The sequence below is a fragment of the Benincasa hispida genome, chromosome 12 (assembly GCF_027475165.1).
Source record: "Benincasa hispida cultivar pf3 chromosome 12, pf3_genome.v1.1, whole genome shotgun sequence".
Taxonomy (NCBI): Eukaryota; Viridiplantae; Streptophyta; class Magnoliopsida; order Cucurbitales; family Cucurbitaceae; genus Benincasa; species Benincasa hispida.
The window spans coordinates 39612552-39684640 of NC_143489.1; the positions used below are offsets into that span (position 1 = coordinate 39612552).

Consider the following 72089-nt stretch of genomic DNA (forward strand, 5'->3'; position numbering starts at 1 on the left):
TGTATCAATAGTTTATGAACATACATTCAAAATGGTTACCAAAAAAAAAAAGATGAATCAAACCGTTATAAGTTATGATGATATACTAGAAAAGCAATACTTTGAAACATTATTATAAGTCCACAAATAATAATAAATGCATGAGCAATTTTTTACTAATAAGTTTGGCATAATGAATGATAAATTTGGTTTATCAATTGTATAACTGTTTAATCTACCTAATATAAAATATATCAATTGATTGATATATCAAATATAAAGTATAACAGTTAATCGATATGTCAAACATAAAATATATAGATATATTGTTGATTACTATTGATATACATGTTGATATATCAAAAGGTAAAATTGAAATAATAAAAAACCAAAAATAAGATCTAATATTTTTTTGTTATATTTGTAAAATTTAAAAAATTATTGCTAATTTTACAATTTTTAGAATTTTTTTGACAACTTGCAACTGCCCAATTTTTCATTTTAGAAGTGAATATTATTCATACAATAAATATAAATTATATAGCCAAAATAAGTATAGATCAACCGTCATTACAATGTACTGTCACCTTTAATGTTGGAGATATCTACATAATCTACCCTATCATATTTGTTGAACTAAAACAATATAAATTATATATGTGTGTTTAGCCTTATGGCATGAATCTAATTTTGTTAACTAAGAGTCAACCATGAAATTTCAACTATTTCTAATATTTTGAGCACTACGAAATGAAAAGATCACAAATCACAAGCAATTCAAAAACAATAATCTAGAAGTGTTCAAGTAAATATATATAGTTCAACCGTAATCGACATGTATTATCTCTCTTAATATCAGAAGTTCGAATATTTCTATCATATCGTAGTATTAGCGAAAATACAGTGTAAAAGTCATTAAACAATTTAATATAAAATTGATATGAGCTCTTTTGATTCTCAAAACACTAAAATTTATATGAGTTGATGAGATAGTGACACCAAATATTTAAGTACATGATTGAAGAAAAGAAAAAAGTAATTAAATAGGATATTGATAACAAATTAAACATCTCCTTGAATATAATGCCAAATCAGATCTGCCTAAAGCCATCATTAAATTAGAGTTTGTGACAATCCAAATGCAACTGATGATCTTGAGAATATAGCTTCCTCATCTGTGCTCAATTCAACGCCCCTAAATCCATAATAATTAAATTGCATTTATATTAATGTTTGCACAATGCATTTGAAATTTCTCCAACTTTTAATCTATATGCAAAATTTCTATTAAAAAAACCCGATAGGTAAGTTTCCTCTAATTTAGGTCTCGTTTGATAATGATATGATTTTCTAAAAATTGTGCTTATTTTTGTTGGATTTTTGACATAATATTAAAATTGCCGTTGTCTCACATAAAAAAAATTAGGAAAGTCATGAACTTGTCCTACATTGAAAAGGTTTAGGAAAGTCGGCTTGTTCTATATAAAAAATGTTTAGGAAAGTTATGGGCTTCAAGCCTATAAAAGGAGTCCATGTCTTTGGTTTTCAGTCGTCCCGATTAGAAACACTTTAAGTTTAGTGTGCTAACTCTAATTAAATTCCTTTTGTAATATCTAGTTTAAGAGTGGGAAAAAAAGGTGTGAGTATTCAAAAGTTTCAAGAAAGTGCTATTGTAATTGGGATCAAGGGAGAGAATTGTTTTGTGTAATTGTAACAATTTTTCGCATAGTGGATTTCTTTCTGGTAGGTCGTGGTTTTTTTTCCAAGTTGGAAGTTTTCCACGTAAATTCTTGTGTTACCAATTTTATTGATTTCTTTTAATTTCTCTGTTATTTTCTTCTTATTCTTGCGGTAGAAATGAGAAGTCTTTTCCAATAGTTTTATCACAATTTATTAATCCTTAATTTCATCTTTTTTACGTAATCATTTGAAAAACAAAAATACTGGTTTTCAAAACTACCACCTCATTTTGGTAGCTCTTTTGTTTTTTGGTTTTTGAAAATTTATGCTTATAATCACTCATTTCACATCTAAATTCTTTGGTTTGTTATCTACTTTTTACCTTTTTTTTTTTAACCAAGTCAATTATTTAAACAAGAGATGTAGTTTTTCTAAGATTTTTTTTTTTTTTTTTTTTTTTAAATTCAACTTTTTTACTTCAAAAAGATGAAAATCATCATAAAAATTGAGAAGAAATAAACTTAATTTTTAGAAACCAAAATGGTTATCAACTGGAACCCTATTCTTTTTTAATTTTTAAATTATGGCTTAGATTTTAAAAATACTCTTAAAATAATGTAGTTAACAAAATAAAGAAACTGAATAAGTGAAAGTAGTATTTATATGTTTAATTTAAAAAATTAAAAAAATTAAAAATTAAGGTTATCAAACGAGGTTGTAGCAACTGTAGTGATTCCATTTTTATACTTCCATTAGGCAACGCTTCAATATCTATATTTATAGAAATGCAATAATTAAGGCTCGTTTGGATAGATTTGGAAAAAAAAAGTTTTTCAAAAAATTCATGTTTATTTAAACATTTTTTTTTACCAAAATGGTTGAAAATACACTTTAAAAACTATTTTGAACGGTTACCAAACGCTCCAATTTTTTTTCAAAATGACTTATTTTTTAAATTAAAAACTTGAAAATGTATTCCAAATACACTCTAAGAATGTGATAACCGTTTGGATTTTTGTTTTTGAAATTTAAGCTTATAAACACTACGACTATCTATTGATTTCTTCGTTTTGTTTTCTACCTTTTAAAAATGTTTTTCGAGACCAAATCAAATTTATAAAACTAAAAAAAAAGTTTTGAAAACCTATGTTTGCTTTTAAATTTAGTTAAAGGATTCAAATATTTAGTTAGGAAATATAAAAATCTGATGAAAATGGTAACAAAATAAACATAATTCTTAAAAACGAAAAACAAAAAACTCAAATACTTATAAGGACAGTGTTGAATATATAATCTACGTTTTTATATTAATTTTTTGTTTTAACTTCTAATTTCTAAATAATTTAAAATATTTATTTTAAATGACAAAATTACTAAAAAGTATATTAAATTATACTAAAATGTCACTGTCTATCCGTGATCGACCATGATAGACTGCAATAGACATTTATTACGATATTGATAAATGTCTATCATAATTTATCGCTGATAGATAGTAAAATTATGTTATATTTATAAATAAGTTGACTCATTTTTTTATTTAAAAATAACTCAATATTTATTATTTGAAAAATTCTTATAAATAGAAAAATTCCAAAATATTTACCCAACAAAATTCTAAAAATAAAAAGTTGCAAAAGTACTTTGTACGGTTAGAACTTTTGTTATAAAGGATAATTATTTTTAAACATATTTTTTATATTTAAAAAGGTACGTTATTTATTTGTTATCTCTTAAATTTTTTTGCTCTGATTTAGTATACAAAATATGAATAAAATAATATATTATTAGATCATGCTAGTAATTTTTAGTTGAGCACCCTCAACATATAAACATATATTTGTTTTGAATTAGGTGGATTGTTAACTCATCACATGTGACATGTGGGATTCAAACATAGTTCAAGTAAACATCTCTATTATGTTAGGTCTTCATTAGATAAATTGAATAAGATATATATGTGTCATGTAGACTCTTTTTCTCTAAAAAACTTATGAAAAACCCATGCTCGTACTATATATTAATTATAATTTTCTTTTCCAAAACTCATAATCTAAAATAAAAAAAACCCTTGGTACATCTAAGACTATATCTGTCTTTGTGCATCTCACTCAATTGTCCTATGATATTATTATTATTATTATTATTATTTATATGATTAGGGTGAAGTGTACGTAAAATTGAGTGTATTTTAGAATACATTCAAATATTCTTCCTAACGATTAAAAGTTTTATCAACACATTTGAAAAACATGAAAAATATGGGGTGTGTGTCAATAAATTATTTAATAATGATGATCACAAAATGTGGTTGATTATTATATAACACGAAATTTGATGGTAATAAAATATCGTTAAATTATTTTTTTTTATAAAAAAAACAAACAAACAAATCGGATAAACTTTGTCTCTTGTTTCATATTCTTTCAGAAGTTGTAATAATACTTTTAACTTTTTATAAATGTTTAAAAGCTACTATTGAAGTAGAAATTTTTATTAGAATTTTATATAGAAAATTGAAACTGGAAACGGGTGTGGTAGTAACCTAGCTAAAATAATGAGATGGGTATTTAGGTCCTAATTTTTATTACCACACTATTTCAATTTTCGAGTCCCAATTTTTATCCAATATTTTGGTAGATTTCAATTCAAATGATAGTATTGAAACGTTTATAAAATGTTACTATCGAAACAACAATTATACAAAGTTGAAGTTCAGTAGTTTTTGCAATTTGACCATTTGTGAATTGTGATTGAGTTCATACCTTGTTTTGTTGGGAAGATTTTGGTGGAACTTTTAAAGATGATTGGCGGCCATCTATGTCAGCACAACTCCTCCATGGAACGCTTTGAGGATTCAAAAATAAAAGAAATATAATGAGGGCTTTGCATTCTCTAAAAATACATGGGAAAAAGAAATTATATCAAACAAAATGTGATGATCTATCTATTCCATATTTAATGAACTCTATATAATTTAGTTTAAAATTTGTAGGCTTTAAGATTAGCAATAAATTAGTTGAATATGTGAATTTTTAAATATATAAATACAAGTTAACATGAGTATAGTTCAATTGACATGCATAAATTTGTATTATCACTTTTGAAGTCAGACATATAAAAAACTAACATCAACCAAAAAAGAAAAAAAATCAAAATTTCTGTAACTAAAAAGTATTTCATAAAGTTTAAGGAACAAAATAAGAAAATCCATGAATTATGTCACATAGACATAATTTTGGTATATTACAGGTTCATGCTACCTAATCTCAATTAAGCATGTCACATAAATATGAAACTTACGAAGTTAACAACAAGGATAACCTATAGTAAACATAAAGTTAAAATTTCGAAGATGTAATTAAATTTTTGTAAATTTTAAAGAGTAAATGACATGAAGCCTGAAAATCTAAAGACCCACATGTGTAATCGATCTTTTATTATATAAACTTTGAAAACCGAAAGTAAAATGTCTAAAAGTTTAGGTACAATTTGATAGTTTTAGTTTTTATTATTTTTTTTTATATAGAAGTTTATTTTTTTCTCACAATTTCATAATATGTTTTCATCCATCATAAGCAAATATTTGGATTCTTAGCTTAAATTTTAATAAATTTTCATACAGATGATCCCTTTTCAGAGGCATAAATGAAATTTGACCCACTGTTTGAAATCAAATGAAATTTGGCATTCTACTGACGCAAGCTTATTATAAAATTACTTATTCAACCCATGACATGCTCAACAGACTGAGGAGCAAGTGTCGATCTCGTTTCTTCCTCTCATTGTCTTCAATTTTCTCTTTTGGATTCTTCCTCTCGCTCCTCGGTCTCACTCTCATTCAAGCCACATCTTCTATCTTCTTTGATTCCAAAGAGAGATAAGAAAACTTGGAGATGAGAGCAACGTGTGAATCAAAAAAAGAAAACTTTAATTTTGGTTCATTTAGTAATTTCACCCCAATCTAACGTAAGCAAAAGGCTAGAAATCATGAATTTTTAAAAGATGGGTCATATTCATTTAGGCCTCCAAAAAATAGGCCATTAATGTCTTTTTCTCCAAATTATAAAACAAAAAACCACATTTTTAAAAACTACTTTTTTTAGATATCAAAATTGACTTCAATTTTGAAAATATTGAGGGTTGTCCAAGAAAAGACCCAAAAACCACCAGCGGACCCGAGCTCTCAAAGAAAATCAGAGGAAGTATAGGAGAGCACACATCCCAAAAAGAAAAAGTCAGAGTCTCGAAGTTTGGACTAACCAACCAAACTGGTAAAACATATATCAATCGAGAAATAACCATGAAGCACTCCGTCTAGAGCCTTACAATTTTGAGCTCTAGAAACAACCTTGACATCCTCAAGGTTACACATAACCACAGGTGAAGACCAGAGGAAGGGTATAATAAATAGCCTCATTCGATGACCCCAAAAGGGAGAGTAAATAATCTCCAAAGGAGAGTCCCGACCTTACTTCATATGTACTTAACTGAACTATACACCCCATATATTTACTTAAGCATGTAAGTGTGGTAGGCTTAGCATCCCGTGAGGATCTTTCACGCAGGTCAACTCGAAAAACGAGACTAGACCACCAGACCGAGAGAAGTGGGCCAAAGATAAAGCTCACGATGGATCCGTGACAACAGTAAATGCATAAGAGATCCGAACACCAACAAAAAAAAACACTTATAAAATTTAGGTAACAAAATAGATGGATCAAAAAGATGAAAATAGGTATTTGTGGGCTTAATTTTAAAAAAATATCTAAATAAGAAAGGTGAAAAAGTTGAAAGAGGGTTTGAGAATTCAAACTTAAAACTCAATGATTTAAGTATATTTGTAACCCAAAAAGTAACAAGGAAGTAAAACCCTAGGTCGTGAGCTTTTTCAGTTAATGTAACTTTTCTTTTAGCGCATTTGATAGCTACGTTTGTGTGATAAAGGACAAAGAAAATCTTCGAGAAAAGAAGAAAGAAGAGAGAGATATACAGAAGAAAAAAAGAAGAAAGCAAATTAAAGCTAAGTTGATACAAGACAACCCTTTCTTTTTATATATTGTTATTCCTCTTCTTCTTCCTTTGCAAATCCATCCAGAAACCAAAGCAAAATAGATCTTAAGCTATGTGGCGTAAAAATCTATGTTTCTTTAGTGTGTCAGAAGAGAGCATTCTTTGGATTTTACTTCACCTTTAATGAACAAAACCCATCAAACCCTTTTTATTTTTACTCTTTGAATTATAAGCCTTTGGAAGAGTGTTAAGTGAAGGGGATGTGACCAAATATGAAACTTACATAAAATAGCTCAAACAAGTTGCAAAAAAACTAAAAGGGGTACTTCCCACTTTATCTTTTTTTTTTTTTGTGAGTTAATGAATTATGGCATGACATATAGATATACATAAGGTTTCATTTGATAATTATTTCGTTTTTTTTATTTTTTGATTTTTGAAAAGTAAGTATATTTTCTTTTCATTTCTGACAATGATTTGCATTCGACTTCAATATAATAATTGTAATCTTGGCCAAATTCGGAAAAAAAAAAAACAAGTTTTTGAAAAATACCTTTTTTTTATATAGTTTTCAAAATTTGGCTTGATTTTTTTAAAACGTTTATAAAAAGTAGATAACAAAAGTAAAAAATTTAGAGGTGGAATGAGTGATTATAGACTTAATTTTTTTAAAAAAAAAAACAAATAATTACCAAACGAGACATTAGAAATCGAAACCAATGAAGGTCGGAGGATTTGATACTTATAAAGTAATTCCAAAAGAGGCTAAAAAACTACTCTTATATTATGCTTATCCATCAACAAATCTTCTTCATCTTGTATTCGTTTTTTAGAAGTGTAGATTTTAAGTCTAGATTATAATTGTGTAGTAGTTGTTTAAACCTTATTAGCAAGTCAAAATCACAAATTATGGGTTAATCTAAAGTTAGTCAACCTACTCTCTCATCTTATCAACATTAAATTTTATTTGCCTAACCTTTTTATCATATAGTTAACTTTATAGACTAATATATTATATATTAAACATGATTTTATCAGAGAAAGAAAACAATATAATAATTTACCTTATGGAATTCATAGAGCAAAGAGAAGTATTGGAGGAAGCATAGCCCATATGTTCTCCTTGAGTAGAAAACATATCATCCTCTAGAGAGCCAGAACTACCCTCCGAACGACCTTTAAAATACACTAGTTTATTACTTGTGGATGCATGTGTTATAAATTTTTAAAATATAATCGAATTGTTAACAACTACCAAAAAAATATATGTTATGTCTTTTAAAATGTCATATATACGTGCGAATTTATTCAAATATATATCAAGGACAATATAACGTGCGTGCATAATTAATATAGACGTACAAGGTACATGTCCTAGAACTTAGGACCTTGTTTGGAAAATAATAGGGGACATATGTTTCGTATTTGTAAATTTAATGAAAAGAGCACACAATAACAGTAGAACTTGGTAAATAATATGCAAGAGGGAGGGTACGATAAAAAATAAATAAAATAAATGGTTATTTCTAAAAACCACTTCTAAAATATCGTAATAGTTGTAATTATACCCTCAAATATTTAATTATAAAAATTTAGTCTCAAATTAACTTATACACGTGTTAAATTAGACCCTTGAATTTATATAATTGTAGAAATTGTAACACTCATAAGTTTGATGGTTCAATTTTTATCTTTTGATCGAGAGTCCAATTTCTATCTCCATTAGTTGAATTTTTAGATTTGAAAGTTTGAGGGTGTAATTGTAATTACAATTGATTTTTGTAATTTATGTTAAAATAAAAATAAAATGAATTAAAAAAGAAAAAGGCTGGTAAAAAGAAAAGGGGTAAAGGATAAGCGAAGAACTGATTAATTACCTGGAGAAGCTGCAGGCTTGTCGGTCGTCTTATGAGCCCGAAACATCTGTAATAAAAGTCATTGACAAAATTAAAATAATAATAATAATATATAGAGCTGAGTTACCCATTTGCTTTTCTTAGATTATAAAAGCTGAAAATTAAAAGAGAGAGCTTAAGGATTCAAAATGTTAAAGCATAATTATAATTAGCATGTAGAAAGTGCTCTTAAGTAAAAAGAGTGAGAGAGGTTAAGGATTCAAAATGTAAAACTATTATGATAATTTTCATATAGAAAGTTGTATATTATGATTATGATGATGATTTAATGTTTTCTTTTTACCCTTTATTATGCATAAATTTCAAGGGTGGAGCCATAAATTTCCTTAATTAAGGTTAAAAACGAACTTAGACCTCTTTTTTATTTTTTATTTTTTTAAAAATCTAACTATATTTTCTTTTAATTTCTTACCATGATTTACATTTTTGTAAAAAAATTGAATTATTCTTTGCTGAGTTCCAAAGATATGTTTTAGGTCCTGATTGGTAATCATTTGATTTTTTGTTTTTGTTTTTTAAAATTAAGTTTATAGACATTATTTTCACTTTCAAATTTCTTATTTTGTTATCTACATTTTACCTATGGTTTAAAAAACCAAGTCATAATTTGAAAAATTAAAAAAAGTATTTTTTTTAAAATTTGTTTTTGTTTTTGGAATTTGGCTTATTCAACTATTGTACTTATGCACCATGATAAGAAATTAGTAGGAAATAGACTTAATTTTTAAAAACCAAAAATAAAAAAACGAAATGGTTGTCAAACGAAATCCTAATTTTCAAAACTTTTAAACTTGTTTTTTGTTTTGAAAATATTGGTAAAAAGTGAATTACAAAACAAGAAATTTAGAAATGAAAAGAGAGTTTATAAACGTAATTCAAAAACTAAAATTCTAAAATAAAATAGTTACAAAAGGCAATACATTTATGTGTTATTACAAATTTCCTAACCTAAGAGGAGTTGAAAAATTAATAAGGGCTCTCCTTCTTTACTCTCTTCTTTCATAATTTGAAACATAAAGTTGGGAAAACAGTAAAAAAGAAATTAGGTGATTAAATTTACAGTGATATACATGATGGTAGTGTATTATTGATTAGAAAAAATGATGAATGATGTCTCCTTTTCTCTCTCTTTGTGAGTTAGGGTTTACTGTGTGAGAAGGTACAGGCATTTATTATCTGCATTCATTTAGTTGTGGAATTTGCATTATGAGATATATCAATTATTTGATATATAACACGAGTCAATCTGAGCATAGTTTAATAATTAATTTTTTTTCGTCAGGCTAGATATTAATTTGAATTTAATATTCTAAATTAAAAAGGATAAGAAATTAAAAATAACCTGTAAATGGCTTTTAACGTGAGCCAATGTGAGATCCTTCACATCCATGAGCTCTAGAACTGATTTAGGCGTAGCTCCTTAAACAACACAACATTATTAAAACAAATTAGAAATAAGAAAGTGAAAAAAAAAAAAAATAAATACAAAAAAAAATTAAAAATTAGAAAAAAAAAAAAAAGAGAGAATGAAACTTCAAAGTATTACTTTCATGGCCACCAAGAAGCTCAACAGCATGAACAAACTGAGCGTGGAGGCTGCTCGTCCACCGCATTCTCGGTGCCCTCATCGATCGTCCTTTTGCCACCGTTGACGATCGGCCAGAGTCCAACTGGTACGGGAGATACGGCGGTGGCAAAGTGAAGGTAGAAATCTTCGAATAGGAGATTGAAGACGAAGACGAAGACGAGGACGAGAAAGTAGGGGAAGTAGGGATCTGTTTGGAGTCTTTCAAAGAGAAAAACGAACGGTTGAGATGAATTGGGAAGCCATTAATAGGGTTGAAAAAACCATGATGATCAAGCCAAACCCCATTGTTTATTTGATTGAATTTATCATTGTAATGATGAGTAAATAATTTATTATGATTATGATTAGGAGTCCCAATAATAATTCCATTATTAGAGCTTTCAAAAGTATTAGCAGTGAAGGTAGAATTATTATTGGGTGGACTAATTTGAAGAGAAAGATCAAGAAATGGGGTAGAAGAAGAAGAAGAGGAGGAGGAAGAAGATTCAATATTTATTAACCTTTCAATATTAGGCATCTTTAAATCCTCATTCAAAAACTTAAGAAGGGTTTTTTTTATTTTTATTTTTATTTTTTTGAAAAAAGCAACAACCAATCATACAAAAACAAAGATCGGGTAGCAACAAATAATTAAGAGAAGATTTCAGTTTGGATTGGTTTTTGGAAGAGATTTTGCAGAAAGTTAAAGAAAGGAAAGGGTTATGGAAGAGAGAGAGAGATGATAGAGAGGGATATGTAAAGAAAGAAAATGGTTGTAATTGGTCTTCTTCAACAGAGGCCATGCACAGATATAGGGCAGAAGAAAGAGAATGGAATAAAGAAGGGAATAAAGGAAAAGGCAAAGATTTTTTATTTTTTATTTTTTTTTTTTTAATAAAATTGAGAGAATGGGAGGAGGGTAATAAATTGGAGAGAATTTTTAATGGATACCACTTTTATTCGTTGTCGGTCACATCCGAGTATTTAAGAATGATGTAAGGTCCAGTATTAAATAATTATATATAAAGTAAAATGAATAAATAATGAATATAAATAAAAATGACGTTGAAATATTTTGAAATTGTTATCTGAAACTGACAGTCTTGAATATTAGATTCTAACTTTCCATTTCTATTTTGGGCTTTAATTTGGGTCTTTTTTTTTTAGTATTGAGGGGGTGTTATATAAAATCTTTTGAATCCTTACCTACATTTTATCTATGTATGTTGTGCTTTGTTCTTCTCAAGAGAAATAAAACAGTTTTTTTTTTTTTTTATCATACCATAAATTTTAATTAATTAAACCTAATTAAGAAATGGTTAGAAATAACTTTTAAATATTTTTATCTTTTATAAATTTCTTGGTTTTTGTTCTAGTGGGATTTCATCGAGAAAGTCCAATAAAAAGAATAAAAATCTTATTCAAATTTCGGGATCGAAATCGATATGATATATGTATGGTGAAATATGCCAATCGTAACATATGAAAACCTTTTAAGATTACTCCTGATAATTTCCCTATAAACCTCACCTAACTATTTATGTATAATGCATAATATAATATTGTAATTCATCTTTAAAATGATTTGGGTCCTACATTAAAAAAATGATTTATAAATCAAAATTTATATGTATAAAATAGATGAGGGACCGGAAATTTTTGACACAAAATGTAAACTCACTAAGTTTACATTTTGTGTCAAAAATATCCTTAAAATTTCAAAAGTTTCAAAAATACCTATAAACTTCTAAAATGAGTTCAAAATGGAAATCGCTAAAGTTTTGTTTAAAAAATACTCCTAACTTTCAAAAGTTTAAAAAATACTCTTAAACTTAAAAAATAAAAGTTAAAATTATATGAACATAAACTGTTAATATTGTCTTACCTCTCTATTTCCCATTTTTTTCTCTCGTCCCTTCTTCAATACATTCTTATTCCCCTTTTTGTTAACTATTTGACTCTTATTAATTTATCTAAATAAATAAATGAAATTACACACTTTAATTAAGATATATGAACTATAATACGAAGAAAGATAAAAATACACATTTTGTAGGATTTTATGTTTTAACTTTAAATTTTGTATTTTATTTGGGTTGTTGAGAAAATTGGTGTAAGCTAAGAATTGAAAAATTAAGAGAAATATGAGAGTCTATATGAAAAAATTTAAAATATCTATATAATTTGTTTTAAAATTAGTTCTTTTCGAACTTAAGAGAACTTCAAACAAATTGATCACCATATTAATGGTAGGAACATTTTTTTAATTTTTTGTTTTAATTTTTAAAATTGTTTTTCTCACGAGGATTTAAGGTTTCTATTCAAATACTAATGATGGAGGTATTTTTGAACTTCTGCTAAGCTATGAGTATTTTTGAAACTTTTGAAAGTTCAGGAATATTTTCGAAACAAAATTTTAGCAGTTTCCATCCAAAAGTAAGGACAATGATATTTTTTGAACTATTTTTAAAAATTTAAGGGTATTTTTGAAACTTGTGAAATTTCAGAGGCATTTTTTATACAAAGAGTAAAGTTCAAGGACAATTTTTATAATTTAGTCTTTTCTTTTTTTAATGTTTACTTCTCATAACAAGTAGACTATATACTCGGTAATTTTCAGAAACAATATTAAAAAGTTTTCATTTTTTACAAATAGCACTTTTTTTGGTGAATTATTTTAATAGCACATCCTCTTGTTATCTCGGTCGAGATCAACACTAAGACCAAAACAAAACTTTTAAAGTAGAATATTTAAACCATCAATTTTATATTTGGTAAAAACTTTGGCCAGGATAAGGACGAGGATGAGGACCTAGATGATGAGTTTTTAAAAATTTATTATTTTTATAATTTTCTAGATGATATTTTGAAGTTTTAGTATTATTTGAGTTTTATTTTTCTTTTGCTAGAAAGGTAAATCATCCCTCCTTAAACCAAAATTGATCATATATAATGCAAGAACAATTAACCAAAACTTGAGCATCTTTATTCTCTCCATTCTTGTTCAACTCCACTTGTCAAGTAGAATGCTACTTACTTCACGTTCTAAAGCGCTACTAAGCTATTTGAAAATTTCCTAAAACAATAAAAAGAATGTCCTAAAGTCAAAACTCACTTCGAAACTATATCCAAAGTCCATGTATGAAGACCTATACCAAAATCGTAACAAAAAAATCACTTATTTGCTAGAACGAATCTTGGTCATTCCACCGAAAAAATCCAAAAGGCACTGGTGATTTGAATGCACTCGATTAAAAGAAGTTGTAGATTTTATTTTTTCTTGATATCGATACTAGTCGAGATGCACGGTAAGACGAGTCATCAAAACAATTAGTCAAAAAATGTGATATTTGTAAAAGGTCTTTTTTTTTTTTTTTTTGCTATTTCTGATAATTAGCTTATACACTACGAGAGAACTATAGAATATTTTTAATTAATTAATTAGATGTGGTTTGTTTGGTTAAGGGTATATTTCAAAGGAAAATGAGAGTAGTAAAAGAAGAGCACTAGGGCCTTTGTCAGTGTTCTCTGTGGTCAACAAATCCCAAACACTGCCCCATAAAGGAAATTAATGGTTCAATTTGGCAGTTTGCTAATGTACATATGATCTATAATTATTGTGCGTGTAAACGTGGGACATATTTTGCAGGTCCTGTTATGAAATTGCATTTTGAAAGTCAAAAGGAAAAAAGAAAAAAAAATTAAATGTCCCATTTGATAATTCTTTGATTTTTAAATTTTTAAAAAAATTTACATAATTAAAAGACAAACGGTGATAGAAACTAGTAACATTAACTCCCCATTTACAACATTCAACAATCAACTGAGAAAATCAAAATCCCAAAAGACTCTATCATCTTCCAAATATAAAATTTAAAAAAAAAAAAATCTCAAGACTGTTAGAATCAGAAAAGAAGCAGCGGAAGTTAAACGGATCAATAAGCATTCTAATTCATTAATTTTGGATTTAAATTTAGCATGCTCATAAACTAATAACAGAGTTTCATGACATACCTCTGAAGAACCACTTGAATCTCAATTCCAGTGGCAAATCTTCCCCAAATCAACTTGTGAATCACCTTAAGGTCTTCCCTACTATTCTCTTGGTGCTTTAGATTGAGTTGTGGGACTCAAAATAAGCTTGAATAAAGGAAATTTGGAGAAGAAGTCACTCTATCACCATGGAAGAAGACCTTCTTCAACCTCAAGCTTTTCAGCAAAAACTCATATGTTGCATCAGTTGCATGCTCGATTTCTACTTCAATCTTCTCTATTTATCGCAAGGCTATCATGCAAAGAAGATAGTTGCATGAATTGCACCTCATGCTTGGAAGATTAACTCAAAACCATGGTGGAGAATGTGTGAGCAATGAAGAATGAAAGTGAAGAAATCTCACTTCTTCCAATTTCCATCTTTTCATTTTTTATTTTCAAAATTGATTTCCAAAATCAATTTTAATTTCAAAAAAAAAAATCTTTATTAATTTTAAAAAATTAATAAAATTAATAATAGATAATTAATTTAATAATTTAATTAATTCTAATTAATTTAATATCAAATATTAAATTAATTTAACACTAATTGCGCTATCATGAATCCTTATTCATGAATTTAATATTTAAATCATATTTAAATATTAATTGATTCTCCAATTTTGTTTAATTCCAAAATTAAACGCGTAATTATATCATATATAAATACAAATCCCTTAATTCTAAATTGAACGTTTCAAATTAACTTATCACTCTACTCTAAAGCTAATCCATTTAGAGCTAGGAGAGGGACCTCGTAGATCTATAGATCATAGTCTCCAACGATCTGAGATTAATTGGTTAAACTCTTTACACCAAATTAACCCTCATTCTTAATTACTGGGTCATTCCACTACAGCCCAGAGTTGTATTCCCCTCACTATAGATATATTATTCTACTTAGTATAACCATGATTAGTAAGTTACCCTTCACAGGTGGTTTGTAATAATGGTTGGGTCAAATGGCTGTTTTACCCTGAGATTACCTCTTGTTTCATAAGTTCCACTAATCCTTTAATGAACAATTGGTTTGCGATCCAATCATCAAACCAAGTCCCTCTATGGCCAATGAGAGGGTGGGGCCCTTGTTCAAGACCCGAAGTTAGCACTTAAGATAACAACATCTCTATTATCCCTAAAAGCGGGTAAGAGTGAATTCCACCTTGTACCCTATGTCCCCAGCTATCTACCTGGTCTTACCCCTGAAATGGAAGTTTCTTAAGCCGACGTTGTTGAGCCAAACCTCACCTATGCAAATCTAAGGATAATCACGAATAAACAAGAATTCATAGTTAGCTCAGGATTAAGGTCAAGTTACCCAGGTCATCATTTTGAAATGGTCAGTCTTAAACAGTAAACAATGCTATAAAGTAAGAGTAACTTATTTCGTGGTCCAATCTTGTACAAATTCATTGCACAGGACGCCCCTACTCCTCATGTCATAACATGTACGAATTAGGATTACATCGTCTCTAGCACTTTACAACTCCTTGCAACAACAACAAAGTGAGCCGCATTCGATAGTGTTACCAGAATAAGACACCCAACCTTATTCATATGTTATAGATCATTTTGACTATTTACTCGAACCTGATCCAATTTTATGTCTCCACATAAAGTTCAAGTATCCATTAATAGTCATGGATCTTTTAGTTTATTGGATTTATTTCTAAAACGAAATAAGCAATTCATATATTCAATAACAACTTATTGAATTTTCAAAATAAGTTTTATTATTTACAAACCACGAGTTTTAGGACATAAAACCCAACAAAAATCAACTGCAACACGGACAATATAGTGAGATCTACGATTTCTACTCCTGTGGCAAAACGAAAAAGACAATGAGAAGGGACCCAAAGACAGTACTAGCTCTTTGATTTCATTAGTGGAGTTCCTCACTTTAGTGGGATCAATTGCAAATTGGTTGATTTGGTCCACAACCCTTCTTGCATCGAATTCAACCAAGATGGAAGGGAGGAGTCCATGCTTGAAGGACAAGAGACTTTTAAGGCCATTAACTATTGCTTTAGGTTTTAGTTTTTAAAAATTAAGTCTAAAATATTGATTTTACCTCTAAATTTCCTATTTTGTTATTTACTTTCTACTAGTGTTTTACAAAATCAAGTCAAGTTTTGAAAATTAAAAAAGTAACTTTTAAAAAAGGCGATTTTCAAGTTTAGGACAATGAACCAAAATATTTACAAATATAGCAAAATATTAAATAGACTGTGATAGACTACAATCTATGTATATTTGTGCGATAGAATATTATTTGTGTCTATATGTCATGATAGACACAGATAGTAGTCTATCACGGTCTATCGTAGTTGTAGATAGATACAGATAGTAGTTTATCGTGGTCTATCATAGATAGTCGGTAATATTTTGCTATTATTTGTAAATATTTCAACGATTTTTCATTTAAAATAATTTTCCTTTTAAAAACTTGTTTTTGTTTTTTTTAAATTTGATTAAGAATTCAAAGCTTCTACTTAGAAAGATAAAAATCATTATAAGAAATTGGGAGAAAAATATGTTTAATTTTCAAAAGTTAAATGGTTACCAAAGGAAGCCTAAATATTTCAACTTGGTGTGCAAGTTTGAACTTGGTAGCATAATTAGAAAAAGTCCAAAGAGATTAGCTCTCTTGAGTCCCCTCAATAAAAACCCCAAGTCAGTTAGAGCAACGAAGAAACATCTCAGCAACCTAACTAACCATTTAGAGAAGATGCAAGGTAGCCAATGAACTCAAAGGAGGCGTTTAGGGCAAGGTTATTATTGGTGAAATTGGTTGAACACAATATTGTAATGCTGCATGGCTTAAGCTATGCACTTATGCCCATACGTCGGAGGTCATGCATTGAGATGGAAAGTACGCATTAATCTAGTATGCAATGACTATGCGTTCCTATCACAAGTTTTCTTGCCTTCTCGCCAAGTATAACGAAAACGCAAGTTTCTCGGGTAATCCGAGGTCAAAACACAGGGACTTGTCACTCAATAATGCTTGTGAAGCAATGCGCTTGAGGCGATGAATAAAAGTAAAAAGAAGAAGTTTAATGGATTACACACTACTCTTACTCCTAACTAAACAGATTGAGCAATGGAAGGCTTGCGATGAGAATTGGTAGATACACAACAATTGTTAACACATAGTAATGTTTATTATCTTAAATCTCTCGAGTAATCCCAGCTCGTCACACTAACGCATCGCACACCTTTCGATGGTCAGCCGCATGACTATATCTCTATAGTGCATGGTTGCGTCGAGCATAAGACCGTGCCTATCTCTAGGAACAATGCATACTTTGCTTTAGTGCGTTCCATCTCTTACCTTCTTAGGCAGTTAGATGCGGCTATATAACTTATAGACAAGCATTGCAACAACCCATCGACAAGCGTTGCTACAGCCTTTCACCAAGCAAAGAAGATTAACTCACTATACTTGCACAATGCACACCTCCCGGTGGGTTGCTACATGCGTCCTATCTCTAGGCTACACGATTGAGTATGCGATCGCCTTTGATAAATAAACGATGGAGGTAAACGATGGTAAAGATAAAGACGATGAAGAAGATGGCATTGAAGGAATCAAGATATGCATTGACTACAAAGTGTCTTAATATCTTAAGCTAAAATTTAATACAATATAGAGGTCAAAGAAGAAATGAAAGACTCTGCGTCAAGGCTGCTGGTGGTGCCATGGAGGGATGGTGGAGACGTCTCTCTCGAGCTCTATCTCCGGCGAAAGCTCCGGTCGTCACTCGGACTGGTTTGTGGAGATGAAGAATCCTCACAAAAAATCTCGCTCATGCTCTCATCTGTGATCGCAAACCTCTGCCTTGAGGCAGAAGTTCGGATGCTTTGAAATGAAGGTCCAAGGGCTATTTATAGAGTTCAAACACCAACAGCAATCATGATTGCGTTATGTCTCACTGCTGCCTTTGTCGCGGTATGGGCAATGCCACATCATCTTATCTTGTTGATACTCCCAAAGTATGCGTTCGAGCTTGATTCAACTGAAGTATCAACGCATTCTACCCATCTTGCGATCACTCTTATATTATGGTTATAACTTTGTAGCTGCAACATCCATGCAATGACCGTATTCGATCACCGCAACTTCTCATTAATGACCGTAACTTCCATGCAATGGACGCATTCGATCACCGCAACTTCCATGCGATGGACGCATGCAATCACTGCATGTGTTCGTCTATGCGATAGCCCGGCTTTCACCGAATGCGATTGTCTTTGCGGTCGCCTGGCTTCAGCGTATGCACTTGATTTTGCAATTACTTATTTCCAGTGCATGCGTTTGATTCCTACGATAGCTGCAAAAATAGACACTTTGACACGGAATAACGCATAATTTTGGGATTAATGAGGATTTGGTGTTGATCAACGCAAAACCCAATTTTTCACAAATTCTAAGTATGATCACCGCATTTTCTACTTGTTAGCCCTCATAATTCTAAGTAAAAGGCCTTATAATAACTGGCATTTCTGCCAGTTATCATTTATCATCAAAATATAATAACCACCTCTTGTTACAGTAAAAACTATTTCAAAACATCCAATTACCTACAGTCAACACTATTTCAAAATCTTCATTTGCTACAGTATTTACTATTTACTACAGTTTTTACTATTTTACATTCATCATTTTTTTATTATTTGCTATAGCATTTACTATTTCCTTATCAAACTAAAATAATTTACACCTCAAACACATACTATTATAATCAAAACTAAAATAATCTACACCCCAAACACAAACTATCATAACCTAACTATAATAACCTAGGACTATAATAACTAACTCATTGCCCCAAAGGCCCCCAAAAATGCCCCTTATGAACAAGTATATATACTGTGTGCATGATGAGTGATTGGTGTATTTGGAATACATTTTCATGTATTTAATTTTAAAAAGAAAAAGTTATTTTGGAAGAAATTGGGGTGTTTAACAATCGCTCAAAATAGCTTTTCAAATGTATTTTAGTAAGTTTTTATCAAAAGTATTTAAATAAAAAATGAGTTTGTAGAATTCAATGCTAAGCAAACGACGCAAAATTACAACAATAGCAAAGCAACTCCAATCCTAATTTGTAGAATTTGATTAAGTTCAGCAAATTAAATGCTTCTCTCTATCAATATTTTCTTCGTTGTTTATAAGAAAAGGATCGATGAAAAATAATCTAGAGCTTGAAACTGTATAAGGATCACAAGTTAAGAAAATCAACTCATCCGCGAAGGAAGTTTTTAGGAAGTGTTTAAGGACAAACAAGCCATTATACGAAAACTTTTCACAAAAGCAACAACAGCAACAGGAATGAAAGATGAAGATAGATAGATATGATAAAAGAGGATAAATTATCAGACAGAGTTTTCAGACAATAACTCCAAGAAAGAAAGTGAAGCTAGAGTGCTATCACACTCATTCTCCTGTAATTTGAAATATAGGAGAAGAAACAAGATAAAAGTATAAAAAGAAAGGAAAAATTGGAACCATACAAACAATATGAGATGTGAAAAAAAATTACAAAAAAGAAAAGAAAAATGAAAAATTGAGATAAAGTGAGATTTGAGAGAAAAAAAAAAAGATTTGATTTTGTATCAAGATTCAAGCAAATAGCGCAATTTTGTAGAATATAATATGATTTAAAATGAAATATAGGAAGTGAAAATTTTAATGACCGTGTAATACAATTCCTGACAATTATAAATTATCACCGTCAAATCTACTATGATAAATTATCATTACCAATAATTGACTCAAGATCTTGATATTTTTGTACTTATAGGTATTAACCACGGTGAAAATTGTCAATAAAACATATATATTGACATTTTTGAATTGTCACAAATAAATAAATAAATATCTATCTATCTATCTATCTATCTATCTATCTATCTATATATATATATATATATATATATATATATATTTTGTTGGCTTTTTGACCCCTAATCTCAATTAATTAAGTAATTAATGTTTTGACGATAACAAACCTACTTTCATGCACTAACAAGTTTAGTGTTTTAAAGTGTCAATTATTTAGAGTTTGGAGCTTAAACAAAGAAGATATAGCCGAAAAAAAATTTAATAGAAAAATCTCAAGTTGATGACATAACTGATTTTATTTAATAAAAGTGGACTAATTGAAAGGTGTCTATTGGAGTAATGGATGAGTGACACATAATGGACTTTTGAGTTTTTGTTGGTTTTTAAATAAAATGATTTTTTAAAAAAAAATATATTATTATATTATTTTATGTTTGTGTCTAACGACTAGTTGGACACATAGTGGACTTTTGATTTTTGTTGTGATTTATAAGAAAATGATTATGAAAAAAGATATATATTTTATTATTTTACTAACGACTAGTTGATTAAAAAAAAAATTCTACCATTGATTTTTGTTTTTCAACATCTAATGATCCAAATAAAAATGTGGTTTTCACCTACTTTTTCCTCTTTTTAAACTTTTCATCTTTTTTTCACATTTTGACAACAATTAACCATTTTTACAACCCTCAAATTTGCTAAAAACCACCATTGTTATTCTCTCCAAGCTCTCAATTTTTTCTTTTCATCTTCTTCTTTTTATCTTATGTTTGAGAGAGATATATTGTATTGTGAATATTTATTTGTGTAGTGTCTAAACTTTTAAATCCATTATCTTAAAGAGTTTGTCAAGTGTGTTTTTCTTGTAAGGGGTTAATCTTGAACCTATAACAAGAGTATTATAATGGTTTGATCCTTAACTGTGGAAAGGATCGGGCTTATGCTTCCAAAAAAAAAAAAAAAAAGAACATTATAATGGTTCGACTCTAGCTGTGGAAATAGTCAAGTTCGTAGTGACATATCCAAGAGGAGCTTGTAATGTAGATATAGGTTGGATTGTGTAGAACCATTATAAAATTACCGATGTCAATTTCTCTCTCCTATTTAATTTTATAAATTTGTTAATATACTTCATTGCATAAAATTAATTGCTAAAATTTGTTCTTGAATTTGTTAATGTCAATTTATTGATATTTTTGAAGTGAATGTATTTGTATGAAATTCTTGTTTAAACTACTTATTATCTAAAAGTGTATTAATTTGTTTAATTGGGTATACTTGGAAAAAACTTTTCAGTAAGTTAATTAAACCCTACTCACCCCTTCTAAGATTTTCATACCGATCCTCTATATATATATATATCCACAAATATATTGAATTGCAATAAAACGAAATAGACCACAATTAAGGTAAGGCACAACCAAAACACAATCATAACTGAATGAATTAAGAGAAGAACAAGAATTAAAAAAAAAACCAAATACATTGAAAAATGACACAACTCAACAAAAAAAAAAAATCCAAATGAAGTGGACCAGTCCTCCTAATAGAAGCCTCGAGCCACTGAGAACAACAAAGAAAAACCTCATATAACACAATTTAATTAACAATCAGAGGAGGATGCAAGATAGCTCCATAGACACAAAGATTACCTTTGCACCAAATATGATAGATTATAGCACTGTTGAGAGTGAGCGAGGCAATTGGGTCATCTAGCCAAAAAGATTTGCCTTTGTCTTAAGGGGCAGAGGCCAACCAACCTACCTCTTTTCTAAGACATACCCTTTGCAGGCATGATTCAATCTTTTAGGGTTCAATTTATAAGAGGAAGGAAAACCAATTCATCTTCTTCCCTAAAAGTTTATTTTGATCATTGTATTAAAAATTAACTTAAACATCGGAGTGTTTGTAGAAAATACCATACTAATGTGTAATTCTAATTGTTATGCAGTTGACCACTTCCCAAAAATATAAATTCCATTGAAGGTCAAGTGAATGCTTTAGGCTGGATGTTTCCATCAACAAAAGGTGTCTTAATAAGTTCAAGGCGTTAAAAATAATGGGATAAATGGCAACGACCACCCCTAAATTATGGTGGTTGTATAACAATTGTACCCTAAAATTTTATATTGTAAAAATTAAACTCTTGAATCATGATAAATGTAAAAATTAAACCCTCGGAATCAATTTTACCCAATTTCTCACTCACATTTCTTCTCTCTCTCACTACTACATTTCCTCCCTGGGTAAAATTTTTACAACCACCAATCTTGAGCTGAGCTTTACCCAACTAGAGTGAGAAAACATAACCCCCACCGATTCATACCCCAAAATCCTCAGCTGAGGAACCTGGTTCCTAAAAAACACTCCCAGCCCTTCAATCTTTACTTAATTGCATGTCCATCTCATAGGGTTTTCATAAACATCAAATTGGAAAGAAAGTTTGATTTGTGGTTGAAGAATGTTAGTACATATTTGGGAGTGATTTTGAAAATTGTTAAAATCACTTTTGTCGTATTTAAAATTACTTCGAAACACACCTTAATCACTTAAAATCAATTCAATGTTTAATTTCATACTTTAATTGTATTATTCTTACTACTAAAATGATTTTGAATTATTAAAGTATTCTCTAACTGATTTTAAAAACCAAAAAAAAAAAAAACAATTTTAACTATTTTAGAATTACTTTCAAACATGCCTCGAGCTTTCATAAACAAGAAATTCATTTTCTACCAGAATTATTGTTAGTGGTAATCAAAAGTTGTATTTTAGAATGGAGACTTTCCATGTTCGAGGAGATTAGTTAGCGATGTATATATGGCAGGGTGTGGGTGATTGAAGGGAAGGAAGTAGAGTTGGCAACAGAGCTGGGACGGAGCAGGAGGGGGGGTTTCCCCATCCCCGTCCCCACGGGAGGTACTTGCCCCATCCTCACTAGGGGAAACGAGCCTTCGAGGGGCCCATCTCCATTGTTTTTTTAAATTTATATTGATTATATATAATTATATAAATACTTATAAATAATATATTTTTAGGGTATATATATAATTATATATTATATATATTTATTTGAAAAATTATATATATTAAAAAAATTATAAGAGTCGGGGACAGGTCCCCAACCGGGGACCCGGTTAGAATTCCCAGTTTGACCCTCATCCCTGTCAAACCAGGGATCCCCTACCCTGATCGAGGCAGGAATCTGTAGGGACCCGACCTCGTAGGGATTTTTGCCAACCCTAGAAAGAAGGGGAGGAAAGGAAATTACTAGAGGAGACACTAGAGAGAAATGTGGAAGGTATAGAGTGAAATTATAGAGAAGGAAAAAACATGAAAGAGATAATTGAGCAAAATCGATTCAATTTTACATTTGTGAGCGTTTGAGGGCTTAATTTTTACATTTACCATATTTTGGAGGGTTTAATTTTTATACTTAAAATTTAGGGATACAATTTTTACATTTTTAAAAGTTTGAGTGTTTAATTTTTACAATTCAAGGTTGAGGGGTTCAATCGATACAACAACTATAGTTTATAGATGGCTTTTGCAATTTTTCCAAAATAATAAATAACTTCTTTGTCAATTAATGTTAAACAAAATTTTTGAAATTCAAAGTTCATTTAAAATAACATCAAATTTACAATTAACTTTTCATTTTTTTGAAAAAAAAAATTCTTCCTGATCATAGTTTTTGAAGAATAGGTGTATTTAGTGTATAATGTTTCAAGTTTTTCATATTAGTTATTAAGTTTTCCAGAATGGATTTAAAAGATCAATTTTCTAAATTAACTAATAAATTATAAAAAGAAAGAAGAAAGATAGATGCCTCACATGGCAATATCACTTTGCCAGTAGGAGAAAGTGAGGAGAAAGAAAGGAAAATGTTAAAAAAAGACATTTTTTTTCTAAATTATCTTGGTTAGCTATGTATCATATTTTTTTTAATTTAATAGTTCTTCTTTCAGTAGATGGACCTTTTAAACATATTTTTGAGAACTAAAAAGGCCTATTTAAAATAGAAAAATACTTGGTTATAGCTAATGATGTAACCTTGTTGTACTCAATTAAAAATTGATACGTGTCAAATTTTTTAAAAAATGATTAAAAAATATATTTTTATGTATATATAGAAGGAGAAGTATTGAACTTAAGAGCAATATGGTAAGCTAAGTTGCATCTAAATATTGATCTTTGAAATATCAATAATTAAATAAACCTATTTTTCAAAATTTAAACCAAAAACAGTAATTTTTACGATTTCTCATTTCAACTCTCCCACCTTCCAAGAAAATATTCTTGTCATGTCATGAATCAAAGGAAAAAACTTCATTTGTTTTCTTCCTTTTAAAGGAATAAACATATTGTTATTTGTATATTCAATAATTTATTATCAAATTTGGAATTGACCTGAATGACCTGTCGGTTCAAGGAGTATCCATTGATTGGATGGTTCATTGATTAAAAAATTGTGTGTAATAAATGCCACTTTATTTGTCTCTTTGGTAGGATCACATTTCTTACAAGATTTGAGAAGATCTCAAGGAATGCTAAAGGTCCTTATTATGTGCCAATTTTGACACTTGTGTGTGAGACATAGTCCTTTTCACCAATTACTTGCATTAAAAGCAAATAGAGATATTGGTTCGAATTTATTACAAGAAATGGCAAAGGATATGTAAATTATCAAACATATAATTTATTACTTCTCATATTCACAAGCATTTCAATGTAATAAGATGTTCTTGTGGCTAAGGTTTGGTTGAATTTCAATTGTCCATCTCAATCAATGTTGTAAATGTTCAAAGAAAAGAGATTAGTAAGCATTTCATAACTATAATAGAATCAAGAATGTATTATTGTTTAATTAAAAATACTTTTAAAACGTTTTTATGAATTTTGTCACCTAACTTACTATGTCGATTACGTGTATAGTTACTGCCACTGCTATTAATTATTACACGTCATATTCTTAGGCTATTGATTAAGCTTTCAAAATGAATGGGGTAGTTACTCTTCATTGTATCACTTATATATTACTTTTAAAAATTTCGGTGAGTGTCATCTATGATTGAGTAGTAATTTCACTTTATTGATTATTCTTCACTAATAGTCTCGTCAAGTTCTCTATATTACCTATGTCCTTACTTAAGTATTCTTTATTGAGGTAAAAATCTTAATAGCTCTTGAAATCTTTTATTCAAAACCATATGTGTGGTTCAATTTCAAGACATTTTTATGAACTTAGATGGATTACATTTATAATTATCATCCACTACTATTTATTACATATCATTCTTTTAGGCTATGGGTTAAATCTTTGAAAACAAATGGGTAATTACTATTCATTCTATCGCTTATATTCTTTTTTTTTTCTTGAGCTTTGGTGGTATCATCTATGATTGGATAGAAATTTCACCTTATTGATTATCCTTCAGTAATGGTCTAGTAAAAGTCTCTCACTCATTGCTATATTACATTTCCACACTTTATTTTCTACAATTAATTTACCTGCAAATCCCCTCTCTTTAATGTTTTTCATAGATAAGTTTAGGTAAGAGAATTTAAACATAAAACTCTTTTGGGGTTTGATCCAATCTTGTAACTAATACTACTAAGTTTTAGTTAGTACCTCACGATCAATATTCTATAAATGTATTTGATTGGCTAAATGACCTTCGACAAGTATTTTTCAGTCCTTCAAATTGGTATCTTTGTCTGAGAGCCAACTGATTTCTCTTTGTTAAATTTATCCTTTTAACAAAAACCCCAAAAATATTTTCCTTTTCGTTTTGTCCACTTGTTCTATCATGCAGATGAGATTCGTCAATACTGGGCATTGTCTAAAAGGCAAGCTACATGAGGGGGCGAAGAGGTTAGTGAGGTTAGGAGTCAAATTTCTTAGCTACCCTCTACTGTTCGAGTTTTGACTTTTAGGCAATTGCAGGATATGGGGGCTGAGTTTGCTCGCTTCAAGGTCACTCTTTTGAAGCATGTCCTCAGCTACAGCATATCTTCTTGCATGATGCCTTCCCACATGGAAGTTGCCTAGCATGTACCTCTCGTATAACGATTCTATGCACACTGTAACACCCCTTACATTTTTTTAGTAATAATGTAATTTCAGTAACTTTATTATTTGGAATTTCAGTAATTGTTATTAGTTGGAGGGTATTTTTTAGGATTTTGGACTTCAAATGTAAGTGCGAAAATTTAATTGTTGGAGTGAAATTATTCAATTTAGAAATTAATGGCAAAAATTAATTTTCTTTTGAAAATGAAAGGAATTTAATAGTATAAAGTGGAATAAGGAAAAGAATAAAGTGTAATTATATTTATTTCCTTTTTAGTTTTTTTTTTATTATTATTATTATTTTATAAAAATCAAAATTTCCCTTTCTTCTTCGCATCCGCGTAACCCTCCCCCCTCCCTCGAAATTTCTTCCCTTCCCCAGCCGACAGCCGCCCCAAATCCCCTCTATTGTCTCACCTAACTGCACCGAGTCACCTTTTTGCTTGCTGTCGTGGGTTTTAGGCCGACCAAATCTCGCCGCCAGCCTAGCCAGCAGCTCGCCTTCCACATCGGAAGCCGCCACCATCGTTCCACCCTTTCACTGATGCTGAAAGTCGTCGCTGTAGCCCGACCAACCACTCACTCGCGCAGCCAACCTTCCGACCGTGAAGCCACACCATACCGCAGCTTCTCTGTCCGGCCAGCCGTCAGTCCGATCTCTATCGCGCGCCACTCAGCCCCTGTCGCAGCCATGGTTGTCGTCGGATCTATCTTGGGTAAGTTTTCCGTCATCGTTGGGGTTTCACCAGATCTAGTAGTTTTGGGTAAGATATTTTTGTGAAGTTTTGGGTAGAAGATTGGACCCCCATTAAGTTTGGAATGAAAATTAACTTATTCGAATTATTTTTGGTTTTAGATTTGAGTCTAGGAAACTGTTGGAGTGGCTGTCCAGTGGGTTCGAGATCGTTTTCGACAAGTTTTAGTAAGCTTGGAGGTTTCAAAACCATCTTGTTTTGGTTGATATTGCTATAAAAATTTGGATTTGGAAACTTAATAATGGTTTATGTTTTTGGTTGGCTTTGTTTGCAAAGTTTGGGAGCAAGTTCGACTTAAACTTCAACTTTGGAACCTTGATCCAAGATTATTCCATTCTAAGGAGAAGATAAACTTGTTAGTTATTTTGGGCTTAAGTCTGAGGTAAGTAATCGTACTACTGAAATTGCCCACGGGCTAGGTATTAAATGTATGCTAGCATGATAAATGAATGTTATGGCAGAATGGCAGCATGATAGACTGATAGTATAATATGATCAAAGTATGTTTTGGTACAAGATCTAAATTATTTATTTATGCATATAGATACTTGAATGCTAGTATGAGATGGTATGTGCTTCCATGTGGTTGTATTTGATCTGATGATGTTAAGATATACATGTATGTTGTAGAACCATGATGTTGAGGTATATGTGTATGTTATAGAGCCATGATGTTGAGGTTTATATGTATGTCATAGATTCGTACAGTGATGATTATGATGTTGAGACTATGCAAATGTCCTTCCTGATTAGTTAGATGCCCATTAGATTTTTGTTTCCTTCAGGATTCACCAGTTTGTGTTTCTTTCGGGATTCACCAATTTTTGTTTCCTTCGAGATTCACCAGTTTGTGTTTTCTTCGAAATTCACCAGTTTGTGTCTCCTTCGGGATTCACCAATTTTAGTCTTCTTCGAGATTCACCAGTTTTTGTTTCCTTTGGGATTCACCAGTTTTTGTCTCCTTCGGGATTCACCAGAGGTAGTAGGCATACTTAACTACAGTAGGATAGGACTCAGTCTCCTTCTTGTTTCATGTGCATATGTGTCCCATGAGGACTAAAGCAACTTATATGTTTCACCAGAGGTGGGTATCTAGAAGACATAAATGCCCAGCCTGACCCCAGTAGTGGAGTTACTTACTGAGTATTTTATACTCATTCTTTCTCATGTTGTTGTTTCAGGTAAGGGTAGAGATGCACCAACGATGGACAAGTGGATGATCGAGCCACTAGGACTAGTTTTTACGCCTCTGCTCATGAGATTTAGAGTTCTTTTCATGTTTCTCTTAACTTTTAGTTTTGGTGTTTAAAACTTACTTTAAGAATCATTTTTCAAACTTATTTATTATCCTTTATGATTTATAGGTACCCTACTATTGTTTTAGTATTTGAATTTAATGAAAGTCTTTTGAACTTACCTTATTTAATTAGTATTTATTTTGCCATAAACGAGTGTTATTTTGAGTTCCCTGCATGCATGTATTTAGTAACGACCTAACTTAAGTCCTAGGGGGTCGGGTCGTTACAGTTAGTATTAGAGCCCATGTTTTGGGTTCTGTAGACTGACTTACTACGTAAGTTTAGATAATCCATGTGGCCCAGTAACGGATCCCTCGTCATCGCCAGGTACGTCCTACTAATAAAAGTTTCAATGCATATATGAGAACAGTGATGTAATGTTTTAAGTGCATGATTTCTAAGAGCGACCTAGAAATAGCTAGTTAACGTATGAATTTATGACAGGACATGGCACCTAAACCTAGAACAAGAAAGACAGTTAGAGACGAAATGCAAGTAGAGAGAGCTGAGAGTAGCCAGACTGTTTCGGCAGCTCCAAATTCGCCTGTGACCCAAATTGATGAAAAGGCGATGGAAGCTAGAATTAGTGAAGTTGTTGCATCCTCTCTAATGGGAAAGCTGTAAAAGCTGATTCGTAGCACGATGGTAGAACAGACTGCCCAGACCCAGGCTCAGGAGGAACCGGTGCCACCCGAGCAGTTACAACAGACTCGACCGCAGGATAGAGATATGCAGGGCCTATCTCTTGAGGCTAAACATTTGAGGGATTTCCGGAAGTATGACCCTCGCCCCTTTGATGGATCGTTGGGGGACCCCACCAAAGTAGAGATGTGGTTGTCATCTATTGAGACAATATTCAGTTCTATGAGGTGCCCGGAAGAGCACAAGCTTCAATGCGCAGTCTTCATGTTGGCTGGTAATGCGGAAATCTGGTGGTGTTCAGCAGAAAAGATGATTGATACTGGTGGTGAACTTGCAACCTAGGAGCAGTTCAAGGAGCACTTTTATAAGAAGTACTTTTCGGCCAATACCCGATACAACAAACAGGCAAAATTCTTGAACTTGAGGCAGGGAGTTATGTCAGTGGAGGAGTATGAGCAGAAATTTGATAAGCTGTCTCGCTTTGCTCCTGAACTAGTAGCCATCGAGGCAGCGAGGATAGAGAGATTCATCCAGGGCCTGAGGAGTGGACTGCGAGGGATGGTGCATGCCTTGGACCTCAAGACGTATGCTGCGACACTATGGGCCACCGTGAGGATTGGGACCTCTGCAGGTCAGAAAAGGAAGGCTGAGCCCAGGGCTCCTAAGCATCAGTAGAGGAACCAGAACACAGTGAATGCTCCACGTTAATGAGGATAACAGGGTTCCTAGGTTGTGACTGGCAGAGAGGATAGGCCAATATGTACCACTTGTGGTAAGCGACACTGGGGATGTTGTCTAGCCACTCTAGGATATGTTTTCGATGTGGCCAGAAGGGGCATATGTCAGATAGATGCCCAAGGAAGAACGCGCCTGAACACAAGGGCCAGCCCGTAAGTTTGTTTCAGGGAGGCCCGAGTCATCAGCAACAGCAGGGTAGGGTGTTTTCTACCACTCGGCGTGAGGCCGAGAAGTCATTCACAGTTGTGACAGGTACACTTCCCATTTTGGGGCACCATGCTTTAGTTTTGTTTAACTCTGGCTTTTCACATTCATTTATATCTGCTGTATTTGTGAGGCATGCCATGTTAGACTCAGAACCTTTGCCATTTGCATTGTCCATTTCCACTCCATCAAGAGAGATCATGTTAGCTACAGAAAAGATAAAAGCATGTCAGGTAGAGGTAGCCAATCACGCATTAGATGTAACCTTGATAATTTTAGATATGGGCGATTTTTATGTGATATTGTGCATGGATTGGTTAGCTATTAATCATACCAGCATAGATTTCTCCCGTAAGGAGGTCATTTTTAACCCTCCTACAGGAGCCAGTTTTAAGTTTAAAGGGATTGGGACCATAGTCCTACCCAAAGTGATTTCAACATTGAAGGCTAGTAGACTATTCGATCAAGGAGCCTGGGGCTTTACGGCCAGTGTGGTGGACACTAGAGAGACTGAAGTCACCTTGACTTTGGAGCCAATAGTGAGGGATTTTCCAGACGTTTTTCCAAAGGATCTTCCCGAACTGCCCTCGTAGTGGGTGATAGATTTTGCTATTGAGTTGAAGCCAGGCACAAACCCTATTTTGAAGGCTTCATATAGGATGGCCCCGACAGATTTGAAGGAACAGAAGGTCCAATTACAAGAGTTGTTGGACAAGGGTTTCATACGCCCTAGTGTGTCACCATGGGGTGCACCTATTTTGTTTGTGAAAAAGAAGAATGGATCGTTACGTCTATGCATTGATTACAGAGAGCTGAACAAGGTGACCGTCAAGAACAAGTATCCCCTTCCCAAGATTGATGATTTGTTTGACCAGTTGCAGGGTACTACGGTATTCTCCAAGATTGATCTCCGGTCAGGATACCACCAGTTGAGAATAAAGGACAGTGACATACCCAAGACAATTTTTGGTTCGAGGTATGGACATTATAAGTTCCTAGTGATGTCGTTCAGTCTAACGAATGCACCAGCAGTGTTCATGGATTTGATGAATAAGGTGTTCAAGGAATTCCTCGACACCTTTGTAATTGTTTTTATTGATGATATCTTGGTATATTCCAAGACAGAGGTCGGACATGAGGAGCATTTGCGAAAAGTTTTGGTGACGTTGAGGGCAAATCAGTTGTATGCTAAGTTTTCAAAATGTGAATTTTGGTTGAGGCAAGTGTCCTTTCTAAGGCATGTGGTGTCGAAGGAAGGTTTCTCTGTGGATCCTACAAAGATTGAGGCAGTTATGAGTTGGGCTCATCCAACCACAATCAGTGAAATGCGCAGTTTCCTGGGGTTAGCAGGCTACTATAGACGATTTTTAAAGGACTTCTCTCGCATAGCCACCCCATTGACTCAGTTGACCCAGAAGGGAGTAGCATTTGTTTGGAATGAGGCTTGTGAAAACAGTTTCTAGGACCTCAAGCAGAGGTTAGTTTTAGCCTCAGTTCTTACAATATCGGATGGATCAGGTGGTTTTGTCATTTACAGTGATGCGTCCAAGAAGGGGTTGGGATGTGTACTGATGCAGCAGGGCAGAGTAGTTGCTTATGCTTCACGTCAGCTAAATAAGCATGAACAGAATTATCCCACGCACGACTTGGAGTTAGGAACAGTGGTTTTTGCTCTCAAGATCTAGAGGCATTACTTATATGGAGAGAAGATACAGATCTTCACCGACCGCAAGAGTTTGAAGTACTTTTTCACTCAGAAGGAGTTAAACATGAGGCAAAGAAGATGGTTGGAGCTGGTGAAGGATTATGATTGTGAGATTTTGTACCATCCGGGAAAAGCAAATGTAGTAGTAGATGCTTTAAGCAGAAAGGTGGCTCATTCAGCAGCTCTCATTACCAGACAGATTCACTTGTGCAGGGAACTGGAGAGGGCAGAGATTGCAGTGGCTATGGGAAAGGTTACGACACAGTTAGCATAGTTGTCGGTGCGACCGAGTCTAAGGCAGAAGATTATTGATGCGCAGAGAGACGACCCTTATCTGGAATAGAGAGTTTGTAGGGTGGAGTCAGGCCAGGCGAATTCTCAGTATTAGTGGAAGGTGGCCTCTTTTATCAGGGACGTTTGTGCGTGCCAGCAATTAGTGATATTAAAGATGAGTTGTTGTCAGAGGCCCATAATTCCTTATTTTCGATTCACCTCGACAGCACCAAGATATATCAGGACTTGAAACGTTACAACTGGTGGAATGATATGAAGAGAGAAATTGCAAAGTTCGTCAATAAGTGCTTGGTGTGCCAACAAGTGAAAGCCCCGAGGCAGAAACCAGCAGGCTTGTTACAACCATTGAGTGTACTAGAATGGAAGTGGGAGCATGTGTCTATGCACTTCATCGTGGGGTTGCTACGGACAGTCAAAGGGTTCACTGTGATATGGGTTGTGGTAGACAGACTTACAAAGTTAGCACATTTCATACCTGGGAAGTCCACCTTTTCAGTGAATAAGTGGGCACAGATATACATGAAAGAGGTGGTGAGATTTCACAAGGTACCTATGTCCATCGTATCGGACAGAGACCCTCGTTTCACGTCTAATTTCTGGAAAAGTCTTCAGGCAGCGTTGAGGACTCGGTTGGATTTCAGTATAACTTTTCACCCACAGACTGATGGGTAGACCGAGCGGTTGAATCAGATATTGAAAGACATGTTGCGTGCCTGTGCCATAGAGTTTTCAGGAAGCTGGGATGCTCACTTGCATTTAATGGAGTTTGCATATAATAATAGCTACCAGTCCACTATTGGGATGTCACCATTTAAGGCCCTATATGGGAAGAGTTGCAGGTCCCCTGTGTGTTGGGATGAGGTAGAAGAGAGAAAATTGTTAGGACCTAAATTAATTCAGTCCACGAATGAGACAATACAGAAGATCAGGGCTCGTATGCAAAGAGCTTAGAGCAGATAGAAAAGCTATGCCCATGTAAGACGTAAGGACCTGGAATTTGAGACTGGTGTGAAAGTGTTCTTAAAGTGGCACCCATGAAAGGTATTCTGAGGTTTGGCAGGAAGAGGAAGTTGAGTCCAAGATTCATTGGACTTTTCGAGGCCCTGGAACGAGTTGGCCCCGTAGCTTTCCATATTGCATTGCCCCCAGCACTGTCTTCATTTCATAATGTCTTCCATTTTCGATGCTAAGGAAGTATGTGACAGACTCGTCCCATGTAGTTGACTACGAGCCCTTACAGTTGAATGACAACTTGAGCTACGAGGAGAAGCCTATAGAGATCCTCGCCAGAGAGGTAAAAACATTGCGCCGCTGGAAAATTGCTTTTGTGAAAGTCCTGTGGCAGAATCACCAATTCAAGGAGGCTATCTGGGAGCGAGAGGATGAGATGAAGGCCCAGTACCCGAAGCTTTTCCAAAAATGAACTTTCGAGGACGAAAGTTCTTTGAGGAGGGAAGAATGTAACACCCCGTACATTTTTTAGTAATAATGTAATTTTAGTAACTTTATTATTTGGAATTTCAGTAATTGTTATTAGTTGGAGGGAATTTTTTGGGATTTTGGACTTCAAGTGTAAGTACGGGAATTTAATTATTGGCGTGAAATTATTCAATTTGGAAATTAATGGCAGGAATTAATTTTCTTTTGAAAAGGAAAGGAATTTAATAGTATAAAGTGGAATAAGGAAAAGAATAAAGTATAATTATATTTATTTCCTTTTTAGTTTATTATTATTATTATTATTATTTTATAAAAATCGAAATTTCCCTTTCTTCTTCGCATCCGCGCAACCCTCCCCTCTCCCTCGAAATTTCATCCCTCCTCCAGTCGACAGCCGCCCCAAATCCCCTCTGCCGTCTCACCCAACTGCGTCGAGTCACCTTTTCGCTTGCCATCGTAGGTTTTACGCCGACCAGATCTCGCCGCCAGCCTAGCCAGCCGCTCGTCATCCACATCGAAAGCTGCCACCACCGTTCCGCCCTTTCACTGACGCTGAAAGTCGCCGCTGTAGCCCAGCCAACCGCTTACTCACCCAATCAACCTTCCGACCATGAAGCCACGCCATACCGCCGCTTCTCCGTCCGGCCAACTGTTGGTCCGATCTCTGTCGTGCACCGCTCAGCCCTTGCCGCCGTCGTGGTTGCCATCGGATCTATTTTGGTTAAGTTTTCTGTCATCGTTGGAGTTTCGCCGGATCTGGTAGTTTTGGATAAGATATTTTTGTGAAGTTTTAAGTAGAAGATTGGGCCCTCATTAAGTTTGGAATGAAAGTTAACTTATTCGAATTATTTTTTGCTTTAGATTTGAGTCTGGGAAACTGTTGGAGTGGCTGTCCAGCGGGTTTAAGATCGTTTTCGACAAGTTTTGGTAAGCTTGGAGGTTCAAAACCATCTTGTTTTGGTTAATGTTGCTGTAAAAATTTGGACTTGGAAACTTAATAACTGTTTATGTTTTTGGTTGGCTTTGTTTGTAAAGTTTGGGAGCGAGTTCAGCTTAAACTTCAGCTTTGGAACTTTGATTCGAGATTATTCCATTCTAAGGAGAAGATAAACTTGTTAGTTATTTTGGGCTTAAATCTGAGGTAAGTAAGCTTACTACTGGAACTGCCCAGGGGCCAAGCATTAGATGTATGCTAGCATGATAAATGAATGTTATGGCAAAATGACATCATGATAGACTGATAGTATAATATAATCAAAATATGTTCTAGGTTGAGATCTGAATTATTTATTTATGCACATAGACACTTGAATGCTAGTATGAGATGGTATGTGCTTCCATGTGGTTATATTTGATTTGATGATGTTAAAGTATACATGTATGTTGTAGAACCATGATGTTGAGGTATATTTGGATGTTGTAGAACCATGATGTTGAAGTTTATATGTATGTCATAGATTCGTATTGTGATGATTATGATGTTGAGACTGTGCAAATGTTCTTACTGATTAGTTAGATGCCCATTAGATTTTGTGTTTCCTTCAGGATTCACCAGTTTGTGTTTCCTTCGGGATTCACCAATTTGTGTCTTCTTCAGGATTCACCAGAGGTAGTGGGCATACTTAACTACAGTAGGATAAGACTCAGACTCCTTATTGTTTCATGTGCATATGTGTCCCATGAGGACTAGAGTAACTTATATATTTAACCAGAGGTTAGTATCTAGAGGACATAGATGCCCAGCTTGACCCCAGTAGTGGGGTTACTTACTGAGTATTTTATACTCATTCTTTCTCATATTGTTATTTCCGGTAAGGGTAGAGATGCACCGGCGATGGACAAGCAAAAATCGTGATCGAGCCACTGGAACTAGTTTTTACGCTTCCGCTCATGAGATTTAAAGTTCTTTTCATGTTTCTCTTAACTTTTAGTTTTGATGTTTAAAACTTACTTTTAAGAATCGTTTTTCAAACTTATTTATTATCCTTTAGATTTATGGGTACCCTACTATTGTTTTAGTATTTGAATTTAATGAAAGTCTTTTGAACTTACCTTATTTAATTAGTATTTATTTCGCCATAATCGAGTGTCATTTTGTGTTCCATGCATGCATATATTTAGTAACGGCCTAACTTAAGTCTTAGGGGGCCGGGTCGTTACACACACCATCTTAGATGAGAGAAAATCTTTACCTAAGTTGTAGAGGCCAAGATGAGTAGCTGAGCCCATTTCCTCAATCTTCAAGCCAAGATATGACTTTGGAAGAAATGATTAATAAATCATTAATGACTCTTTTCATTTTCAGTAGGAATATCTTCAATTCTAGTGAGAGACCCAAGCCCTGAAGGAACTCTTATTCAAGAGTACCTACGAGCAGAAGCGGATCTTTCCAATTCATTGTGATAGAATTTTCACATATACATTCAAACATACTAATATGCATTCATAATGCTAAATTATTGACATGCTCAAAGGAACAATAAATAAGATATTGAGAGATCATTCCAATTGAAGACTTATTCTTCACAGAAAATCTCACTTTCGCTTAGACGGTAAGCTATAGATTAGTAAATCCCAATCGTCTACCTTGAACAATCTCCACATGAATAGAAGGAAACAGGGACGAAACCACCACTCAGAGCCCTCAGTATTCTCGGAGTGAGAATCCAAAGGGTGGGCTTTGTTCAGATTTGGTAGAGGGAAGGAGGAAGGGAGATCATATACAATGATCAAGCAAGTGGGAGATAGGCTCGTCTATCGTATAGAAAAAATGCTTGATTGTTTAGGTGAAGTATACGATCGTGTAGGGAAAGGTAAGTGATTGTCTAAACGATTGTGTAGGAAAAGCTATGTGATCGTTTATACGATTGTTTTGTAAATATCGGGCACTAAACGACCGCTTAAGAAAAAGTAAATGATCGTTTAGTAAATAGCACGCGTGGGTGTAGGCATTAAGCGATCGCTCAACACTATCGTATAGGTAAGAGATCGTTCAAGCACTATCGTATATTTTTCCTTCACTAGATATAAATCATATTTGTATCCAATTTTCTCCAAATTAATGTATCTCATACATAAAGTTAATTATATCATATATAATTAATTAGTTCAATTATATCATATATAATCGAACTCCCTCTTGTCAATTTGAACATTTCTAACTGACCCAAAAACTGATTCTTAACTTGTATCCAAGCTACCAAAGGGACCTTATGGACCTATGGCTAGAAGCTCCAACTATACGTGAATAACTGACTAAACTTTTTAGCCACAATATCCACCATCCGTTAACTGCCAGACACTAAAGACCGACATCTGAACTATTCTTACCATAGATATATTTCTATGTTCATTGGATATAACCAATCATCAGTACAATAACCCTTCACAAATGTTCGTAAGTACAACTGGGCCAATTTATCGTTTTGTCCCTGTAGTTACATCTTACTCCTTAAGTACCACTGATCCCTCTAATGAACAATACAACATAGTCCTACTATGTGTGAACACCTCTCGGGCCATGTGAAGGTGTGTGGTGTCACATCGGTCAAGCCCCGGGATCAGCCCTTAAGAGTGTAATTTATCTACTTACCCCTGCTATAGGGAAGAAGTGAACTCCATCTTGTGAAGTTGAGTTCCCAACTCCCAAATCAAACGAATCTCTAAAGTGGTAAGTTTGAGTCGACGTTCTGGCCCCTCGCACCTATACAAATCAAAGTACCGCCCTCAATGGTAGAAGTTCTCAACTCACTCAGGATTGAGGTCATGTTACCTATGGTCATCCTAGTGAAGTGAAGTCTCTGTCATCAACGGAGTTATATGACGAGACGTTAACACTTCGAGGTCAGGTCTTATAAACTCTTTATATAGGACGCCTCCGCTTACATGTCCCCTACACGAATGATTAGGATCAGACCATCTGTGACAAGCCACAACACTTGTAACTATTCCACAAAGTGGGTCGCGTCCATAGTATTACCAAGATAAGGATTCCCTCATATATCCATATACACAGACCAGTTTGGTTGTCACTTAAGACGATCCACTTGTATGTCACTACATACATGCTTAAGTTACATAAAGACAACCAGGGATATTAAGTTTATTGGTTTGTGGTAAAATAAAAACATCTAAATGTGCAAAGTCAAGAAGTGAATCAACATGAAAACACGTAGTATCACATTCTAATGAAAACACGTAGTATCACATTCTAACGATCAAGCACTTAGGTGTGTATGTAAACAAATCAGAATTTGTGCTAGAACATACTTTGATTCAGGTCATACTGTCAATCAACATGCTAACATTTACCATAATACCCATTTATCATGCTAGCATACAACTAACACTTGGTCCGTGGGCAGTTCCAGTGGTAAGATTACTTATCCAAAATTATGTCTAAGCGACGAGCAAAATAATCTTCCTCCTAGCCTAGATGAATCTTGAATCAGGACTAAAGTGTGTTGGTCCGAACGCACCCCATGCTACCAAATCAATACAACCCAACAACTCTAGTCACAAATCCAACTTGAACATAATTTGAATCCAAAATTAATAACTTAATTTTTCATAAGTACTCTTAACCCAAACGACAATCAACCAAACTACTCACCCAAAAACTTACCAAATCTGAACAAATTTCTATTGGAAATAGTCTCAAACTCCAAAGAAATGTCTCAAAATCTCCAATCCTTGAATCTATGGTCCAAACATAAAGAGATTAACAATTTTAACCCGAAACCAAATGGGATAATCAAACCCCTCAAAGAAAAAGCCAAAACTCAACTCTTACCCAAATTATTCAAGAATCCAACGAGACCCAAATGACAGCGGCGACGACGGTCAAGACCAAAAGAAAGAAAATGGCACAACTGGACGAATGAAGCTGATCGGACTGCTGCAAACAGTGCAGACGCAGGCGGTACCTTGGCTACAACAGTGGTGAAATAGAGATAGGGCTAGAGTCGACGGTTGTAGTAGCAGCTGTGTTTTGATCGGCAGCTAGGCGAGCGTGGAGGGGTGGCCAAAAGCTAAAGTCAGAAACGACAATTAAAGCGCAGATCGGGTCTTAGCAAGGGTGGCGCGTTGTTAAAGGGAAAGAACGACTGAGAGGGTTTCGGTTGGGCAAAAATGGCGAGGGGCTGAGCTTCTGCGACGACGTGATGAGAGTGGGCTGGGTTGGCTGAAGAGGCGAGGTGGCAGGCTCGTGGAGGAAGGGTGATGGAGCGTGGTGGCTGGGCGATGGCTCGAATCGGGGAAGAGGGCTTAGGGCTGCTTCACGTGAAAGGAGAGTGGAAGGGAAAGGGAAAGAAAAAGAAAAAAAAAAAAAAAGAATTGAATAAAATTAAATTAAAAAAATAAAAATAGTAGATTTTATTTTATTTTATTTTATTTTATTCTTTTCTTAATCCATATTATTTCTTTAAAATCCCTCCCTTTCCAAAATGGAATTAATTCCTACCATCAATTTTTAACATAAATAATTTCCAACGTCAATAATTAAATTCTCGCAATTACACTTAAAGTCCAAAATTCCAAAAATGCCCTCCAACTAAGCAATTATTGAATTACCAAGGATAACGTTACTGAAATTGCATTATTATATAAAAAATGTGCGGGATGTTACAATTTACCTCATTCTTCCTCTATCCAAATCCATACAAAGCCCACAACTCCTAGTTTCTCACACTGAGAATACCAAGATAATTGAGTGGTGGTGTCCAATTCTGTTCGAGGATCGAGGATCAAGTTGTACTCGCTAGTGATCGAGGATTTTCTAGAGGCTCGTTGTGTTCGTGCTTGACTGTTGCGTTGCTGAACGATCGAGGGATACTTGAAGAAAGGGTTTTTCAAAGGTATTGTTTACTCGATCCCTTGTTTGTTCTTTAAGAAGCATGTTGTAATTTATCTTAATGCATAACTGTTTCTGTATGATTGTAAATGTTTATGTTCTTTCACAATGGAGTTTGGAACGATCCATTTTCGCTCACTGGTTCTCTAATTTTAGAGTTCCTTCAAATATAACACATGAGTTATATGAAAATTGATGCATGCTAAGTTATAAGTTCTTGTTAGCTTTTCTTATCTAGGTAGGTGTACACATATGACTATATATGTGCACATTTATGACTGATTATATACCTTTGGTTTAGACACTATGATTGATGCGTGTTCGTTCAGGTTCATGTTACAACTTATTTGTGTACCTTCGAGTTACACATTATGACTGATGCATGTTTCTTCGAGTTCACATTACGATTGATTTGTATACCTTTAAGTTACACATTATAACTAATGTGTGTTTCTTTGGGTTCACGTTATGAATGATTTGTGTACCTTTGAGATACACACTATGATTGATGCGTATTCCTTCGGGAACACATTTATGATTGATATGTGACCCTTTGGGATCACCATGACTGATATGATGGGTGTACACCAATGCCTAGATAGACTAGTTAACAGGTTACCTAGAGGACCCGGTGGCAGATCACTTATTGGGTATTGTTATACTCATTCTTTCTTCCTTCATGTTTTTCAGGAAATGACATGAATAGGCTGGCGAGCGATAGATGAGATCCATGACAGAGCCATATGGGGACAAGAAAAATTGCTTCCGTGCTTAGTCTATGTTCTTCTTTTTAGTCATTTGAATGTTTTGAAACTAGTATTTAATGTCAAACAGAAAATTTTAATGTCTTGAATTTTTTCTTTGTAAATGTTTTTAGGAGACCCCGAATAATTTTTTTCTTATTTATTTGTTTATTTATTGATTTAATAAATTGATTTGAAATAGTCTTCCCTATTTCAATAATTTTTTTCTATAATGGTCATAATGTTTTGAATGGGAAAGTGCATTTAGTAGTCATGACCCTTGTTAGAGTACTCGAAATGTCGGGTCGTTACCGTCTATCACATCATCCATTGTCTATACTACTGAGGCTGAGTTCCTAGAGGGGATGTATATCCTTTTAGAGATAACGAGGTTGAAATCTTTCGGTCATGCCTTAAACAAGTATGTAGGGTTAAGGATGAGCTCGAGCTTCATCTCAAGAAGCCCCAAGTTATAAGTTAATGACTGCAAAATCTAATCCTGTTATTCGCTCTGGCATCTCTTCCATTTTTGTAGTATTCCTCTCCTTATCGTCGAGTTTCCTTTGAATCTTTCTTTTTATTTTCTTTCTCATAGATAAAAAAAAAATCAAAAATATTTGTCTCTAGAGCTCTTGAAACTTTTAAAGCCTTGCTTACCTTAGTGGGTTTTTTGGATATAAGGTAGAAAGAAATATGAGAATTTTTACATACCTTAATAAGTGCCCACATCAATCAACCAACATTAAAAATTTGCATAGGCAATCATGTGTTAAGCTATATATATTTTTATTATTATTGTTTTCTCTTTTCCTAACTTAACTTCTTTTGTTTATCTTTTGATAAGGTTCCACTTGACCTAACAAAGAAAGAAGAACATTTGAAGAAGCGAGAGCATTACCATCGCTCGAAGACTTTGCACAAGAGCATCTTTCAGTGGACATTTTCTATTCCCTTGTCTTTTCTTTTATGGAATTCTAATAAGAAATACATTGGGAACGATGTATCTTTTAGGTTAGGGTGGTTGGATATGCATGCCTGGCAAGACCTTGAGTACTTGAGCTCGGACTTCGTGTTGACCTTGAATTGTATGGTGAGTTGGTTGCATGTTATATGATGATGAAGATATATGATAGGTCTTAATTAGATAATTTTTATTCACGAGAAAGCATACATGATTTTGAGCCAAAATTAAAAATTTTTCTTGATTCCCTTATAGATCGAGTATGTAGTAGTTTTATATATGGTTTTGAAGGCTTAGAATTAGGTTATTTAGCCTAGTTGTTTGTTGTCACCCTGACAAACCCCAACGATTGTCTTGCATGATAGGTTGTAATGTTAACTAGGGGAGAAGAGAGAAATTATATTTACCTACTAAAAACCCAAAAATTTTGAGCTCAAAATATTAAAGGAATCAAAACAAAAGGAAAAAGGAAAAACAAAAAGAAAAAGAGAATAATATAAATTTATAACGTGTTGCATGACTAGAAGCAAAAAGAGTTGCTTTTGTCGTGATCAGTTAGGTCACCCGTCAAGTTAATATTTTAGATATGAGTCACCGAAGTGGATCTTTGAAAGTTAGTGCCCTTAAGTAAAAGAAATGCAAATTAGGGATCCCTCACTGTTTATTTCAAGTACCTGAATTGATATATAACTTCCTTGTTTGCTTTGATGTTTGAAGATTTGTGCTAATTTGAGTCATATTAGGGGAAAAATGAGCTAAGGGTTGAATAAAATTATTTTGAGCTTATAAAGACTTGGGTTGGAATGGCTAAGCACATACATGTAAAGGATTGAGGGATTAGTTTTAAATTTGCCCAGAATTGAATTTATTTGATTGAATTGGTCTTTGTGAATATTTTTGTTATCTTAACCTTTAAGGTTAGGGTCACCAAAGACACAGATGATGATTCATCGCTATAAGAAAAGTGGGTTTCTATGACACAATTGTTAAGCCAAAATAAGGCAGAGAGAGAAAAAAGTGTCATAAACGCAAAAAGGAAAAAAAAATCATTTTTTACGAAAAAAAAACAAAGATTTCTGAGTTTATAGAAATTTATAATCGTTTTTAAGTGTCATAAATCTACAAAAAAAAATTAACTATCATTAAATATAAATATTTATTTTTAAGTTTTTTTTTTTTTTTTTTTTTTTGCATTTTCTATTTCTCTCTTTGCAAAAAAAAAAAAACCTAACCCACCTATTTCTTTCTCTCTTAAAGAAATCGTGAAACCCATCTCCTCCTCCCCCTCTTCTCTTCCCCTCTCTCTTTGCAATTTCTCTAGCCGACAACTTCTCCCCTAGTCTATTCCAGTCTAGTTGCCGAGCAAACACTCGCTTGTTTTTAGTTGGCATTCTTTTTCTTCAACTAGCATCAGTGGCCTTTGGCGAGCATATTTGAGGGCTACGATGCTTCCCTCCACGAAAGCATTCACCAAGACACCCACAACCTCCAACAACACGTAGTTCTTGGAATTCCAATAGCTCCAACGACATTAGTTTAAGGTTGTTAAGAATTACCCCTAACACTTGGAAGTTGTTGTAGAGATGGGGATCAAATCTCATCATAGCGAAAGCTTTCTCGTTAGAGATCGCCTTGCATCCTACAATTCGATTTTTACAATAAACAAAATTATTATACTAGACGGAATAGATAAACACGTAAATTAGCATACTATTGGGGAAATGGTTAGAACGATTCTTACCTTTGTAGATTCCCAAGTGCAACTATTCGCACGAGATTTCAAGAGAAATTTATTTCATAGAACTTGCACTTTGTATTTTTATTAATTTTGTAGAAAGTGAATACAATCTCTAATACATAATATTTTGATGCTTTCAAAATAAACTAGAGTCTTTAAGCTGGTTGATCTTCTTTAATGATCAGCCTTTGGGCTTGTTGATCTTCTTGGATGATCAGCCTTTGGGATTGTTGATCTTCTTGGATGATCGACTTTTAGGCTTGATGATCTGCTTGGACGATCGGCTTTTGGGCTTATTGATCTTCTTGGATGATTGACCGTTGGGCTTGTTTTATCTTCTTGGATGATCGGTATTTGGGCTTGTTGATTTTCTTGGATGATCGACCTTTGGGCTTGTTGATGTTCTTGAATGATCAGCCTTTGGGATTGATGATCGACCTTTGGGCTTGATGATCTTCTTGGACGATCGACCTTTAGGCTTGTTGATCTTCTTGGATGATTGGCCTCTGAGCTTGATGATCTTCTTGGAGGATTAATGTCGCACGAGGCTTCTAGAAAGGTTTGTTTCGTGGAGTTGAACTTGAGTTGGTATTGATGTTGATGTTGATTTGATGCGATGTGGTTCGATATCTAGTATTTGATCCTCTAATTCTCTCTCGGTTGAATACGTACGCTTGATGTATAGAAGCGGGGCATGTGGATGTTCTTGAGCTTCGAGTCTTGGAAGAATGCTTGTATCTTCAAAGGATATCAGTCTTCAAGCGTGGTTAGAATGCTTGTATCTTCAAAAGACTTCGTTTTTCAAGCGTGGTCAGAATGCTTGTATCTTCAAATAACTTTGGTCTTCAGAACTTTGATACGTCTTCTGATCTTTAAAGCTTTAGTGTCTTCTGATCTTCAGAGCTTTGATAAGTCTTTTAATCTTCAGAGCTTTAATGTCTTCTAATCTTCAAAGCTTTGGATGAGTTATGTTCTTCAGATCCTTGGAGCTTTAGACTTCAGATCTTTAGAGAGATTTTGCCTTCAATTCCTCCTCCCTAAATGAAGAGGTAGGGTCTCTATTTATAGAGGTTTCTTATGGGCCTTACATGGGCCTAGGCCCAAATTAGGCTTGGTTGGTCCATGAGCCTTTGGGCCCAATTAATGAATTTGTGTCTGATTTGACATTCGGGTCGAATTTAACCTATTTTTGGGCTTAGTTAAATTTTAACCTAAATAATAATATCAAATTGGGCCAAATTAATCTTATCTGTTTCAACGGTCACAATAAAACCACGTGGCGTCCTTGAAATTTGTCCTCAACTTGAACTTGGATACATGACACCTCCTAGTTGGTCCCAAATTTGATGAATTGAAATTTCTTCGACAGTTTGTGATTGGTCCAAAATTTCTCGTTCAACAGCAACGAACAATCCTCTCCAACGTTCCTACAAACGGATCTCCAAACGGTCTTGATCACGAACAACTCCTTGAGCAATCTCGAACACTACCACAAGAGTTACCTTGTTATTCTCTAAGATTCCAATAGAGGGATAAGTGGTATCCAACTATTGGGAGAGGGATAGGAGAATAAGGTTTTGGAGAGTAGAGCGGATTTGTGGCTTAGAGAAAATTATGCACAATAACACTAAGAAGTTGTGTATTGTCAGAGTTTCTCTACAATGAGAATTGTGTATTCAGTGCATTCTCAAAGGGTCATGAGAAGGTCTTTATATAGAGAAGGACCAAGCCCCTTTCCTAATATATTTTTCTTTCCTATAATTAATTAAATAATATTTATTTAATTAATTAGCCCATTTAATTAAATAACGCTATCAATTAGCCCAATTAAATAACACTTATTTAATTTTAATTTGCATAATAATCAAATAATTATGTATACATTAAACCGAATTTAATGTATACATTTAATTATCATATATATGTGCAAAACCTCTCTATTAATTAATTCTTTGTGAATCTAATTCACTTGAATTAATTAATTTGAATCTTATTTAAATATTGCTCTCCAATTTAATTATATATTAATCTCATTAATATATAGTTTTCTCAAATTATCCCTTTTAAGTATCCTCTAGTAAGCTAATGAGGGGACCTGGTGGACTTGTAGATCAAAAGCTCCAACGATATAAGATTAATTGGTTAAACTCATTAACCAAGTTGATTCGTTAACTGTGGGTACACTCCACTAAAGACCCACAGTTGCACTCTTCTCACTACATATATATTTCTGTGTCCATAGATATAAACAAATATGAGCAAGTTAGTCCTTCACAAGTGTTCGTAACTCAAACTAGGTCAAATTTTACCATTTTACCATTGGGTTACCTCTGGCTCCTTAAGTACCAGTGCTCCTCTAATGAACAACTTATTTATGGTCCAACCAATAAATGAAAACCCCTCTCGAGCCAATGAGAGGGTAGGACCTTTTGTTCAAGTTTTGGAGACATTACTTAAGGGAACACTCATCTACTTACCCTTAAGGTAGGAAGGAGTGAATTCCATCTTGTATTATTATGTTCTCAGCTCCCCTCTCGACCTTGTCCCCAAAATGGTAGGCCTATTGGGTCGGCGGTCTGGCCAGCCTCACCCATACAAATCAAAGGATAATCCCTCGTGAACAAGAGTTCAAAATATACTTAGTATTAAGATTATGTCGCCTAGGTCATCCTAATGAAATAAGAATTTAACTAGTCAACGGTGTTACATTTAGTGGTTACTATTTCGCAGTCCAGTCTTATGCAAACTTATTGTATAGGATACCCCTACTCGCTTGTCACCTACACGAATGTGTTGGATCATTATGTTTGTATCAAATACAAAGTAGGCCGTATCCATAGTGTTACCAGGATAAGATACCCAACCTTATCTCTATACTATAGACCCTTTTGGTTGTATCTTGAACATTGATCCGTGTATGTCTCCACATACAATTTATAACTCATAAGGTAGGTTGGATGTTAGTTTATTGGATTTAAGGTTATTAAGACAAAATAGACAATAATACAAGCAATAACATTTATTGAATTAACATCCATAACTCTTTATTGATGACGATCAATTAATAAAATTTACTATCTACGAGTTTTAGGGAATAAAACCAAACAAACTCCCACTTGAACTAAAACTCTAGTCAGTGGATTGTACACAATCCAAAAGGTGGGATTATTGTAAATAAATGCAATAAACTAGAGCATCCATATACCCAGTACACATCACCCACTTGCCCTAGATTATACAATGTGCATATCTCGTAGACCTAGACTTTTTAGATGACCCTCGAACACTTTAGCCGAGAGAGCCTTCGTAAATGGATAAGCAATGTTGTGCTCTAAGGCAGTCTTTGTGACGATCACATCTTCTATTGGCACAATCTCCCTTATCAGGTGATACTTCTTTTCAATATACTTTCCTCATTTATGACTGTGAGGTTCTTTAGAGTTTGCTAATGCCCCACTGTTGTCACAATGTAAGGTAATGAGCAAGTTCATATTTGGAACTACTTCAAATCACTCAGAAACTTCCTTAGCCAAACTTCTTCTTTTGCTGCTTCACAAGGAGCTACATACTCAGCTTCCATAGTGGAATCTACAATGCATCTTTGCTCGACACTACACCATACTACAGCTCCCCCCTTTAGGGTAAACACTGATCCTGATGTGGATGTCCTAGAATCCTTGTTAGTTTGGAAATTAGAGTCAGTATATCCTATAAGGTTCAAATCCTTAGCTCTATATACCAGCTTATAGTCTCTCATTCTCCTAAGATACTTAAGAATGTTCTTAACCGTGTCCAGTGGTCTAACTATCACACCCCCTCCCATATTACCCTTTTAATCTGGAAAAGAATGTGACGGCAGTAGTTACCAATGCTTTTGTGGTACCCACTACCAAATTAGCCTCCTTAACCTATGGAAGAAACCCTGTGTTAGATCTCAAAAAAAAAAGCTAAATTTATAGCCTTAACTTCCTATATTTGGGTAATTCTCGAATTTTATTCTTATTTTGTAGGAGAATTAACCCTGTGGAACTGACACGTGGAAAAGACAAAGAATCAAGACAAAAGAGCGAAAAAAAACTAGGGTCTAAATGCACTAAATCGAGTTGAGTTGAAAAAGGACAATTTTGCCCTATGCCAGCGTCACAACGCTCATCTCAAGCCTAAGTCCAAATCTCATTCGACGCTGAAAGGCAATAGCTTTAGGAACAGGAAAGCGTCACAATGCTACCAAGAGCGTCGTGATGCTCTGGAGTTGAGTCGCTGCCACCGTTGCAACACCCCCTGATGCTGAAGCTTGATATTGGAAGACAAAAGCGCAGCGTTGCAACGGTCCCCCAGAGCATCGCAACACTGCGAACATTAACGAAGAATCAAGGGTGCGCACAGCGCAACCAAGTGTTGCCACGCTTGACCTTAGCAACACAACGCTGTAGTGATATTATAAATAGGACCCTCAGGTTCAGCTTTGAAGGCAGCCACAACTCATTCAAGAATAAGCCCGAATAAAGAGAAAATTGAGAGTTTTTGTCTAGTTTTTGAGTGATTGAGTCAATTTTCTGAGCAATTATTGGTATAGTTAGCCTCAATTCTTCTCTTTTTTTTATCATTGTAGTCTGAATATGCCTATTAGAGGCTAAATTATTTTCTTGGGATAGTTTGTATGTTTTAATTCTTTAAGGCCAACTAGTTTATTTTATTCAATTGTTGTGAGCCATTTGGGGGATTTGTTTTATTTTTAATTGAATTCAATAAATTTTTCTGACAAATTTATTTGTTGAATTTCATGTTTGCAAAATCTTTCTAGCCTATGCATTGTTGATCAATTATGTTGCAAATATTAGGGGCACATGGTTGAGGTCTAGATTTTTTCTGGCCAAGTTCATGTGGGTCCTAATATATTCCTTCCCAAATAAATCATGCAACAAGATATGGTTTTCCGGCTTGTTGAATGTCTCGATAATTGAACCTTTTCTTAATGCTTTTCAGTTTTAACTTGGGCATCGCTAAGAAGGAAAAGTTTTTAACTGAATTAGGGCTGATTTAGATTTCTATAAAAATTGGCTAATTGGGCTATTATAATTTCTAATAAGTTGAGAGGTTTACATAATTGGAAAAAATAACTAGTACCTAAGGATAGAAAATAAAAAGCATGCAAACTATTCCCAAGATTTTCCCTCAATTTGATTCAAAACCTTTTTATGCCCTTGTTCTTGTTTCTTTTTGTTTAATTTTCCTCATCAAAACCAAAACAATTAAAATCCTTTTTTTTTTTTTGGAATTCATAAATTGTCCTAGATTGATTCAACAGTCTTCATGTGGATTCAGCCCCGATCTTACCGCTTTACTACATTTGTGATATAAGTTTAAGATCAGTAAAAATAAATAATTTTTGTTTGATTTTGGGGTTGAGTAGCGACATCGATTCCCAAGTCCAAACACCCTGGATCCCATATATAATATAAATACATAACAATAATAGTTACAGAGTTTAGTGGGTCCTAATATTATTCACTAGCCCTTCACAAGAATAACATATATGTACAAACATAGACAAAATAGACACCTAGAATGTCACTGTAGTCTATAAGCTAGTCATGAGTCCTTAAGTGGAAAAGCAATAGGGCAACTAACCTTTGGGGAGATGACCACTACCAGGGGAAAAGGAAAACATTTGAAAGAATGAGCTACTAGCCCAATGAGTGACTAATAAAACTTTAATCATCATGCTTTAAGCTGAAAACTGCCAAGCAATCTCATACTTAAAAACTTTAAACACAGAATCTCTTAAAACATTAAAACATCATTCTTTACCCTTATTGAGAGAGAACCCTTTTTCTTGATCCCTTAACTTTTGTCCTTAGTTGGCGTGGAGTAATCTCAACGCAACCAACGTCAATTCTACCTACGTGCATGTGATAAAATAAGTATCGTCATACCTTAGGTACTATGGCCCCGAGACCTTCTCAATCTTACTGACCTTCAATATAGAGTTCATCATAATCATCATAAACTTACTCATTAAAACATGTATAAAAGCATAGTAGCATGAAACATATGGTTAAACAGCCTTATCATATGATCATGAACTTCCTTCGCACGCTAGTAACATAAAGTATATAAATACTTGAACACGCTTTCATAACTTCTTTAAACTAAGTCATTCATTATTAAACCTTTTAAAATCAGTTTGCTTGGAATTATCTTAAATATCTTTATAAATAAAGCTAGCATGAGTCTGAACTTTTAAGTAAAACATTTTACTGAAACATTGGAAAATCACTTAGTTTTGTCACTCATAGCCTTGGGCATCCTTCCTAGGGTTGATAATCCTTCCCTATTGGCGTTAACCTTGTGGAAATGATAAACATATTTGGTCAATGCTATTAGTCCCCTCGTGAGACTAACTCACATAAACAAGCTTACCATTCAACTTAAAACATCATCTTTCAGCTCAACGTATACCTTCGTTATGAATTCAACACTTAAGAAATTTCTTGATTTGTAAAGCTTAGCTATACGGCCAACATTGCCTCAGTAGGTGTCAACGCATGCCCATGCACTCGATTAGTCGCACGCCACCATCGCATCACCTTAGCACTAGTGCGCGCCCTGTCGCCCACACCTCGCATGCACACTGGCGCAACGTCTTGTGTCAATCCTTCCATTGCACGTGCTTGCAGCTTGCCGATTGAGCTGCTTGCTTACTTAACGTTTGCAGCTGCCTGCTTATTCAAACCAAAAATTCTAGATTCATTTTTCACCTCGAATAACTTATTTTTCCAGACCTTTTCTTGGAAACTTTCCTTCTACAAACTTGTTTAAAAATTTCTTAACTTACTTACCTTAAAATTTGAGCTTCACATTCCTCGTGTTCTTGTCGAAATCCTTTGATCTCTACTTCTGGCCTAGATTCATCTTAGAACCTGACCTTCATGAAGAATCCTCTAGATTTCAACTTGAATCTCTAGGAATTTCCTCTTAGCAGCTCAAGGCCAATAATTACACTCATAAATTGTTCAAATGGCTCTAAAATCACGTCTTTTGCACAAGTCGACTGCTCAAACCGACCCTTTGAACTGAGGTCTTCTTTTTATAGTGTGAACTACATGCCCCCCTTTAAAACTTAGGCTACCATCTCACTCAATAACTGGGTTTAATTCTCCTAACCTTGACACCTGGACCACTTAAGTCAATGATTAAGTTGAGAACTACCTCTAATCCATCACATGGTTCTTTTATTCACTGCAAGGCACACTCGACGTTCGTTTCTATCTTGTCAATGCATACCTTGGCACGTCTTTGCGCTCATTGCCTTGTCCTTTTGGTCATCACATAGCTTCCTCACACATAACCCTTCATCTAGCCAATGCACACCATCGCATGCGCTTGCTGGTGCCATAGCGCCTAAGGTAACCTTGCACATGCTGCGCGCATTCAAGCTCTCTAACCTCAACATAGGGCTTGGCCATCGCGTAGGTCATGCCCAACGTATGGCAATCCCTTCAGTCAACACTTAGCCGTCTACACCTTGCCTTATGCCAACATGCACTCAACTAACCTCAACATGCTTACGTTGCCACATGCCTCAACAAGACCTTTAATGCAAAACTTTCTTACTTAACCAAATCTTCCTTTGTTTAACCATACATACTTACACTTTTAACAGCTGAGAGCCAAAATATCCCACACTTAGAATATTTTTCTTCTTCTTATATCTTTCCCAAGCTTCTTCCCTACAACATAATATTAACTCATTCTTAATCTTAATTAACATACTAATTAACATGCTTAAGTAGGGAAAATAGGGTTCAGGTTTTACAATTTACCTTCTTATGAAATTTTTTCCTTAAAATTTTCTTCAAGTCCATCAACTAAATAAATGAGGGTACCTACTCCTTATATGTTCTTTAGTCTTCGAAGTGGCTTCTTCAACTCCATGATTCTTCCATAATACCTTTACTAAAGGTATCGTCTTGCTCCTCAGCACCTGCTCATTTTTATCAAGAATCTCTATTGGTTCCTCTTCATAAGTCAAATTTTCCTTTAATTGTACTGGTTATTCTGATAACATATGAGCAGGATCCGGTACATACTTTCTCAACATTGACACATGGAAAACATCATATATACGAGATAGTTCTAAAGGTAAATCTAACCTATAAGCCGTTGGACCAACTTGCTCTACTATCTCATAAGGTCCAATATACCTTGGACTCAATTTTCTTTTCTTGCCAAATCTTAGTATTCTTTTCCAGGGGGATAACTTAAAGAATACCTGATCACCTATCTCAAATTCCAATTCCCTTATTCGCTTGTCAACATAACTCTTCTGCCTGCCTCAGGCTATCTTTAGATTTTCCTTGATCAGCTTAACACTATCTGATGTTTGCTATACAAGTTTTGGGCCTACCAATTTCCTGTCTCTAACCTCATTCCAACACACAGGTTTTTTGCAAGGTCTTCCATACAGAGTTTCTATGGAGCCATTCCTGGAATAATAACTGTTATTATACGCAAATTCTATTAACGAAAAATGTGTATCCCAACTTTTCTTAAACATAAAACACATGCACTTAGCATGTCTTCTAACATCTGTATCGTCCGGTCTGATTGACCATCTGTCTGAGGATGGAAAGTTGTACTGAAATGTAGCTTAGTACCTAGAGCTTTCTGTAAACTGGGCTAGAACTTTGAAGTAAATCTCGAATCTCTATCTAACAATATCGACATTGGAGCTCCAAAATGGCTCACTATCTTATCAATATACAGCTTGGCCAATTGATCTAGGATAAAAGTGACCTTCACTAGTAAAGATAAGAAACCCCTTGGGTTAAGACATAAAGATATTCTCTTCAAGATTGTCATTCAGAAAAACAGTCTTGACATTCATTTGACATATCTCATAGTCATAATATGTGGCCATGGACAAGAGAATTTTTGTAGACTTAAGCATAGCAACAAGGGAAAAAGTTTCCTCATAGTCATCCCCTTCCCTTTAGGTACAACCCTTTGGGTATAACCCTTTGCTACAAGTTTGGATTTGAATGTATACCTTTCCGGCTACATCTTTTTTTTTCCTTTGTAGATCAATTTACACCCTATGGGCTTGACCCCTTCAGGTAAATCTGCAAGCTCCCATACTGAATTGAAGTACATGGACTCCATTTCAAGGTCTATGACTTTCACCCATTGGTCCTTGTCTACGTCATTCATTGCTTGTTTATAGGACAATGGATCCTCAACACCATCATTTGGTATGACAACCTGAGTTTCTACTAAACCTAAGTAACGGTCAGGTTGTATCACAACCCTCCCACTACGTTGAGACTCTCTCAACGATTGAGAAGGATGAGCTGACCTGAAGTTTTGGATCCTTCATTAACTTTTGATGAAGGACCAGCTTCATCAACAACTCTAGACATAAACACTTTGAATTTGACTCTAACTGTTTGAGTGCATTTGAGAAATTAAAATAATCGTTAGTCGTAGCCTCAATTTTGATCACACTCGATTGGTCAAGACCATTTGAATTAATGTGCGATGCAAGCGACTATGCGATGAGTGCATCCTTAGTCCAGTGCATCGACAAGATTCTACATTCTATCGCTTATGCAAGCAAAACTCTTAACATTGCTCAAGGGAATTATACCACCACCAAAAAGGAGTTGCTTGCGGTAGTTTTTGCTATGGAAAAATTCAGACCTTATTTGTTAGGGTCAAAAGTAATTATTCACATGGATCACTCAACAATCAAATACCTTATGACAATGATGTTGGGGTTGATGCCCTAAATTCTCGTGTCCTGTAGTTTGTAAACTGTTTGTACGAACGCTTGTGTTGTATAATATATGATATTTACTTTACATCTTGTTTTTTGCTCAGTTACATGTTTTATTTGCTTTACCACAAACCAATAAACATAAAATCCCTGGCTATCTGTATGTAATTTAAGCATGTATGTCGTGACATACAAGTGGATCATGTCTTGAGTGATAACCAAAATGGTCTGTAGTATATGGATATAAGAGGGAAACCTTATCTAGTAATGCTATGAATGTGGCCCGCTTTGTGGAATGGTCACAAGTGTTGTGACTTGTCATAGACGGTCTGATTCTGATCATTTATGTAGGGGACATGCGAGCGGGGGCGTCCTATATAAAGAGTTTGTATAAGACCTGACCTCCAAGTATTAACGTTTCGTCATATAACTCCGTTCATGACAGAGACTTCACTTCATTAGGATGACCATAGGTAACATGACCTCAAGATGGAATCCCTTGACTTCACAAGATGAAGTTCGTCTGATTTGGGATCTGGTAACTCAATTTCACAAGAAGATGGAGTTCACTCCTTCCCCATAGTAGGGATAAGTAGATAGATTGCTCTCTTAAGGGTTGATTCTAGGGCTTGAACGATGTGGTGCCACACACCCTCTCTTGGCCCGAGAGGTGTTCATACATAGTTGGACTATGTTGTATTGTTCATTAGAGGAATTAGTGATACTTAAAAAGTGAAATGTAACTACAGAGGAAAAACAGTAAATTAGCCCAGTTGTACTTACGAGCATCTAGGGTCATCGTACTCATGATTGGTTATATCCTATGGACATAGAAATATATCTATGGTAAGAAGATTTCAGCTGCTGGTCTTTAGTGGAATGCCTGACAGTTAACGGATGGTGGATATCGTGGATAAAGAGTTTAGTCATCTATTCACATGCCGTTGGAGCTTCGAGCCACAGGTCCATTAGGTGCCCTGGGTAGATTGGATAAAGTCGAGAATCAGTGTTTGGGTCAGTTTGAAATGTTCAAATTGACAAGAGTGAGTTTGATTATATATGATATAATTGGAATGGTTAATTATATATGATATAATTAACTAAATGTATGAGATACATTATTTTAGAGGAAATTAGATATAAATATGATTTATATCAAGTAGAGGAGAAATTACTATAGTAGATATGTGATATCAAACTATAGGGTAAGAATACAATATGATTATATTCGTTAATTATTAAATTGGTTAATTATATGATAATTGGCCTAAAACATCTCTCGGATGTGCGTTAGTGGGAAAATCTGAAGTCGATTATTGTAACCGAAGAATAAAATGAAAATTTGTTTCATTTTGCAAAAGTTCGAAAATTTTGAATCAGTGTGGAAACGTAAACGATCGCATAGTCGAGAGCCTATGCGATAGAGTTTTATCGTCTAAACGATTGCACACCTCGCGCCTAAACGATCACACGCCCGTCCTTAAACGATCGCATCACATGTCGAGTTTTCTAAACGATTGTCTACCTTTTACTAAACGATTGCTTAGTAAAACCTACACAATCGTGTAGCTTCTTCTTTACGATAAGAACATAGCTATACTATATCTCTTTTTCTCTCCCACTTGCTTATCGTCTAGATGATTTGTTCTTTCTCCAACCTCTACCAAATTCACCAAAGACCACACTTTGGATTTTCACTCCGAGAATACCAAGGGCTCCATTTTAGTGGTGTCGTCTGTTGGGTTTTATGTCCTAAAACTAGTGGTATGTAAACACTGGAACTTATTCTGAAAATTCAATAAAGGTGTTGTTGAATAAATCTATTGCTTGAATAGAAATCCAATAAATCCAAAAGTCCCTTGAATATTGGATGAGTACTTGAACTTTATGTGGAGACATAAAAGTGGATCAGGTTCGAGTAAATAGTCAAAATGATCTATAGTATATAAATACCTTATTCTGGTAACACTATTGGATGCGGCCTGCTCTGTAATTGTTACAAGGAGTTGTAAAGTGCTACAAATGAAGTGATCCTAATTCGTTAATGTTGGACATGAGGAGTAGGGGTGTCCTTGTGCAAAAGAGTTTGTACAAGATCGGACTACGAAATGAGTCAATCTTACTTTATAACGTTATTTACTGTTTAAGATTGACTATTTCAAAGCAATGACCTAGGTAACTTGACCTTAATCCTGAGCTCACTATGAACTCCTGTTTATTTGGAATTGAGCTTAGATTTGCATAGATGAGGGTTGGCTCAATAGCTCCGGCTCAATAAGACTGCCATTTCAGGGATAAGATCGGATAGATAGCTGGGGACATAGGGTGCAAGAGGTAATTCACTCTTTCTTGCTTTAGGGATAGTAGACAGGTTTTTCCCTTAAGTGCTGATTTTGGGGCTTAAACAAGGGACCCGCCCTCTCATTTGGCATGAAAGGAACTCGGTTTTGTGATTAGATCACAAAACAATTGTTCATTAGGGGATGAGTGAGAACTTAAGAAACAAAAGGTAATTTTTGGGGTAAAATAGAGATTTGACCCAACTATTATTACGAACAACCTGTGAAGGGTTAACTTACTAATCATAGTTATATCGAGTGGACATAATATATGTACAGTGAGGGGAGTTAAACTATGGGCTATAGTGGATTGACCCATTAGTTAACGAATGGGGGTTAGATTGGTCTAATGAGTTTAGCCGATTAATCTCAAATCGTTGGAGCCTATGATTTATAGGTCCATGAGGTCCCCCTACTGGCTCGAAAATGGATTAGCACTAGAGTAGCGTGATAAGTTGATTTAAAATGTTCAAATTAGAATCAAATGGAATTTAAGAAAATATTTTAAATATGATTTAAATATATGAAGATGAATTTATGTACAAATTAATTTAATATTGGATATTAAATTAATTAGAATTATTTAAATTATTTAAATAATTATTTATTAATTTTATTAGAAAATTAATTTATGAAATTATTTTGTAAAATTATTAAATTTTGATTTTATAAATAAAATATGATTTTAAAATCAAAATGGATTTTAGAAATAGAAAATTACACAAAATTGAAAAATTCAAAATGATTTTTCATGTTCATCTTCTACTAGCTTACAATGAACTTACCTCTTCCTTGATTTACTCCAAGCATGAGCTATATCCCATTTAACACATCTCTTTGTATGATAGTCTGCAATATATTGAAGAGATTGGAGTGAAGAAAAGATTGATGAACCGATTGAATTTTTGCTAAAAATTTCGGATGAAGAAGGTGTTCTTCATTGGGTTGGTTCAGTGAGCTTTTTCCATATTCCCTTTGATTCTAGTTTATTTTGAGTCCCACAACTCAATCTAGAGCACCAAGAGAATAGTAGGAAAGATTTTGTAGTGGTCTACACAAGGATTCGGAGGACTTAATAGCTGAAAATAGAGATTTTGATGGTTCGGCCAAGGTATGTTCTTAAACCCATTATACTCTGTTTTAGCATGTTTCTTTTATTCCAAAATTAATCAATTAGAGTGCTTATGGATCCTGAACTCTTCCGTTGCATGCTGGTGTCGATCCAACAATTGGTATCAGAGCATCATATAAGTATTCAATTCGGATTAATTCTGGTTTGGTGGGTGTTTTGTATGAAAATATGAAACTGATGTACTGATATGGTTTTCTGAGTTTTGGCCTTTAATTTCACTTTGATTTCTCGTTTAAATTTGTAATTGGCTCTTTTTTTATGAGCTTTAATGTCTTCCCAAGAGTCTGTAATTTATTTGAAATCATTAGAGTTGAAATTGAGCTATAATTCGAAGAAACAAGCCAAGAGGTCGAGTTGCAGATTCTAGACGATCAGCCTCTATTCATATCGTCGTTGAGCTTCAGTAGCTAAGCGATCGTTTAGCTTCATGCATTAGACAATGTGAAGAAAAAGCTAAACAATCATGTAGCTTCGGGCATTAATCGTTTAGTTTTTGTGCGCTAGACGATTGTCTACCTCGGGAGCTAAGCGATGCGTTGTATTGCTATGTTGTGGCATTGCACGATGCGGCAAAGAGCTATGCGATGGCCTAAGCGATCACTTACCATGATCGTTTACCTTTGATTGGGAGCTAAGCGATGCGTTAAGTTGCTATGCGATGGCACTAAGTGATCGTTTACCTCCATGCGGTATCTAAGCGATGCATTGAAATGCTAAGCGATAGCATTAAGCGATCGTTTACTTATGCACGGCAACTAAGCGATGCGTTCAAATGCTAAGCGATAGCATTAAGCGATCGTTTACCTTTGAGCAACAGCTAGGTGATGCGTCGAGAGCTATGCAATAGCACTAGGCGATCGCTTACCTCGAGCGCGCGCTAAACGATGGGAGCTTAACGATCGTGTAGTAAATCATTGGTGCTAAACGATGGAGCTATGTAATAGTGTTGAACACTAAGCGATCATGTAGTGTCCTCTGGCACTAAACGATGACACTATATGATAGAAGGAAAATACTACACGATCGTGTAGCTTTGTTAAACGATAGCCGTTGGTTTCTAAACGATTAAGCAAACACCAAACGATCAGGCAAACGTCTGCCAATGGTCATTATTGCTAAACGATCAGCCTTAGCAAGATGTTGAGCGAGAGTAAGAGAAGCCGGTTTGATCGGTTCTTTTGAGGTCTGGTCCGGTTCAACTTCAAATAGTTTGTGGTTGGTTCGGTTCAGTCTCTGCTGGTCCGGTTCAGACGGTTCGGGTTCGGTTCAAGCGGTTTTGGAATGGTTCGAGCGGTGTTGAAGTTGTTTTTATAATAGTTAGGCTTTTGTTTACTTGTTTTTGCCAAAATTAAAACCATATCAATATGTGTTTAATTATTTATGCATTGGATGTATGTTATAATTAAATAAATGTTATATGTGCATATAGTATGCCATTTAGATTTAAAATCCCACCATAGGAAGCATGCAACATGCATTGAAAGTATGTTATAATTTGTTATAATATATAGTATGCATGTTAGGGTTTCTTATACTTAATATAACTATTATATTAGATATTGAATGTTTGTATGTTATGGATGTTTAGCATGTCTAAAGTTTTATAAGTTGTTATAAAATTGGGTTAGACATTTAAAATCCATAATGAAGAACTGCTGCATACTCACGTAGGTTAACCACTTGTTTTAATTAGTTAAAATAGGTCGTTAAACTTGTAAAACTAGGGTTACAAACTCAACCGGTATATAATCCTCTTGAAGGTTGGGGGAGACGGTCTACGAAACACCTCTTACCTAGGGATTATGGCTGAATAATTGAGCGTTGGTAACCAGTTTTATGAGTATTCGTGAGCGATGTGAGGTAATAAAAGGGTTTATCACCCAGACATCGTAGGTTTAAGTCCATTTATAAGAGTTATACTTGGATAAACCACAATAGATTTAGGGTTATTTTTATTAGCCGGAAAATAACCTAAGTATTTAGTTACCCAAATCATTAGAACACTTTAGTGGTAGTGAATAACTTCTATATGATAGAGTTATTAGAAAACTTCAGCAGGAGATTAATAACCTACGCGATATATTATTCTTGTGTTGAAATGCCTTGAATCTGTTTGCTGGCGCTTCGAACAACCTTTTCAGATTTTATATTCAGCATATTTATTTATTTGCAGTTATTTATGATTTTGACCCTAAGGTTTAAAGCAGTGCAATATATAAACTCTCTAACCTAGAGGTGCGTTCTTGATGTAATTCTGAAAACATTCTCCCGAAATAATATTATTCTCCCTCTGCCCGTGGACGTAGCTAACACACTATTAGTGAACCACGTATATCTATGTTCGATCTCCCCTACTCTACGTTCCTTTTTGTGTTCTTTAATTGTCGTTTTCGCAACACATAGCCTCACATCCCTAAGAGTTCACGACCTGGATTTAAGTGGTACTTCGTGTCAGTAACCTTCCTTCGGAAAGTATTTTTAGCTTAAATTTAGACTCTGATGAATAAAGGGAAGTTGCTCGAACAGAAATCCAATGTACAATTTCAACTGTCACGTCTCCACATAGTTCACACTGTGAGATTCATATGAAGCTTCATGTCACGCTGGGAGTGACCTCCCTACGGAGAGCGGAAGTATGAGTCAATATCAAGGTGAACGGAGGAAGTAGTTCATATTAAGTGGGTGAAGGAAATGTGTCAACATATCATGCGGTCTCCTCCATTAGTCTGAACCGTGAGATTCCTATGTTGCACCTGCTGGTTAACTTTAACCGACCCTTTGTTAGTCTTTTAACGACGGCTCCCTAAGGAGGTTGTAACATAGGATTCGGAACAACCTAGGCTTCAATAAAATGAATAGGATCTTATAGTTCCGTCTTGGGTATTGTTTTCTATTTCGGAGCGATACTCATACCGTTCTTTAAGATCCGAAAATGGCAGGTCTACAGTTACAGAATTATTATGTGGTAATAATGTCTGACCAAAAGCGGTACTTAAATGACTATCGGAATATGAGTTATTCTGGAGGTAGTATTTAGTCAAGAATGTCTTAATGTAGTATCATTGCAAAAGAATAATCTTGAGTAAATTATTAAAATTGCTAAAACTTGATTGGATTTAAATTTCAGAATGACAAGTTCAAATACAAGTGTTGGCGTCAGATAAACTTCATTGGGGATAATTACAAGAATTCGAAATAAAATATGAACACGATAATTGTGATAAACGATTTGCGGTTTATCTTAACGGAGGATTGTCCTCCTATTCCTAACTCTAACACAAACAAAAATATTCAGGATGTATACAATAGATGGGTGATAACGGGAAGAAATGCACGTTATTACAATGCTAAGTTATTAAACAATGAAGGTTTTCATTGATAAAATATGTTGGATTGCGTCCAAAAAGCATTAAGTTCATAACATTGCGGTCGCATGCGTTTATTGCATAGAAACAGTTAACTTTTGTATTTTTGTGCAGAATATGCGTTGATGCAAAGCGAAAAGTGCGATCACAAGAAAGCAACGGTCAAGCACAGCGTTACTGCAAGGCTTTGAGGTGATTTGTGCTCGCAAACATCTGCTCAAGAAGGATTTCCATATAAAGCCGGCGTAACTTGATAGGCGCATCTGGGTGAAAAGCATAATTAATCACGATGGGATAGAAAGCTGATGACGGACGAGTCCGAATTAAGTTGACAAGTCGCTAACGATAACAAGTACACTCAGCTTTTCGGTGACAAATATTTGACGCATCAGTCAGAGAATTAAAGCCATCCTATATGTGCAATCATAAGAGAGAAGACGCCTTTCACCCCGAAGCTCTATAAATACCAACGGCAACCTTCAGCAAAGGAGTTCAGATAGTTTAGATAATGGGAGTTAGATAGTTTTTCCATAGTTAGAATAGCCTTGTTCTTATATTATCTTTTATTTTAAGGTGGAAGCGAGAGAAGCGAGATTGTGTCGAGAGATCGTTCCAGTGAACTTGGGAGAGTGCCGCAAGCATCGAGATCAGAGAGAGGGCCAGCTCCTAGGAAGCAGGATTATCTTTTGATTAGAATAGAGTTGACAGTGTAAAAGCCTTGGGAAGCAAGGGATTACTACCAGGCTCTCTATCCTTATCTTCCATTGTTATTTTGTACTTAAACTCATCTATAGAAATGGAACTTACTTCTTTATATCTATTCACTCTCTGTTTATTTCGCATGAGTAGCTAAATCTATCGAATGGGTTGAGAAGCACTTAGCTAGTATAACTGAGAATCTTCATTCTATGCGATTATCTTGTATTATGTATGCATCATTCATCCATTAAGGATACTTGGGAGAGTAGTCTAAGAACAGGATCTAGGCTTGGAAAAGTCAGGTTAGAATCTAGGCTCGGGAGAGTCAGATTAGAATGCATAATCAAGAGATAAGAGCTTAAGAATAAGCACTGTTTGCTATTAACGCATCACATGCATCCTAGAGATAGGATATGAATATGTGCAGTCACCTTGCCTTTGTATGCATCTTGCATCATCGCATAGGAAACAAACGGATATGATTGTATGCAGTCACCTTGCCAGTGGCGCAAAAAGAAGGGCCACCTGAATTTTTCCCTCAAACAAACGGTCCAACTCATAGTCAAGCCAGTAGTTCGCAACCACCGCAATCCTCGTCCTTAGAGAGCTTGTTAAAGTAGTACATTGAGAAGAACGAATCAGTGCTTTAGAATCAAGCAACGTCCATTCGAAATCTCAAAATTCAGCTAGCACAAATTGCGGGTGAGCTCAAAAATAGACCGCAAGAAGTGTTTCCAAGCTCGACTAAGCTTCCTCGCAACGCTGGGGGTACCGGGAAAGAACAATGCTTAACAGTCTCCTTGTTAAGCAACAAAATGACTGCGGAAGTAAGGAAGGAACCCATCGCGACCAACTTGAATGCGGTGACAATCGAGGACCCGTTGACCTATAATTCGAAAAAGCCCGAGAAAATAAACCCCGAAGTTGCGTCCATCCTCAAGCCTCTAGATCATGAGAATGAAGAAGTCCAGCTACCACCAGCTCCGCAAAGATTGAAAGAGAAACAAAATGATGAAGACAAGATCACAACAGTGGCAGTAATGCAAAATGCTATGATCCCACAAAAAATGTGCGACCCAGGAATCTTCACAATACCATGCTCCATTGGAGGGGTCTACAGTGGAAAAGCACTATGAGATCTTGGGGTGAGTATAAACGTAATTCCACTATCAATCTTCAAACAATTGAATATTGGCACACTCACACCCACGACAGAGATTCTTCTACTTGCGGACGGATCCCGAATACATCCCGAGGGAAAGTTGAAAGATGCCGTAATCTCAATTGATAAATTCATCCTGCCGGAAGACTTCATCATTTTGAATTGTAAAGCGAATGAAGATGCGCCCATCATATTGGGACGACCATTCCTCTCGATCGGTCGCGCTCAAATTGATGTGCACAAGGGGGAAATCATAATGAACATCAATAGGGAAAGGCTCCGAATTAATGCAGTCAAGATTCCGGAAGATCGAGAAAAGAAGAAAAAGCCACCATGGACGTGAAAAGTCCAGCTGGGAATAAACAGTCCTTGAGTTACTATATGACTCAACCTCATCAGGGACGCAATCCTTTTGAATATCCTTTCTCTACATCAATACTTCATGAACTTTCATTACAATGTTGTTATCTATTATCGCATATTTATTTCTTTACTTTTTTAAAAAAAAATGCGATCGTGCTGAATGATTGTGGTAAAAGATTTTGTTTTGTTTAAAATTATTTGACCCTCTCAATGTTTTCTTTGCAAACGATCAAGGCACACAATTGCGGAGGCGCTACACGAAGACGTAACTACCTTATTTCGTCACCGCATTGCAAAGAAAGAAGATTGCCACAAAGCAGGATGCGTCAACAAACAATGCGGGCGACAGTGCAAATTTGGGAGTTGTATTTTTCCTTCACTTTATCCCAAATTCTGCACTGTCACATCACATTTTACTTTTGAAATTTTATCACCGCATCCTCTTTGATTACCGCAATCATTTAACATTGATAAGTTTAGTAAGTCACCGCATGCTTTCTCTTTGCCAATTATGATTTCAATGATGAAACACATGCTTCTATTTTTTTCGTATATACTATAGTCTACTTAATTTTAGGACAGTCACCTCATGAAATATTTCTATAAGTTAGTGGTATGCTAGCTTTCTTTCAAACTAACTCTTTACGTAGCTTCCTAAGAACATCGCATGACTTCTTTCAATATTTTAGCAATGAGGACATTGCCGCATTTTAAATTTGAGGGTGAGGTATTTATTTTCGACCTTGCTATTTTTATCTAATATTTTTATTTTAAAAAAAAAAGGAGAAAATTTTTGAGAATAACAACTCCACTGTCAATGCAATAGGGAAACCCTTGTTGATAAGAGTTAAGTTGTGAAGGGCACTTACCCGTAGTTGGATGTTCGCATGACACACGTGGGAGAAAGCCAAAACGAAAGTAAGTCGCCAGGATCAACGCATAAATAAATGATCGCAACTCTGTTGCCAAGTAGGTATAAGTTTAATCTGAGAAAGAGCGCCTTGCTCATAGTTGGATGTTCGCATGATACACGTGGAGGCAAGCCAAAACAAAGGCGAGACACTTGGATCAGCGCAAGGTCAGAAAAAATAATAATGTCAAAAATATGCAAGGATAAAAATCATTTGACACCCCAGTGAAAAAGTTTTTTTGAAATAAATCATGTGATGTCATGGAATCTAGTAAAGTCTTTTTGAAGGTTAAACTTGCGGTCCCTAGGTCTTAGAAATATTTTAAGAAGAGACTTGAATAAGAATTAAGGAAATTCCGGTGTATAGGACTTGAAGGAAGTATCCTTGAGAAATCTAAGAAAAGAAATTGTGGTCAACTTTCTAAAAGAAATCAAGCTTATGCTTGAGGACAAGCATTGTTTAAATTTGGGGGTGTGATAACGAGCAGAAATGCACATTATTACAGTGCTAAGTTATTAAACAATGAAGGTTTGCATTGATAAAATATGTTAGATTGCATCCAAAAAACATTAAGTTCATAACATTGCGGTCGCATTCGTTCATCGTATAGAAACAGTTAACTTTTGTATTTTTGTCCAAAATATGCGTTGACGCAAAGCGAAAAGTGCGATCACAAGAAAGCAACGGTTGAGCGCAGCGTTATCGCAAGGCTTTGCGATGATTTATGCTCACAAACATCTGCTCAAAAAGGATTGCCACATAGAGCCGGCGCAACTTGGTGGGCGCATCTGGGTGAAAAGCATAATTAATCACGATTGGATAGAAAGCTGATGACGGTCGAGTACGAATTAAATTGACAAGTCGCTAACGATAAAAATTATACTCAGCTTTTCGGTGACAAATATTCGGTGCATCAATCAGAGAAGTAAAGCCATCCCATCTGTGCAATCATAAGAAAGAAGCCGCCTTTCACCCCGAAGATCTATAAATACCAACGACAACCTTCAGCAAAGGAGTTCAAACAGTTTAGATAGTCGGAGTTAGATAATTTTTCCATAGTTAGAATAGCCTTGTTCTTAGATTTTCTTTTATTTTAAGGCGGAAGCGAGAGAAGCGAGATTGTGCCGAGAGATCATTTCGGTGAACTTGGGAGAGTGCCAAAAGCATCGAGATCAGAGAGAGGGCCAGCACCTACGGAAGCAGGATTATCTTTTGAACAGAATAGAGTTGACAGTGTAAAAGCCTTGGGTAGCAAGGGATTGCTACCAGGCTCTCTATCCTTATCTTCCATTGTTATTTTATACTTAAACTCATCTATAGAAATGGAACTTACTTCTTTATATCTGTTCACTCTCTGTTTATTACACATGAGTAGCTAAATCTGTCAAATGGGTTGAGAAGCACTTAGGTAGTATAACTGAGAATTTTCATTCTATGATTTATCTTGTATTATGTATGCATCATTCGTCCATTAGGGATACTTAGGAGAGTAGTCTAAGGACAGAATCTAGGCTTGGAAAAGTCAGGTTAGAATCTAGGCTCGGGAGAGTTAGATTAGAACGCATAATCAAGAGATAGGGGCTTAGGAATAAGCACTGTTGGCTATTAACGCATCACATGCATCCTAAAGATAGGATATGATTATGTGCAGTCACCTTGCCTTTGTCTTCATCTTGCATCATCGCATAGGAAAAGAGCAGAGACTTGGGAATAAGCTCTATGGACAATTGTTGCATTCAACACATGCATCCTAGAACTAGGAGTACCGCATTTGCATTGGAAAATGATCTACTATCGCATGAATGTAGCATGATCGCATAGTTTGACGCATTCCCAGGAAACGCTTGCAGAAGACCTTCTCAACCCGTTCCTTCGCATACTTAGTGTATCTCCGCATAATTGATCTTTTCTCAAATCTGCTGCATACATTTATTTTATTATCGCAAACAACAAACCAAAACACTTATTTGATTTACCAGTTACCGCAAAGTCTTTTGGAAAATTATCACCGCATACCGTTTTCCGTAGTCCCTAAGTTCGACCCTGGACTTACCAGGAAACACAGTGGGGTTTATACTTTGATTCCACTGAGAAAACTTGTTGCTCAACGCATTTCCATCACCGCATCTCATTCCATAATTTCGTCACATAAAATAACACATCAATGGGTCAGGGCTAATGATATAGCTCATGTTTATATCCTCGCCAGCTTATTTGATGTGTTGACAAAAAAAGCATGAGGATATGAGTACTGCTAAAGAGATTATGGAATCCCTGCAAGGTATGCCATTAAGCACATTTACAACAGTCACATCAAAGTGGGGACCAATGTTTATGAACATGTCCTAGACATGATGGTCCACTTTAATATGGTAGAAGTAAATGGTGTTGTCATGGATAAGAGAAATCAAGTTGGTTTTATTCTAGAATCTCTTCTGGAGAGTTTTCTGCAATTCTGAATGCATTAATGAATACAACTTGACTACTCTACTGAATGAGCTACAGGCTTACCAGACATTGTTGGGAATAAAGAGTCTGGTGCCAGTACTACTGCCGAAAAGGGAGGAATGTCCTCCAAGCCTGAAGTTGCTTCTTCTTCGAAGAGTAAGAGTATTCTTGTGAAGAAAGGAAAAGGGAAAGGGAAGAAGATACCTACTGGAAAGAAAGGCAAAGATAACGCTGTAAAGGAAAATGTTTCCACTACAATGAATAAGGGCATTGGAGGAGACACTGCCCTTAGTATCTTGTCAAGAAGAGATCAAAGAAAGGTAACCAGGCTAACTTGACCCTGGGACCGTTTCCTCAGCTCATTCAGTGGGAGAAGTTGCTACTTGTTTTTAACCGTTAAATCTTGTAAAGAACAAATTGTATTTTTGGGATAAATGAAATGTTCATTTTCAAAAATTATGTTTGTTATAGCAACCTCTGTTAAGAATCAAATTGTTAAAATTCATTTGCAAATATTCAGATATTTAAATGGCTAGATCAAAGTATAGAAAGTTTATAGATTTCTAGATATGACTGTTAACAAAGAGTTGTTGAGACAGGCCACGTACATTTTAATCAAACAATTAAGATGTGAACCCCGAATCCTAATTTCTTTATTTGAGTATGTTCCCTACTGAGACCAGTGTAGTGAGTAGGTTGATGTGGACACTAGTGTGTAATGGTAGAGAAAATGGGGGAAATTAGAAGAAAAGAGGAAATTTGGAAGCTTGACATTTGGGGAAAAAACTTAGAAAACTTGGCTAAGTATAAACCTATATGCGTTGGATGCGTTGGATGTGCGTTGGATGCGATGGATGCGTTGGAAGGATGTTATGCGTCCATCCAGCTAAAGGAAGGAAAGTTGAAGTGATGCGTTGGAAGGTTGGATGGCACAAGGGTAGGCAAGGACGTGGGCAAGGCATGCGTTGAAGGGTGGCATGCTCAATACACATCGCCCTGCCGAGTGCCCATGCCAAACGACTCTGCCAAGTGCCCAGCCTATGCGTCGAGCGCCCTGCTGAGCGGCTATGCGTTGAGTGCCCTGTCGAGCAGCCATGCGGCCGAGCAAGCCCTGCGAGCGGTGCCCAGCACCCATGCATCACGCTCATGCGTCAGTGACCAGCGTCTATGCCAAGCACCATACGTCGATGCCAAACGATCCTTGCGGTGATGCTGAGTGAGCAATACATCGAGGACGAGTCGCCATCCTATCCGTTGATGATGGCTGGCTCTTGCGATGGTTAGGACTTGCGGTGACTAAGTGGGTTGGCTTGCTATGCGTTGAACATCCAAGGGTTGTGGACGCATATGAAAGATGAGCTCACATAGAGGACGTCATCAAACATGTGTCTTCTTAGGAAGAAACCTTAAGCCTTAGAATTTGAGGGGTTGCATAAGAGGACATGCAAAATTTAGTCCCAAGCGTTGGCTATGTAGGAGAAGGACACTTAGATTGCATTGATCAAAAGTTGTGTTGTTAGTGTGAGGAGGAAACACTTGGACATGCAGCCAAGTGGGAGGTGTCGAATTTGGAGAGTGTTTGGATGCATATAAATAGAGCCAAGGACTTCTTTTTCAGATCAAAATTCAAAAAGGAATTAAAAAGAGTGGGAAAACTGAGTAAACATTGTGTTAAGAGCAAAATCCATGCGTTGATCATAGAGCTTCAAAGAGAACGCAGTGGACAGTGAAGTCTAGAAAACAGCATCAAAATGGGATGAGCAGTTCTCCCAATATACTCATGCGTTTGGAGTAATTCCAAAGCCACCTGAAATCTCTGAATGTCTAGTTTTTAGGGTAGGTCTGACCAAGAAAACTCCCTAAAGTATTAGACTAGAAATTGAGAAGAAGACAGAAGGGTCAGGCTGTCAGATAAGCTTCAGCAAGTCTTGAAGATTTTGTGATTCCGGGAAAAACCACAAAAATTTCTGAGCACATATTTTAGGATAAGCTTCTTGAGACATTTTAGAATATGTTTGTAGAAGGAAGTATCTCCAAATAAGGCATAGAACTATGAGTAATCGGAGTTGTAATTCGAATATGGATTCTAGGGGTGTAAAAGGGAGCCCGAGGTAAACAAGGAACTTCTAGAGAGAAAGGTTCCTAAGCGACCGAGGTGAGTGACTAAAACATTTGACAAAATATTTACAATGTTTTAAAGAAAGCATGTTTTAAAGAATATTATTCTCATGCCAGCTAGTTTTACAAAGTGATTTCCAAGCAAACCATGAGTTATGTTTTAAACGCATGCATGTGTGGGAAGTTTGTTGAAAAGTTATTTCTATGTGTTAAATATACTCAGCATGCGTTAGTATCTTTAAAGCCATGATTTTATATGTATTATACTTTACATGCTTTAAAGAGAAAGTCATTTATGACTAGTTTTACTTAAAATACGATACCGAAGGACATTTGAGAAGGTATCCCCCCAACTAGATACCGAAGGACATTTGAGAAGGTATCTAACCAACTTGGTACTGAAGGACGTTTGAGAAGGTACCAAACCCACTTGATACCCAAGGACATTTGAGAAAGTATCCTTGCAGCACGATACTGAAGGATATTTGAGAAGGTATCTGAGCAGAAGTACCTAAGGTATGACAGTACTTAGTATGGCCACGTGCTCGTAGGTAGATAGAGTCAGAGATTGAGCAAAAGGGTTCTCTCTTGACTAGCAGTTGGTGTTGGGATTATTTTTAACCACAGCAGGGTTATTCTCAACTGAGAAATGGTTTTACTGTTTCATGATTTAAACAGCTTATTATGTTTTATGCTTGGAAAATGTTTATACTGTAGTACAAAGTACTGTAGAAGCTTATATTTCAATTTAAACTCTTTATTGAGATTTTTGCATGAGAATCAGTTATCTTTCTTAAGTCACTCACTGGACTAGTAAGCTCACCCCGTTTTCAAATGTTTTCCTTTCCCCCAGGTAACGGTCAAATCCTCAGGGGATAGCTCTGCGTCTACTCTGCCACTAAAGGATAAAGATATTGTAACTTGTCGGTTTAGGTGGTTACTGTAAATATTGTACACATGTTTCTGTTGTTCATATAGGGACTAGGGTTTTGGGGCTTTGGGACTTATGAATCTAGTGTTGTAATGACTTTAAACATATTATGTTTCTAAATTAATAAATTTTTGGCCTAAAGACATTCCGCTGTATATGAGTTATATCTTGGTATCAGAGTTATTCCGCAAGAGTTAGTAGGCAGTAAATGTCAACCAAAGGGTTGATAACTGCTATAGTCATGCCCTTTCCTAGTCTCAGAGGGTGGTCTGGGGCAGGGTGTGATAGCTTGGTATTAGAGCATAAGTTTCTGGGACAGTTGAGGAATTAGTCTATACCAGCTTAGTATTAAAGCATAAGACTTTAGGTGAAAGAGAGAGTTCATGCATTAGATTAAGTTCTATAAGTAAGTTCCTAACATGTGTACTTAATAATTACGCAAAGATGCTGAGAAGAAGTGGCAGGCTGAGCAAGCATACTGAGGAGAGGAATGTTGACCCTACCAGCAGAGGTCCTGAAGCTAGACGGGACCCAGATCCAAAGGGGAAAAGAGTTAGAGACTCAGTAGAGCAGGAAGCGACTTCTGCAAATGAGTCGAGTACCCCATGGGTAGATGTAGATCCCCAGATGGAGGATCAAGTGTTTGATAGAATTGCTCAGAGATTGGTGGCAAGTGTAGGATCGATTCAGACCGATCCAGAAAAGAAATTCAGCGTCAAAAGGCTGAAAGCTTTAGGAGTCATGACGTTCGATACAACCACAAATCCAGTAGATGCTGACATCTAGTTGGACTTGATTGAGAAATGTTTTAATGTTATGAGATGCCCTGAGGACTGTAAGGTTGGGTTAGCGGCATTCTTGCTACAGAAAGGGGCTGAGAAGTGGTGGAAAGTGATAGAGGCCAGAAGGAGTAGTTCGAAAACTATGACTTGGCCTGAGTTTAGACAAGTATTTGAGGATAAATACTACCCTAGTGCTTTTAAAGAAGAGAAGAGGGAAGAGTTCCTTAGGCTAACTCAGGGATTGATGACGGTTGCTGAGTATGAGCAAATATTTATTGAGTTATCTCAGTATGCCCTTTCGATCATTGCGGAAGAGAAAGAGAGGTGTAGAAGATTTGAGAATGGCCTAAGAAGAAAGATACATACACCTGTTACCTCTACATCTAATTGGGTGAATTTCACTCAGTTAGTTAAGACCACTATCAGAGTTGAGCGGAGTGTAACGAGGGAAGATATACTCCAGCCAGACGCGGGACAGTTTAGGACACCTGAAGAAACGAGAAGTAAGAGTTTAGACCCTCGTTCTCTGGACAGTCGGGTATAAGGAGTTTTGGAGGCACGAGCCAACAAGGTTCAGGTTGAAAGAGGTCAAGACCTGCAGCTAGACCGAGTGGTATATCAGTATCAGGTCGTGCTAGCAAGTCAGTAGCTAGTACAGGAAGGAGACCACTTTGTGTAAACTGTGATAGGCCCCATACAGAAGTATGTTATGGTAATATGAATGTGTTTCCAGTGCGGACAAGCGGGGCATTTCAAGAGAGATTGTCCCCAGCTAGGTCATGGAGCACAGAGTGAGCAAAGAGGAGTTACCCAGATTCTAAACCAACCTAGAGCGACCGGAACTAAAGGTGAGGGATCCGGTGTAACTAAGCAGAAAGGGGTAGCTGGACGACCCCAACAGCAGCAGCAGCAGCAACAAGGTAGAGTATATGCTATGACACACTAGGAAGCGGAAGAGGCTCCAGATGTCGTAACTGGTACGGTAACTTTATGTAATCAAGCTGCTTATGCATTATTTGACCCTGGTGCTATGCACTCATTCATATTTAGCATGTGTGCATTATATATAGATAGAGTGTCTGAGCGTATAAATGAGGATTTGTTTATCTCTACACCTATAAGAGATACTCTAGTTATACATGAGTATTACAGGAATTGTGGAGTAATTCTTGGAAATCAGAGTTTATGGGTTGACTTGATTCCATTAGAATTACTAGAGTTTGATGTTATCTTAGGTATGGATTTCCTAAGTAAATACTATGCCACTATGAATTGTTTTAGGAGAGAAATAGTGTTTAGAAAACCAGGTGAAAAAGAGATAACCCTGGTAGGAAGTAAACGAATACTTCCAGAAAGTTTAATATCAGTAGTGAAGGTTAGGAAGCTGCTAAGTAAGGGATGCGAAGCTTATTTAGCCTATGTAGCAGTTTCACAAGATAAGAAACTGAGACCTGAGGATGTACCTGTGGTACAAGAATTCTTAGATGTGTTCCCTAAAGAGTTGCCAGGCTTACCACCTGAAAGGGAAATAGTGTTTACTATTGAGTTAGTCCCAGATACAGCACCTATATCCCAGGCACTATAGGATGGCACCAACAGAACTGAAGGAGTTAAAAGTTCAGTTATAGAAACTTGTAGATAAAAGGTACATTAGACCTAGTGTGTCGCCTTGGGGAGCGCCAGTCTTGTTTGTTAAGAAGAAAGACAGTACTCTTAGATTATGTATAGACTATGAAAGTTGAATAAGGTGACCATTAAGAATAAGTACCCATTGCCTCGTATAGATGATCTCTTCGATGAGTTAAAGGGAGCCACGGTGTTCTCTAAGATAGATTTGAGATCAGGTTATCACCAGTTGAAGGTGAAAGACACAGATGTTCCAAAGACTGCATTCAGAACTAGGTGTGGACATTATGAGTTCCTAGTAATGCCGTTTGGATTGACAAATGCTCCTACGGTATTTATGGATTTGATGAATAGGATATTTCATCTTTATCTAGATCAGTTTGTGATAGTTTTCATAGACGATATACTAGTATATTCTAGTAGCACAGAGGAACACAAAGAACATCTGAGGATGGTATTGCAAATGCTAAGGGAAAAGAACTTATATGCCAAATTTAGTAAGTGTGATTTTTGGTTAAATCAAATCGTATTCCTTGGGCATATAGTTTCAGCTGATGGAGTTAGCGTTGATTCCCAAAAGATATAAGCAATAGTCAACTGGGAACGATCATTGAATGTAATAGAAGTACGCAGTTTTCTGGGTTTAGCAGGTTATTACCAGAGATTCGTGGAGGGCTTTTCCAAGATAGCTCTAACATTAACAAACCTGACCAGAAAAGATGCGAAGTTTGAGTGGTCGCCAGAATGCGAGCACAGTTTTCAAGTGTTGAAACAGAGGTTAGTGTCAGCACCAGTATTAACTCTACCTACACCAGGTAAAGAGTTTGAGGTCTACTGTGATGCATCCCAATAAGGGTTAGGATGTGTGTTGATGCAGGAGGGAAAAGTAGTAGCTTATGCTTCTCGACAGTTAAAGAAGCATGAATGTAACTACCCTACACACGATTTAGAGTTAGCAGCAGTTGTGTTAGCTCTAAAGTTGTGGAGACATTACCTGTTTGGTGAGCGTTGTCATATATTCACGAATCATAAGAGTCTAAAATATATCTTTGATCAGAAGGAAATGAACTTGAGACAGAGAAGATGGCTCGAGTTGATCAAAGATTATGACTGTACCATTGATTATCACCAAGATAAAGAAAATGTGGTAGTTGACGCTTTAAGTCGAAAAACCAGATCAACTAGAGCTAGTATCAATTCGGTGAAGGGTACACTGATGCATGAGTTATATAATGCTAGGGCAACATTATCAATCGGTCAAACAGGAAGGTTACTAGTTTCATTTCAAGTGCATCCTACTCTCGTAAAAGATATTCTACGTGAACAGTTAAAGAATTCTGATCTTCAAAAGTTAGCTGAAGAAGTAGGTAAAGGATTGAGGACGGACTACCAATTAAGAGCCGATAAAGTGCTATTAAAAGAAGGTAGGGTATGCGTACCTAAGAACTTAGCACTTAAACAAGCTATTCTAGAGGAGACACATAGTTCGGCCTATGCTATGCATCCAGGTAGTACGAAGATGTACAGAACATTAAAGAGATCGTACTGGTGGCCTAGTATGAAAAGAGAAATAGCGGAGTATGTTGACAGGTGTCTAGTATGTCAACAAGTTAAACCGGACAGACAGAGGCTAGCAGGATTACTTAATCCACTCTCAGTACCAGAGTGGAAGTGGGAACATATTACAATGGATTTCCTGTTTGGGTTACCTAGGACACCAGCGAGCTATGATGGTATATGGGTAATTGTGGATAGATTGAAAAAAACAGCTAAGTTTTTATCTATGAAAGTTACTCTTACCCTAGACTAATTAGCTAAGTTGTATGTTGATCGAGTCGTGAGTCAGTTTGGAGCTCCAGTTTCAATTATATCAGATCGAGACTCCAGATTTACATCGAAGTTTTAGCCTAGTTTACAGAAAGCTATGGGAACCAAGTTATATTTTAGTACCA

At 35.3% G+C, this 72089-nt stretch overlaps 2 protein-coding genes and 1 long non-coding RNA gene across 16 annotated transcripts; 2 read left to right on the forward strand and 1 right to left on the reverse strand.

Moving 5' to 3' along the window:
- Positions 1 to 887: 887 nt before the first annotated feature.
- LOC120067998 (uncharacterized) lies at positions 888 to 10930 on the reverse strand. The gene is made up of 6 exons (XM_039019655.2): positions 10135 to 10930; positions 9931 to 10007; positions 8550 to 8595; positions 7737 to 7848; positions 4425 to 4506; positions 888 to 1174 (listed from the first exon to the last, which is right to left on the reverse strand). Exons 1-6 carry the CDS (start codon positions 10691 to 10693, stop codon positions 1166 to 1168), a joined length of 885 nt encoding a protein of 294 aa, XP_038875583.2. The 5' UTR covers positions 10694 to 10930; the 3' UTR covers positions 888 to 1165.
- Positions 10931 to 25095: 14165 nt separating this feature from the next.
- Positions 25096 to 26128, forward strand: LOC150031987 (uncharacterized). The gene is made up of 3 exons (XR_016525260.1): positions 25096 to 25208; positions 25858 to 25916; positions 25989 to 26128. It is a non-coding gene; the product is annotated as an uncharacterized LOC150031987 (long non-coding RNA).
- Positions 26129 to 26404: 276 nt separating this feature from the next.
- LOC120092940 (uncharacterized) lies at positions 26405 to 40949 on the forward strand. Of its 14 annotated transcripts, none has more exons than XM_090308147.1 (7): positions 26405 to 26830; positions 26971 to 27036; positions 27146 to 27251; positions 28051 to 29799; positions 34052 to 34117; positions 34226 to 34331; positions 40629 to 40949. In XM_090308147.1, exons 4-7 carry the CDS (start codon positions 29598 to 29600, stop codon positions 40642 to 40644), a joined length of 390 nt encoding a protein of 129 aa, XP_090164273.1. In that variant the 5' UTR covers positions 26405 to 26830; positions 26971 to 27036; positions 27146 to 27251; positions 28051 to 29597; the 3' UTR covers positions 40645 to 40949. The 14 variants fall into 14 exon arrangements, 11 of the variants coding, with proteins under 11 accessions (XP_090164273.1, XP_090164275.1, XP_090164271.1 ...); XM_090308149.1 differs by lacking the exon at positions 40629 to 40949 and adding an exon at positions 39732 to 39988; XM_090308145.1 differs by lacking the exon at positions 40629 to 40949 and adding an exon at positions 35012 to 35152.
- The last annotated feature ends 31140 nt before the right edge of the window (positions 40950 to 72089 follow it).

Bases quoted from the DNA above. Each gene is read 5' to 3' on its own strand.
- LOC120067998 (XM_039019655.2), bottom strand. From the start codon at position 10,693: ATGCCTAATATTGAAAGGTTAATAAATATTGAATCTTCTTCCTCCTCC. The intron at 10,008-10,134 runs GTAATACTTTGA...GTGTTGTTTAAG, and splicing joins GCTTCTTGGTGGCCATGAAA to GAGCTACGCCTAAATCAGTT. The intron at 4,507-7,736 runs GTAAATTATTAT...GAATCCTCAAAG, and splicing joins TGCTCTATGAATTCCATAAG to CGTTCCATGGAGGAGTTGTG.
- LOC120092940 (XM_039051191.2), top strand. From the start codon at position 26,659: ATGCTGAAAGTCGTCGCTGTAGCCCGACCAACCACTCACTCGCGCAGC. The intron at 26,879-26,970 runs GTAAGATATTTT...TTTTGGTTTTAG, and splicing joins ACCAGATCTAGTAGTTTTGG to ATTTGAGTCTAGGAAACTGT. The intron at 27,049-27,145 runs GTTTCAAAACCA...TTGTTTGCAAAG, and splicing joins AAGTTTTAGTAAGCTTGGAG to TTTGGGAGCAAGTTCGACTT.